Source organism: Lathyrus oleraceus, chromosome 7 (assembly GCF_024323335.1).
Source record: "Lathyrus oleraceus cultivar Zhongwan6 chromosome 7, CAAS_Psat_ZW6_1.0, whole genome shotgun sequence".
In the NCBI taxonomy this organism is placed as follows: Eukaryota; Viridiplantae; Streptophyta; class Magnoliopsida; order Fabales; family Fabaceae; genus Lathyrus; species Lathyrus oleraceus.
In genome coordinates, this window is record NC_066585.1 from 180,916,043 (window position 1) to 180,979,295 (window position 63,253).

At 38.4% G+C, this 63,253-nt stretch overlaps 1 protein-coding gene and 1 non-coding gene across 3 annotated transcripts; one reads left to right on the forward strand and one right to left on the reverse strand.

Moving 5' to 3' along the window:
* The first annotated feature begins 21,971 nt into the window (after positions 1 to 21,971).
* On the forward strand, positions 21,972 to 22,078 carry LOC127109875 (small nucleolar RNA R71). The gene has a single exon (XR_007797123.1). It is a non-coding gene; the product is annotated as a small nucleolar RNA R71 (small nucleolar RNA).
* Positions 22,079 to 39,894: 17,816 nt separating this feature from the next.
* Positions 39,895 to 45,196, reverse strand: LOC127100656 (kinesin-like protein KIN-14D). Of its 2 annotated transcripts, none has more exons than XM_051037905.1 (17): positions 45,029 to 45,196; positions 44,791 to 44,857; positions 44,504 to 44,698; positions 44,271 to 44,394; positions 43,656 to 43,765; positions 43,389 to 43,565; positions 42,902 to 43,111; positions 42,725 to 42,799; positions 42,452 to 42,598; positions 42,219 to 42,354; positions 42,000 to 42,109; positions 41,266 to 41,427; positions 40,972 to 41,189; positions 40,672 to 40,753; positions 40,490 to 40,594; positions 40,288 to 40,392; positions 39,895 to 40,197 (listed from the first exon to the last, which is right to left on the reverse strand). In XM_051037905.1, the coding sequence occupies exons 2-17, from the start codon at positions 44,833 to 44,835 to the stop codon at positions 40,036 to 40,038; spliced, it is 2,163 nt and encodes a 720-aa protein (XP_050893862.1). In that variant the 5' UTR covers positions 44,836 to 44,857; positions 45,029 to 45,196; the 3' UTR covers positions 39,895 to 40,035. The 2 variants fall into 2 exon arrangements, with proteins under 2 accessions (XP_050893862.1, XP_050893861.1); XM_051037904.1 differs by having other exon boundaries at positions 42,000 to 42,112.
* Between the last annotated feature and the right edge of the window lie 18,057 nt (positions 45,197 to 63,253).

A 63,253-nucleotide genomic window follows, 5' to 3' on the forward strand; every position in this document is an offset into this window, starting at 1 on the left:
GAACTACCTGTCATGGTTCACATCTCATCTAACAACCACGTGCAAACCTATATTCAAGATGTTAAAAAAAAAAAAAGATCAAACGGTCAGGCGAATTAATGATTGCCAAGGGGCATTGGAAAAAATAAAAGAATAAGTTGCAGGAACCTCTGATTCTGATACCTCCTATGGAAGGAGCAATTGTTAATCTGTACTTGACGGCCTTCGAGGGGTCTACGAGGTGTATTGGGTCAGCATGACTAGTCTTGTCGAAAAGAGCATGCAATTTACCTGAGCAAAAAGTTTGTCGACTGTGAAACAATACATTCACTGTTCGAGAAAACTTGCTGTACTTTGGCATAGGCTGCTCGCCGACCGAGACAGTATATGCTGATTCATACCACTTTGTGGATTTCGAGATGGAGTTGATCAGGTAGATTCCTGAAAGAGCCAGCAATGACCGGACGGGTTGCGAAAGGGCCAATGATTTTGATTGAACACGATATTCGATATACATCTCAGAAAGCAATCAAGGGGTGTAGTGCCTGATTACATCGCCTAGCAACTCGTGGAGGATTGTCAACCGATGAAGTTTGAGTTCCCTGATGAGGACATCTCGAGGTGCTCAAATCGAAAGATTGAGAGTGACCGATCCCGGAGGAGGGGCCTGACCCTGAATCCGAACGGATTCTGATGTCTGATGGGGAGGTTAAGGTGAATGAGCTTTTGTTGCCCGGATAACATTTGAATGCACCGACGGTGTGATTGTGCAGAAAATGGTGGTAACCTACAAAGACTGGCACGAGATGTTGCCGTTTGCATTGCATGGGTACCTTACCGCAGTACGTACATCTACTGGGGCAACTCCTTTCTCATTGGTATATGGGATGGAAGCTGTATTACCTGTTGAGGTTAAGATTCCCTCTTTGAGAGTCCTGATGGACGTGAAGTTGCAAGAGGCTGAATGGGTAAGGACCCGGTATGAAAAGTTGAGCCTGATTGAGGAAAAGAGGCTAGCAGCCATCTGTCATGGGCAGTTGTATCAGCAGCGAATGAAGCGGGCTTTTGACAAAAAGGTGCGACCTCGGGTATATCACGTAGGTGATATGGTGCTGAAAAGGATCCTTCCTCCTCAAAACGATAGAAGGGGCAAATGGACACCGAATTATGAAGGTCCGTTCGTGGTCAAGAAGGTTTTCTCTGGCGGAGCCTTGTTGTTAACGACCATGGATGGCGAGGATTTTCCATCCCCTGTGAATGCGGACGCAGTTAAAAAATACTTCGTATAAAAGAGACCCGCTGGACGAAAAGAACAAAATAGTCCAGGCAAAAATGGGCATCCCGGCGAACCAAAAACAGAAAAAGGTTCGGGCAAAAATTAGGGATATAAAATGAAAAAATATACACCCGGCAAGTCGAAAACCTGAAAAGGCGACTTGGGCAAAAAGGGGTATCCCGGTGGACTGAAAACCCGAAAGGGCGGTCCAGGCAAAAGAGGGATTGAAACGAACAACTGCGTCAAGCATGATCGTTTGCGCTTTGGTTAAAGCATCATGGATAATACCCGGTGGGGATCAGTCAGAATCGTCTTGTTCAGAAGGCAGAAAGCATGGAGAGTCTAAGGACATATGGGGTGTAACCGAGTTGGAACTCGATGAGATCATGAGTTTCACATTGCCATTAGGATAGATTTTTCCTTTTGTGTGCAATTACCTCTTTTCAGGAGTTGCTTCCTTTGTATTGCTCAATTTGAGCCACACACTCTTCCAATCAATAAAATGCACATTCAGTCAAATAATTTTGTTTTTGTTTTTCATTACCGCTTTGATTGCAAAAACATCCAGATATTTTTGATAAAGAATCTTGCATTTTTAACATATACAGGTTCCTTCCAATGCATGTTTATAAGATTGAAACTGAAAATCTTATTTGGAAGGTTGAGTGACCCAAGTGTTGAAATCTTGACACGCCTGGGGCACGGTTTTATCTGACGATCTGTTTTGCAGGTACTGTTAGGTATTCGTCACTCACTTGCAGGTTGTGATGTGAAAGCTTTGACAAGAGAAATCCCCAGAGAGTTCGCTCAGGAACTAATATATGAAGGAAAGAATGGCGAAGACGTTGAGATGTACGACGACCTTTGAAATTAACCAAGAAGACTCTTCAAAGTCGGAAGATTTGAAAGTTTGTAGAAATTCCCCGCAGGGTCCAGTCAGGGACGAATGAATGTGAAGGATGGTAGGAAGAGGCGACGTTGAGACGTCCGACGACCTTTGAAATTAACCAAGAAGACTCTTCAAAGTCGGAAAATTGAGATTTCTATATAATTCCCAGGAGTACGCTTTCCGTCGATCGCGGAGCGAGTGGGAATACAAGATGATGGAGCAGAAAAGCTCCAGACGAGTCTGGGAATTCTCAAAAGTGGGAAGCTGATACGAGATTGGGAGGTGGATACCATGGTTCGATGAGTCGACGGGTGTTCTGTACCAACTTTTCTCAATTTCCAGCTAAGTCTCCAAGCAGAGTTGTAGGACTAGCTCCCCAGCAGATACAAGGTCTGTGGACTTCTCCAGCCGAGTCAGGATGGTTGTCCCCGGCGGGTTTACGATGGTGTTTCCTCAGCGGCCAGGTCTGAAGGTTGTTATCCCCGAGTGGAGCGGGTTTCAATGATATATATCTCCAGCAGTGTTCATCCTACCAGTGGATTGGACAAGTTCCCGTAGCGGACGTATTTTTGCATCCCCAGCCAAGTTGATCCTATGGATTGCATGGGTTGTCCCTAGTGGAGTGGCATTTGTTTCCCTAGCATGGTCAGGATAGTCATCCCCAGCGGGTGTCAAATCAATGTTTCCCCAGTTGCCAGGCCTGGAGATTGCTATTTTCCCAGCGGAGTATCTGTGAGCATTTCCCAGTGAAGTCGTCAGGTATCTGTGAGGGTTTCCTGAAGCAGGGTCAGGATTGATATCCTTAGCAAGTCAGATTGTTGTATCCCCACAGAGTGTGGGTGGTGTTTATCCCCAGCAGTTTCTCGAGTGGATTGGGTGCAAAGGAGGTTCTTCCCCAGCAAGGGTTGCCTTATTCCCCAGCAGGGTGAGATCGGAGTATTGACGAGTTCCTCAACGGAGTGTCTCGTGCTCCTCAGAAGAGTCCCTTGAGGGGGATACTTTTTATGCATTCATCATGTAGAGTAAGCATAGCATATTGCATAGAAAAAATAATAAATCGCGTAGCATTTCCATAATTATGGAGCATTACGCAGAAAAAGATCATGCATCATTGTTGCAAGCATGGCGCGATTCAAGCCGTGGTTACCGCTTGAGGAGGTGGTTTTATCAGACAGTGAAGGTGTTACTCCGAGGAGTCTAGCATCATGGTTTTAATCAAGGATATTCCCCAGTAGTGCGATATTGGAGGAAATGTTTCCGTCGGGCAGAGATGGAAATAATATCAGAAGACGTTACGCGATCAACGCGATTTCGGGGTCCAAAAAGAAAAAACAAGAAAAAAGATAATCCCCAGCTAAACGCGAAGTGTTTGTCTGCCAGGGTTGAATAGAGAGCAGTCGGCTCAGGGCTTGTCATCCTCAGCATGGGTCGTTGTGGCATTCCGGCCAGTTTCCGATTTCCAGATCGAAGAAGTTTCCGATTTCCAGATCGAAGAGGTTCTCAACAGTCAGGACGAAGAACTTGTGGCACTCCGGCCAGTTTCCGATTTCCAGATCGAAGAAGTTTCCGATTTCCAGATCGAAGAAGTTTCCGATTTCCAGATCAAAGAAGTTTCCGATTTCCAGATCGAAGAGGTTCTCAACCATCAGGACGAAGAACTTGCGGCATTCCGGCCAGTTTCCGATTTCCAGATCGAAGAGGTTCTCAACCATCAGGACGAAGAACTTGCGGCAATCCGGCCAGTTTCCGATTTCCAGATCGAAGAAGTTTCCGATTTCCAGATCGAAGAAGTTTCCGATTTCCAGATCGAAGAAGTTTCCGATTTCCAGATCGAAGAAGTTTCCGATTTCCAGATCGAAGAAGTTTCCGATTTCCAGATCGAAGAGGTTCTCAACAGTCAGGACGAAGAACTTGCGGCAATCCGGCCAGTTTCCGATTTCCAGATCGAAGAAGTTTCCGATTTCCAGATCGAAGAAGTTTCCGATTTCCAGATCGAAGAGGTTCTCCACAATCAGGACGAAGAACTTGTGGCACTCCGGCCAGTTCCGATTTCCAGATCGAAGAAGCTCACGATGATTAGATCGATGCAGCTTGCGGCAATCCGGCCAGTTTCCCGGTATCCAGACCGAAGTGGTATCCAGACCGAAGTGGTGTTCAGACCAAAGTGGTGTTCAGGCCAAGAAAATGAAAAAAGGAGAGTGGGGTTCAAATGCAGAGATCCGAGGATCGTTAGCGCAGAAAATTCCGGGGTTCAAGAAAATAAAAAATAGAGAAAACCTTGGGGTTCAAGAAAAGCAGAAAAAGAGGATAACAATCCCGTGTGGATGTGTGGTGTTCAGGCCATGGTTATCCCTGCGTTACCATTTATTTTGGTATCCAGGTCGACGTTTTTCGAGTTTGTTTCTTCGCCGATGCTGACAGGCGTTGTTAATTATTATCCCATCAGAGTGCAAATTGTTCGTCTGTTCTTGGTATTCAATCACTCTTCATCCTGATCATCCGAAAGCCGAGGCTATTTCGTATCGACAGGTTCACAGTGGATTGAATAGGGGCAGCTGTAACACCTCAAAATTTGCCCTCTCCTCTCTTGGGACTAGCATTAACATGTTGCATATCATTTTAGGTCATTAGGCATTGCATATTGCATATCATGTGGTTACATTGTGCAAGCCATTCTCCCAAGTCTTGATCAGAAGATGAGGAAGTCGAGTGCAAGCCTAGGGTTTATTGACTGATCATTGGCCATCTGAGGATTGGGCTGTGAATTAGGGTTTTATGATTCTCCAAGGATATTGATCTTCATCTTGATTACAATGATACATCATCATCATCATGGTTGGATGTCATCAGGAGATTGAAGAAGATTCCTTGAGATTAGGGTTTTGACCACTGGTCAACCCTAATCAGTTGCATTGGGCCAATCAGGGCATGATCAGGAGATGGGGCTTATGATGGTTATGGGGTTCATTCTTTGGTTATTTTGAGCTTATTGAGGCTAGGGTTTCACCCTTGAGCCATTTCAGTTGGAGATTGGGGCTCAGATTGATCTATGCATTGCCAGATTCATCTATCAGATGAAAAGTCAACTGTGGTCAACTGTACATGATCTGATGGATTTGGAGGTGGAAATGAGTTGGATACACTTCATTCATGTTGGAACAAGTGTTATATGACATCTCAAAGCTTCAGAATGAAGAAAATCAAGTCAGGACAAAAACTGCCAAAAATAGAAAGTGACTTGTAATTGAAGTTTCCAAAAATGGAAAGTTTTTGACCTCAAAGCCACGTGTCCAAAAAAGCTTCAAATGAAAACTTGCTCAACATGAAAGTTGTAGATCTTGTTCTCACCTTTCCAAAAAGTCCAAGAACTTGATAATCCCATGTATGGTTGGAAAGTTAGGGCTCAGTGAATTTCAGAAATGACCCATAATCAGGAGGCCATAACTTCCACATGGTTTGTCCAAATTGCAAGTTCTTTATATGCACAAACTCCATTTGACATGTACTTTCATGGTGCATAATTGGATTTTTCCAAAAGTGGTCAATGCAAAAAGTCAATTTTCAACTGGACAGTTAAATTGGACTAGGGGCAAAATTGTCCAACTTTCAAAATAATTGGAATTTTTGAGTGGGGATTTTTGCAACACTTTCCAAATGGTATTTAAAATTTGTTGGAATCATCACTTCATGCATAGGCCTTGTAATTTGAGAATTGGTTTGAAAAATGAAATGGCAAAATTGGACATAAACCATCCATATGGTGATTTTGCAAATTACACAACCAATGAGGGTGAGACAAGTTTCAACAGCTCACACATGGAATTTGGAAGGTGTGTGAGCTGTCAAACAGGTGGCATTGAGTTGTCCTATGAAATTCCACTTTTGCCCTCACTTTGAAAGTTAACCATTTCACTTAACAATTCCAATTAGCTAATGATGATGATTAAGCTTGGTTTAAACACACATATATATTCTTAATCACTCCCTAAACATAACAGAGAATCATTTTCACCACAATTCAGATCTGAAACCTTTCCAAATTCTCTCAAACCCTCAAGAACACCAAATCTTCAAATTCATCAATCTTCACCAATCGTGGATCAATTTGCGAATTTATTTTTGCATTCATCTTGCCTCAACCTCTACTCCATCTGTTTTCGTGTTCCATCATCCAAAACCGTGCCAATTGCAACTGTCCACGTGAAGCATCTCCCATGGTGAATCGAGTTCTTGAGCATTAGAAGCGATATCAAGTGAATCCAAGCGTTCTACTCACCTTCCACCAGCGTATGCTGCATCTGTTTGAGGTTGATTCGCACAAAGAACCGCTCGATTATCACTGCCATAACAGGTACCTTCGAATTTCGATCATCATGATTTGCTTCATGCTTATGTGCGTTTGAAAGAGCTTGCTACGTAGAGTGTAGTGGTGTGCTTGGTTTGTGGAATAGTGACCTGTAGCGCGCGAAATCTAGATTCAAAGTTTTAATGTCAAACCCTAGCTCGCGCGATTCGTTCGATTTAGGAACTTTTAGCCAAGAATAAGTTGATATTCGTGATCCTTAGGCTCAGACGGTTCTAACGGTTATTTGTTTGCTCGTTTTGGTGATGATTTGAGAAACTCGTGTTCTTGGATGTTCTTGAATTTTCTGGACTGAAGAAGATGATATTCATGTATTTGATCTTGTTTTTCATTCAAATTTTTGAATTCTATGTTTACCGCTCCCGCCATGCAGTATTTACCATTATGCCATTGTTCATTTAATTAAATTTGATTTAATTCTAAAAATCATTAACACATGAAAAAATTCATAGAAAATTATAGAAAATTCAGAAAAATATGGGGATTGTTTCTTTGACTTTGTTGTTGACTCTAGAATATTTTTGACCTATTGGTCAAAGTTGTGCATGGTATATTTTTGGATGGACTTAGGTTTGTTTCACATGTGTGACATTTTGATACACTTTACCATTTTAATTGTGAAATTCTCATAATGTAAAATAAATTCTTGACAATTTTTGTGATGATTGTTGACTGGCTGATGTTCATTTATATGTAAATTTCATGAGTTTTTGATACCTGGCCATGGAGTTATGAATTTTAGAACTTAGGTGTGACAATTTGTGTCACACCTCTTGATGTCAACTTGCTGGATTTAATTGAGTGGGCTATACTTGTTAGAATGAAATGAAATTTTTCATGATGAATCATTAACATGTTGAGATGTTGTATGAATTTTTGTGGAATTTTACATTGCATTTTCAAATTGATTGTGATTTTTCATCTCTGTTGGTCAAATATGCAAGTCCATGTGGTACATGTTTGTAATTTTGATGTGAAATGCTCATATGGTATTGGATAATCATGAAATTTGGCATGCTTGTAATAGACACATTGTGTGACATCCCTGTTTTGGTCTCATCCATTTCTTTTTTGTTTTCATTGAGTTATGAATTTTTGAAGTGAGTTCATGTATTGATGTTGTGATTTGGAGCCTATAATTGTGTCTGTTTTTGTTGATTTTCATTGACATGGTTCTATTTGCCCAATTAAGCTCAAATTTGACATGGTAGACCTTGAATATCCCCTGTTTATGTGTAAATTATTTGAGAATTTTTGAAGTTGTTTTGGTGTGGATTTGAATGCAATAGTTCTGTTTGCATGTTTGGTGCTTCACTTGAACCAATGTGGATTGTTTTGTGCATAACATGAGCATGATGAATGATATAAACATGAGACCAATGGTGTTTGCTCTTGTTTGATATTAATTTGACTTTGGTTGGTGAATACCTTGCTGTTTAGGAATTTTTCTTGCCTTTGGACCCTAGGCTTAGCCTAGTGGTCTTGTTGCTAATATTTGCTTGATTTTTCAGGATCAAAAGCATAATGCACATGGAGAATGAATCAAGTTAAATGCAATTGATGTTGTTTGATGTTTGTACACTAACATAACATTGTTTTGTAGGTTGTGAAGTTTGGGATTGAGCTTTGAGCTTGCTTTGTTGTGCATTGATCTGTATAGATTAATTGGTTGATACTTGCTGTTTAGTTTTGTCTGTCTGAGTACTAACTGTGTTTGACTGTTTCCAGGTACTTTTAGTTGCTCAGTTCCTTGTGAACTTTTGCTTTGCTTTGCTTAAGCAACTTGCATTGAGGTATAACTTCCTAACTTCATGTAGTCTGGAGACCCGGCTGTTACCGGGCCGGGCAAATAAATGTCTGAAGTCCTCCTTAAGAGGCGATGATTGTGATTGTTTAATTTTGTGCCTAAGCAGGTAAAGTCCTTAATCAAGGCAATTGGTGGAAGTTAGGGATAAGCAATCTATCCCCCACTATTCTGTGAGTCTTCTCCTTGCTCCCATTACATGGTTGTAGCATGGAGATCACAAGCCCAAGATCTTGTGCAGTGCACATTGTGTCAGAGTCTCTGAGTATAGAAGGGTTCCCCCATTCTGGACCCATGCTCATTTGTCAGAAGCTCTCCCTGGTTAGGGATAAGAGCTGTGAGGTCTGATCCTCACTTCACCTCTCATCTGCTTCACCTTAGCCTCGTAATGGCAAGGTTAAGAGCAAACCCAGCCCGTACAGACGACTCGCTTCGGCAGTCAAACCTATTGTGTGAGCCACTTGTTTGGTTATAGTGCGTGCTGTGTGGATATCTGTTTGAGATGCTTGTTCTCATTTGATGTATGCTTATATTCTGTATGCTTGTGTGCTTGCTTCTTTCCTGGTTAGGATAGGCTTGCTTATGCAAGTAGGATAGAAAACCGAACTTAGGGTGAACGATGCATGACAACACTAGGCTCGAGTCCAGCTCCCTAGTAGTGTGTCTTTCCCTGGTTTCTGGTTAGCAATTCAGTCCCTTTCAGGGGAACTACATCGCCCTGATCCTCGTTCCAGACGAGGTATGTAGGCAGGTGGTCGTGCGAGACCACTCCGGGCAACCTTTTTCTTTTTTGCGTGTGTTTACTTGTTGTCTGATTGTGTTTTGGCTCGGATGCCGACGTAAGCCCAGTGATTGGCAGTCGGGATCCACGTTTGCCCTTTTGAGTGTGTTTTGGTTCGGATGCCGACGTAATTCCATTCAGTGGTTGTCGGGCTCCATGTTTGCCACTCTTGTTTGTTTGTATGTTCTGTGTTGTTTGGCGTGCGTAAGCCGAACTACAGTGGCTCTGATTCTTGTTCCAGACAAGATATGTAGGCATAAGGTGCGATACCTTATCGAGCTCGTTCCTCTTAACCCCACCTGCGTTCCCTTGTGTGTGTGTGTGATGTTTAGCAACCTTTTCTTTATTCTAGGACGTGGATCCCGTCGAGTACGACGGACGTGAGGGGTGCTAATACCTTCCCCTTGCGTAACCGACTCCCTTACCCTTTCTCTTTGGTCGCGAGACCATGTTCTTTCCAGGTTTTTCTGAGCGTTTCCTTTCCCTATTTTGGGATAAATAACGCGCAGTGGCGGCTCTGTGTGTGTTTTGTGTTTAGCTCGCCGGTTGATTTTTCGCAGGATGCGACATCTAGCGTACGACTACTTTTCGTCAGATACAGCCTAACAGACGGCCCATTCTGCAACTCAGATACGATCTAGCGTATGATCCATTCTGATCTGTTATCCCCAGCGGCGTATGACCCATTCTAAATCCCCAGTGAAGTCGACGGCTTAATGAATGACTCACTATACGGTCTGGCGTATGACCCAGTGACACCCATGACTTCAGATATCTTCTAACGTACGACGCACTCTGAAGCTCTCATCATCAAACTTCCTAAATGGCATCTTTAAGCCCATCTCCATCAAGACTAACTAATTGACAAGTGCAAATTTTTGGGGCGTTCTAAGTGTTCAATAATCTTCCACCTCCAGACCACGAATGGCGTACATACCATTCTGACTCTCTCGGTTCAAGAATATTGAACAGGGGCAGCTGTCATACCCCAAAATTTGCCCATTAATATTTTAAGACATTTTTCAGGGCACTCCGACTCATTTTTATGACACTGATCTTAAAGGAACAAAGGCCCAGCTCACGAATGGCCCAATCCAGAAAATGGCCCAAACTGGCCTGCTCGCTAGGCGAGCAATACCTTCGCCTAGCGAACCCCTCGTCATGACACTCGCCCCAGCGAAGCGCCAGATCCAGTAAAGGCTCAAAATAGCTTGCTCGCTAGGCGAGCAATTCCTTCGCCTAGCGAAGCTTGCGAATATCAGAATTTCTGGGCTTCCTTCTGAGCCCATTAGGTCATAGTCAGAGCACTATAAATAGTCAAGCCTTCAGTCACGAAGGGAGAGAAAAAAAAAGGAGACGGAAGAACGAAAAAGGACGAAAGGAGAACCCTAGCCAGCAAACCCTGATACTCATTGGAGGCAAACCTGGAAGGAACTCGGCGGCACCAAGTTCAACCTCCGCCCAATTCAATCCAATTTGTCGATTCGAAGTCACAACTCAGCTGCTAACAGGTTTACATTGCTATCATTGTTTTATATTCTTAATTTGCATATGACTTTATGATTAGATTTATGAAATACCTTAAGCTTGGCATGTGAACTTCAGTATATACCATGCATACCTTAAATGATTAATCGTATAATTGCAGTAATAAGATCCATAAGGCATAAAATTGGTTGAGATTGTACTGATATCATATTCAAAAACCAGCAGCGCTCGCTAGCACATCGCTAAGCGAGCCAGTAGCGAGTACTCGCTAGGCCTTCGCTAGGCGAAGCAGGGGCGAACGGGATAGTGGCTGTTTTATTTTTGCTGTTCTATTTTATGTTTGTCTAATCATGAGTTATTATGATTCTGCATCATGTGGTCTGAGTTCATGATTGTTGTGTTTATTTTATGGTGCAACTTTCAATTATATTTTATCTCGATGCTCTAATCCGTGTGTTGAATTGTGTAAAGGTTTACATGTTTCCAAGGAAATGGCCGGCTAGGCATTCCACCTTATGGGTGGGATACCCTTATGGAGATTCAATCTGAATTATTCAATTGGTTTTAATGTATTAATTTTATGGCAAAGATCCACCCTAATGGCTTAATTGTTCTTAATGTATTGGTTTTAATATGAATCTAATTACCTACTTGATGACGGCTACCTAATTAATTGTAAAACTTTGCCTTTAAATAAGTGATCTTGGACCTCTCTTTGTTACCCTACGATTACAGTATTACGGTCATGTCCCGCGAATGTGGGGATACACTTAGCAATGGCCCTTCGATTAAATCATCATAAAATAAATCATAGTCCCTCGGATGTTGCCTTCGAATATATGATTTCGTCCCTCGATGACCCTTCGGTGTAGCCTACAGTTAAATGATGATCGTCCCTTCGAATGCTAAGGTATCCTTACAACTGTTGCCTTCAATGACCTATCGATGACCCTACGACGACCCTTTTACATCCAAAAGGCTAAAATTACTTACTTCTCAATAGTAAGGACAGTTTTGCCCTCATAAGGATAGGAAATGCCCATAACGACCTCAGGAAGGTATAACTCTCAATTACTGGATCATAACCTAAAACATTTTCCACCCCTCACACTTTACACTTTACGAATCCTAGAAAATCACCACTTGGTATACATTCATACTAGAATCATTACCGAGTTATATTTTTCTAAACCATTTTCAAAATCAAACGAGATAAATACTTTGTATACATTCATACGAGAATCATTACAAAGTTAAACTCTCTTTCAAACATTTTTAAGCAATTCACCAACACTTTTTCAGACAAAAAGATAAGTGATCCAGCAATTAAGAGCCCATGGATAACCATGGATACAAAGGGTGCTAATACCTTCCCTTTGTATAATGTACCTCCCGAACCCAAAATCTATTGAGGTCTTTCCTGTTCTTTTCCACCTTTCCTTATTGGATAAAAGAAAAGTCGGTGGCGACTCTTGCTATCCGCGACATTGCGATAAAAAGCAAAATACCCCAAGTCAGTTCACCGTATGACAGCGAGAAATAAAAAAAAAGTAGTGCGAGTGCGAGAAATAAATAAAAGTAGTGCGAGTGCGAGAAATAAATAAAAGTAGTGCGAGTGCGGAAAGTAAATAAAAGTAGTGCGAGTGCGGAAAGTAAATAAAAGTAGTGCGAGTGCGAGAAATAAATAAAGTAAAGACAGTGCGGGAAATAAATAAAGTAAAGACAGTGTGGGAAAGTAAAGTAGATAAAGGTAAAGGAATAAAAACATGCTCCAATCGGAGGTTTGAATAAAATGCGAAACGGAAATGAAAATGGCGGCAGGATTAACTTCCTTCCAAAGTGCTCCAAACTCGATTGCAGACTCGATCACAGACTTGATTACACAATTGTGGTAACACCCCAATGCGAAGCGATTACCACTTTTAAAATACTGAATATATGCCTAAGTGAAACTAAGTTTGCTCTAAGTTTGGATGATTAAACAAATGAAAACGAGTTTGTATTTATAGGCAAGGAAAATAATGGAAAAGACAAGGATGCCCTTCAATTTGAAATTGGGAGGGAAAAACTTTCTTCTTGTGGTGCCCGCCACAACCCCGTGGCGCCCGCCACAAGGGCAAATTGTGGCGCCCAAGTGGAGATAGTGGGGAACGTGGCAGTTGAGGGAAGTTGAGCTATGACACGTCATGGCTGGACCCATGGCGCCAGCCACAAGTGCAAAATGCTGAATTTTAGTCTTTTTAGCTCATTTTCACTCATTTTCTCGATCGGGGCTCTGATTAGATTGAAAACCTGAAAAGAAAGAGAAATATAGTAATAACATAACAAAATAACAATAAAACAACTAAAATGCATGCGAAATCGGAGTAAAAAATACGGTGAATTTCAGTGTCATCAAATTCTCCCACACTTAAACCCTTGCTTGTCCTCAAGCAAAACACAAAAAAGTTCATAGAAGAAAACTAGTGTCAACGAGTGATTCGGGCTAGAAAGGCTTCTAAGTTCAAGTCGGGATGCAGTGATAGGTACTAACTGAGTGAACTAAGGGTATCATGATGATACTTATCCGTAAACACGGACATAAACTCCATTCCTATATTAACCTACCCATATTATCCCATAATACCTAGGCCTGCCTCTTCATCTCTTTTTGTGTCCTTTTCATTCAGGCGCAATCACATTAAGCCTGTTATCCGTACATGCTTCATAGCAGAGTGACCTGTTAGTGATTATGATCCAAACATGGGGTTCCTGGCACATAAGTTTGTGTAAACCCTTTTATTTAACCCAACTACAGTTGTGGGGGATCGGATCGTAATCCGCCCTACCGAGTTCAGTGCCAGATACCTCTGAACCAACTAACAGCGGGTGAGTTTTTCTTTTTTCTTTTGTAGCAGATTTTTACAACCTTTTTAGTTTAAATGACTTTGTGAGGGTCACCTATACCGGAGTTGCCTTTTTGCTTTATTTTATTTTATTTATTTCACTGGATCATTCACTTATGTTCATCGGTCCCCTACGTAGAGGATGCGTAGGCCGGAGCTGACTGCTGGAATAAACTACTGAGGACTTATACTGAAATGATGATTAAGGCCATGGTATATGGGGTTTCGGGAGTGATTCCTATATTCATGAAGTCTATGGTGCTAAAATAATACTGATGTTTCAAAAAGTTCTCCCAAGTCACCGCATCCTTACTCAAACCCGTCTTTAAAACCCAAAAACTTTCAGAATAACACTGTTTTCATTCGCAAATTTTTTTTTTGGTAGGGCTAAAGGAATGGGGAGACTAGACTGTATTAAAGATACACTATACTGGTGACTTGTCAGACTCATGCATTATCTAAAACACTCAAACTAAAATCAAAATGAAACAAAGTAAACGACTAAAAAAACAAAATAAACAATCTAACTAAAAACAATAAAGAAAAATAGAAAGCGATGAAATCTCCTCCCACACTTAAATCGAACATTATCCCTAATGTTTCGAAATAAGATAAGGCGAGAGTCACCTGACATCCTACTGTTGACCACTGGTGCCTTCGCCATCCTGAGGTGGACGACGGGATCGGCTACGAGGACGGTCTCTCTGATCCATCCTGGCCTGTAAGGCATCCTGAGCAGTCCTCACCTCTCGAAGGTTACCCAAAATGGAACCCTGAGTGGCTTCTATAAGCGCAGTATGTTGACGGTGGTAGTGCTGCTGACGGGCTTGCTCGTTTGTGATCGTAAGTAGGGACTGTACAACAGTCGCATAGGATTTATCTGTCCTCCGTTGCGATTCTTGCATGAAGCTCATGTTGTCCGCCAGTTGTTACTGAATGGTAGAGAGTAGGTCATCACGCCTTTGCTCTCTAGCCATGTGGTCACGCCACATCTCCTCTGTAATATAAAAGCCAGGGGCAGAACCTGCAAAAGAAGAAGATGGTGCGGTGTGTGGTGGTGAAGGATGATGGGGGGACACATGAGGTACGGGAGATCGCTCTCTCCGATCATATTCTTCATCAGTGTCGTGTCCCTCCTCATCAGGAACATTAGGAGGAAGTGGACCCAAAACAGGTGGAGCATCTAAAACATAGATCCAATTCATTTCATTATGTACATCAGCACGTCTAGTGCATGGTAAGACAACATATGGGATAACTATACCATGAACCATAAGCACATAACCTCCTTCTCTCCTCAATCGGCACAATTTCATATCTCTCAGAAATTTTAGGTTGATTTTGCGAGGAGCTAAGGGATCTAGGGTAGCTATCTCATTCTTCAGGTTAAGCGCCCGAGCAATAGACGTAATGAGTCATCCGAAAACAATAGGTCCCGCTTTATTAAGAGTTAAAGCCATATGAGCGAGCATAAACGGGACCGAATTAATTCTTCTATTTGCGAGGCTTCCTTGCAAAAATAGAAGCTCTCGAGCATTGACCTTGTTTGGATTCTCCCGGCCAAAAATAGTACATGCCAACAGATATCTAAAAACTCTGATGGCCGGGTTATGGATGGTCGAGGCAAGAATTCCTTCAAAAGAATTTATTGAAGTGTTAGACAATCTCTGCCAAAAGGAAAACACCTCGACCGACCAATCTGAATCCAAAGGGGCCTCACAAATAGCACCTTCCCCATGAGGAATTCCTAACAGGCCTGCTAGTGCGTCGGTATTGAATTCATACTCAACAACGAACATTCTAAATCGGACAGTACCAACTGTGCTAGCAGTGTTAGGATTGACAATATAAATTAAAGAACTTAAAAATTCGATTGTCAATCGCTCAAAGGTAGGTTCTTTGTTTGAAAAGATAATATGCAAGCCTAAATTATCTAATAAATAAAAAATGCTATGGTAGATACCCAAAGTGTAAAGACAATTATCATCCACATACCTTGTCGGGAGGATTTCCCGATTTTGCAACCTTTTGATAATTTTTCTCTGTCGATCTCCCGGTTTCCCTTCTCGAAGAATAAATCCATTGAACTCCATTATTTTAGCTCTTGCAATGTGATGAAGAAGATGAAGATGGGTTTGTATAAAGGTAGGATTTTTTTGAATATTGAGAGATGAAAATGAAAATGGAAGTTGGGAAAATGGTTTGTATGGTGTGAAGATGAGAAATGTGGGAGCTTTGTGGGGTTCAAGGGTTTTTTCTGAAGGTGAAAAAATGGGTTTTGGAGGTTTGAAGGTATGAAAATGGTGAAGAATGTGAGTCTGCCCCAAGCTTATACAGACGCTGTGGTGGGCGCTACAACATCTATGTGAGTCGGTCATTTGGCATGGGTTTCTCGTTCTCTTTTCGGTTGGGGGGTCCGGATAGCATTTGCATTGTATTTTCCTAGTTACATAAGGCTTGCATAATTTTATAAAAATAAAATTTAAACATTAGACTAACAAATAAATAAACAATGAATATAACTAGACTATGATAAAAATATAAATATAATAAACACACATAAAATATAGATATGGAAATATTAATATTAATATGCTGACATAGTTAAGAAAATATCCCAAATGCAATGATATAAAATAAGTTAGGTAAATGCGAAAAATATAAGCATAAATGAGAAAAAATAAAACGAGATGCTAGAATCAAATAGTAGGGGGTTCGTCTGCCTGACTAGATCCACGAAGCATGGCTATCTCCTGGCGAGCTCTGTGATCTCCTGGTACAAACAGTCAGCTTCGATAGCATGTGTGAGATCAGATACTCCCATATGTAAGGTAAGGTCATCCACCTCCTGCCTAAGCTCGACAATCTCTCTACAACACTTTGTAATCTGGGTGCGGATGTCTGGGGTCTGCAATGATAAATTGTTAGAGAGTACAGTGATCCTGGGTGAAGGCGGTGTAGGGGTATACTCAGCAATAGGTGGGGATCTGGGCTCCTCAATAGTCTCTCCCTGACCCTCAAAGGCATAACTCCAATTAGCTGGGTCATGAACGCTGGTCATCATAGGATCAGGCACTGTAAAATAATGTATCGCCTCGCTATCGACCAATAATCTGAACTGTCTTGGGTCAAAGGAGGATCTCCTCATCAACCATCTAGTCAAGCAAAAGTCGATATCCATAGTAGTGTACCCACATTAGGTCCTGAGATGTAACAACTTGCGGGATAAACCTAAGGCGATGACGATCTGTGTGGTGATCCCTCCTACATGAATGACTGCTTTGGATGATCTGGAAACACCGCTAAGGCCACACAATAGAAAGTCCCCACATGCCACGGGGCGAGACTGGGATGCACAGAACAATACGAATATCTCCTCCTCACTCAGTAACGTCTCAGCATCTGGTCTTCCCAGGAAGGAGTGTGCTAATATCATCTGGAAGTATCTAAAAGCAGGGTTGTGTATAGCCTGGGACAACTGGGTAGAAGGATCCTGACTCGCTCCTCCAGAGATATCACTCCAGAACTTTTCCACTTCCTTACCCAGAAAGTATCCCATAGGCGTCTCAGGGATAGCGTCAGGGGTGGTTTGGAAACCTAATAGGTCACCGAGCTCTTTCTGGCTGAAAGAGTACTCAATCCTAAAGAGTCTGAAAACAGCATACCCATCCGATCCAGATTAAGGGTCATAATCAAATGAACTGAGGAACTCCAATGTCAAGTTCCTGTAGGTGTTGCTCAGGTCGTCAGCGAACTCGTCCTAATGGAGCTGGTGGCTCAGAAATCGGATGCTTGGCTTAATCCCCATGGCTTCCATGCAGTGCTAATCTGGATAGCGTGTGGGCGCCATAGGGCGCTGGTAAAGAGCTATGTAGCGCTCTCTCTAGGTATCATCCCTATAGGCTACGTGCATATCGTCGAAGTCCTGCATCCTGTAAAAGTTAGGAAAAAGGGATCCTGAAAATACAAACAATTCAAATATTTAGTCCTGGTGAAAATACGATTAAAAATAAAATAAAATAAAATAAATAAATGCAAAAAAGTAAAACAAGATAAGAAAACCATGGGTTTCCTTCCAAGCAGTGTTTGTTTAACGTCATTAGCTTGACGATCGGAATTTATACACCTGTAGTAGTAGGAATCGGTGGATCTATCAGAGTGTGGCTTGAGTAGTCTTTTGGAATGTCTCCTCCTTCGTAGAGCTTAAGTCTTTGTCCATTTACAATGAATGGACTACATGTTTCGTTCTTGATTTCTACGGCTCCGAATCTCAGAATCTTGGATACTTTGAAAGGGCCAGTCCATCTTGAGCGCAACTTCCCAGGGAAAATTCGTAACCTAGAGTTAAATAGGAGAACAGGGTCGCCTATATTGAAATCTTTCTTAACTATTCTTTTGTCGTGCCAGGCTTTTGTTCTCTCTTTGTATATCTTGGCATTCTCGTAGGCAGATTGCCTGAGTTCTTCTAGTTTGTGAATGTCAAGGATACGCTTTTCACCAGCGGTCAGGTAGTCTAAATTCAAAGTTTTAATGGCCCAATAGGCCTTATGCTCTAATTCGAAAGGTAAGTGACAGGATTTTCCATAGACTAGTTGGTAGGGAGTTGTTCCTATAGAGGTTTTGAAAGCGGTTCGGTAGGCCCATAATGCTTCTTGAAGCTTCTGAGACCAGTCTCTTCTAGATATTGAAACAGTTTTTTCTAGAATTTGTTTTATATCCCTATTGGATATTTCTACTTGGCCACTAGTCTGTGGGTGGTATGGTGTTGCTACTCTATGCCTAACTCCATATTTTCTTAAAAGTTTATCAAATATTCTCGATATGAAGTGTGATCCTCCATCGCTTATGACTAAACGGGGTGTTCCAAATCTAGGGAATATGTAGTTTTTAAATAACTTGATCACCACCCTAGTATCGTTTGTGGGTGCAGCTATAGCTTCAATCCACTTAGACACGTAGTCCACAGCTACTAAGATATACTTGTTTCCTAAGGATGGTGGGAAAGGTCCCATGAAATCTATACCCCAAATATCGAAGAGTTCTACTTCCTGAATGTTTCTTAGAGGCATTTCGTCACGCCTTGAAATGTTTCCAGTGCGTTGGCATCTATCACATTTGACAATCCAAGCATGGACATTGCGCCACATGGTAGGCCAGAATATGCCAGCTTGAAGAATCTTGGCGTATGTCTTAGAGGTGCTCGCATGTCCACCATAGGGTGCAGAGTGACAATGCTCAATTATACTTTTTACCTTCTCTTCTGGAACGCAACGGCGAAAAATACAATCTTTACCCCTTTTGAAAGGAGCGGTTCGTCCCAATAAAAATTTCTCACATCGTTGAAGAACTTCTTCTTGCGGTGGTAGTCAAGATCAGGGGGTACGATATCAGCAGCTAGGTAATTAGCAAAGTCTGCATACCATGGTACGTTACTTACTGCTAAGGAATTTTGGAAGTGCTCATGAAGGCCTAGGCTATCATTTTCTCTGGTTTCTAGTCTAGCTATCAGTCTATCATAGGCAAAATCATCATTTATGGGTACTAAGTCTGGTTTTAGGTGTTCTAGCCTAGAAAGGTGATCAGCTACTACATTTTCAGTGCCTTTTTTATCTCTTATATCTAAATCAAACTCTTGTAGTAACAGAATCCATCGGAGTAACCTGGGCTTGGCATCTTTTTTACTTAATAGGTAACGAATGGAAGCATGATCAGTGTAAACTATAATTTTGGCTCCTACTAGATAAGAGCTAAATTTGTCTATAGCGAAAACTACATCGAGTAATTCCTTTTCAGTTGTTGCGTAGTTAAGTTGGGCAGAGCCTAGGGTTCTACTGGCATAATAAATGGCATGTAATTTTTTATCTTTCCTTTGTCCTAGAACGGCTCCAACGGCATAATCATTAGCGTCGCACATTATCTCAAAAGGTTCTGACCAATCAGGGGGTTTCATAATAGGTGCTGATATTAATGCTTCCTTTAAAAGATTAAATGCTTGATTACATTTTCCATCAAAAATGAATTCAACATCTTTCATTAAAAGACCAGTTAAACGTTTAGTTATTCTGGAGAAGTCCTTGATAAAACGCTGGTAGAATCCAGCATGTCCAAGGAAACTTCAGACTTCTCTTATAGTTTTGGGTGGTTTTAGGTTCTCTATAACTTCTATCTTAGCTCTATCTACCTTTATACCTTTTTCGGAAACTATATGTCCTAAAACAATTCCTTCGGTCACCATGAAATGACACTTTTCCCAGTTTAGCACGAGGTTCACCTCCACGCATCTCTCCAGGATTTTCTCAAGGTTAGCAAGACAATTATGGAAATCAAATCCACAAACCGAGAAATCATCCATAAATACTTCCATGATACCATCTAGGTAATCTGCAAAGATTGACATCATGCAGCGTTGGAAAGTAGTTGGGGCATTACAGAGGCCGAATGGCATTCGTCTGTAGGCAAAAGTTCCATAAGGGCATGTAAAGGTAGTTTTTTCTTGATCTTCGGGGTGGATAGGTATTTGGAAGAATCTAGAGTATCCATCTAGATAGCAGAAGTAAGAGTGTCTAGCTAGACGCTCCAACATCTGGTCTATAAATGGTAAAGGGAAATGATCCTTTCTGGTTGCTTTATTTAACTTTCTATAGTCTATGCACATCCACCATCCTCCTTCTATCCGTTTTGCTACATGTTCGCCTTTATTGTTTTGTACTACTGTGATGCCTCCCTTTTTAGGTACTACATGCACATGGCTCACCCACTTACTATCCGAGATCTGATAGATTATACCTGCCTCAAGTAACTTAAGAACTTCTTTTTTAACAACATCACTCATTATAGGGTTTATTCTTCTCTGATGTTCTCTGGAGGGTTTTGAATCTTCTTCGAGCGAAATCCGATGCATGCATACGAATGAGCTTATACCTTTCAGGTCAGAGATATTATATCCTAAGTCTGAGGGATATCTTCGTAAAACATCTAAAAGTTGGTATGTTTCCTCTTGGCTTAAGGTAGCACTGACTATAATTGGACGGTTCATCTCTTCATCGAGGAACTCATATCTCAGGTTATTAGGCAGTTCCTTAAGTTCTAAGGTTGGTTTCTTAGGGCATGGCATAGGATCTGGGGTAAGGGATAATCATTCGTAAAGGGTATCATCGATGTAGGGTTTTCTAAAGTCATCATCTTCCATTATGAGAGTTGATGGCAACTTAATTATTTTTATGATTTCTTCTTGTTCTAATTCCCCAACGCATTCATCAATGATATCTATGGCATAACATGCGTCTCCCATCATAGGTGCCATAAGAAATTTCAAAAGTATAAATTCTATTTTCTCGTCACCTACCTCAAAGGTCAACTTTCCTCTCTTGACATCTATTATGGCTCCTGCAGTTAATAAGAATGGTCTACCTAGAAGGATTGGTATATCATTGTCCTCTTTGATGTCCATGACAACAAAATCAGTAGGGATAAATAGCTGACCTATCCTAACAGGGACATCTTCTAATATGCCTATCGGATACTTAACAGATCTATCGGCTAACTGAAGTGACATCTTAGTAGGCTGTAGTTCTCCTAAGTTTAACCTCTCACAAACTGCTAAAGGCATTAAGCTCAAACTAGCTCCTAAGTCTAGAAAAGCTTTTTCGATGACATGACTACCCAATAGACAAGGAATGGAGAAATTTCCAGGATCTTTATCTTTTTTTGCTAACTTGTTCTCGAAAATAGAATTGCATTCCAAGGGTTTCGGATCGTCGAGCCTACGTTTGTTGGTAAGGATGTCTTTGAGAAACTTTGCATAAGAAGGTATTTGGGTGATGGCTTTTGTGAAAGGGATTTCTACGTGAAGTTTTTCTATAACCTTAATAAATTTCTGATACTGGTTATTGATCTGGGTTTGTTTGAGTCTTTGCGGATATGGTATAGGTGGTTTATATGGGGGGGGTGGTACGTAAGCTTTATCTTTAGGTTCTTCTCCTTTTTCTTGACCTTCCTGTTTTTCAGATTCCTCTGGTTCCTTTACTTTGTCCGGGGGTTTGGTATATTCCTTAGAAGTTTTGGGTTCACTCAATCTTGGGTTTGGTGGCTCATCATAAGCGTTCCCACTTGGGTGTAGTTCACTTGCTCAGAGTGGGTTTCGTTTAATAGACTGCATTCTGCATATTGGTGTCCTTGGGTTCCACATATCTCACAATCCGACGAAACTGTGGCTGCAGTATTCGGGTTTATGCACATATGCTCGACCTTGAGGGCTAATGCGTCCATTTTAGCTTGCATCATGTCTATAGAGCTTAGTTCATGTACTCCTCCTTGGACTTCCTTCTTCTCAACTGTCGCTCGTTTGACTCCCCATGATTGATGGTTTTGAGCCATATCTTTAATGAGGGCACTAGCTTCAGGATAAGGTTTGTTCATCAGCGCACCGCTTGCGGCAGCGTCGATGGTCATCTTAGTGTTATAATGAAGTCCATTATAGAAGGTCTGAATGATTAACCAATTTTCTGAACCATGATGTGGGCATGCTCTTAACAACTCTTTATATCTCTCCCAAGCTTCGAACATCGATTCTCCTTGGTTCTGGGTAAATCTAGTTATATGGTTTCAAAGAACGGAGGTCTTACTTGGGGGGAAGTATCTAGCAAGGAATACTCTTCTAAGGTTATCCCAAGTCGTAATGGAATTGGGTGGAAGGGAATCTAACCATGACAGGGCTTTATCTCTGAGGGAAAAAGGGAATAATCTTAAACGGATTGCCTCAGGAGAAGCTCCATTGGTTTTAAAAGTATCTTCTAATTGGAGAAAGATTTTTAAATGTTGGTTTGGGTTCTTAGTAGCGAGACCTGCGAATTGTCTTTGTTGCACTAGTTGCAATAGAGAGGGTTTAAGTTCAAAATTATTAGCTGGAATGGTTGGGTTTACTATACTAGAACTAGGTTCTTCGTTGGATGGTTGGGCGAAGTCCTTAAGAGGTCTTTGGTTTTGATCTTCGGCCATAGCTCTCCTAATTCTATGGAAAAATAAACGTGCGCGAGCGTAACGTTCAGGTTCCGCTAGAGGGGATACTAAGCTTCCGGTGCTGAGAGTTCTTCGCATTGACTGACGGGTAATAACCTAAGTCTAAACGATCTAACAACAGGGTACGGAATTTGACGAAATTGGTCCCCAGCAATGGCGCCAAAAACTTGATGCGTGCTTTTCGCAAGTATACGAACGCGTCAGAGTAATATAAAAGATTGTCGAATCCACAGAGACCAAGTGTCAATCTATCGTTATCTATTGTTATGGTGTTTATCTAAGGTAATCAAAATAGGGGTTTTTAGAGTGTATAATGAAAAGTAAAGTATTAAATTAAATTCAATTAATAAAGACAGGCTCGAATGTAATTCACATAATCAATTGATAATCCAAGTACTTGCTAATAAAACTACTTACGAGCAGTGTTTCCTACTTTGAAAAAAACCAATTTAACGGGAACTGTCGCTTTCGCGTATTCAGAACCGAGCAGTACTCCATAATCAAACCCTCTTATTGTCACTTATAAAAAGGCGCGCATTGCGTTAGAGTAGTAAACCTATTTTTAAGAAATATAATATCTTGACTAAGTTGAAAAGTATTTTAACCTGGATTTGTTAACCAAAAGAGGTTCTCACGAACCAGACTCTAAACTTATAAACGCGTCCGAAAATAGTTTTAAAATCACTTTTCTTCTTAAGTTAAAAATTCCTAATGAACTAAACAAAGCGCTTTCGCTGTATTTGAAATAGTTAAAAAAAACTAAGTTTTAAAGGACGTTGGACGACTTTCGATCTTACCCAACGGAAATTAAGTGCGGGAAAACTTAAGTTGAAAGTCAAAATAGCCCTTAAGTGTTTCTACAAACAATTGTACGGATTATCGGTTCAATTATGGTCCTTACATTCTAACCTTTATAGATTTAGTTAGACATGGTAAAGTAAAGGTGCATTTTAATTTAAATAAAAATAATACGAGTGCGGGAAGTAAATAAAAGTAGTGCGAGTGCAAGAAATAAATAAAAGTAGTGCGAGTGCGAGAAATAAATAAAAGTGGTGCGAGTGCAAGAAATAAATAAAAGTAGTGCGAGTGCGAGAAATAAATAAAAGTAGTTCGAGTGCGGAAAGTAAATAAAAGTAGTGCGAGTGCGGAAAGTAAATAAAAGTAGTGCGAGTGCGGAAAGTAAATAAAAATAGTGCGAGTGCGGAAAGTAAATAAAAGTAGTGCGAGTGCGAGAAATAAATAAAGTAAAGACAGTGCGGGAAATAAATAAAGTAAAGACAATGTGGGAAAGTAAAGTAGATAAAGGTAAAGCAATAAAAACCTGCTCCAATCGGAGGGTTGAATAAAATGCGAAACGGAAATGAAAATGGCGGCAGGATTAACTTCCTTCCAAAGTGCTCCAAACTCGATTACATACTCGATCACAGACTTGATTACACAATTGTGGTAACACCCCAATGCGAAGCGATTACCACTTTTAAAATACTGAATATATGCCTAAGTGAAACTAAGTTTGCTCTAAGTTTGGATGATTAAACAAATGAAAACGAGTTTGTATTTATAGGCAAGGAAAATAATGGAAATGACAAGGATGCCCTTCAGTTTGAAATTGGGAGGGAAAAACTTTCTTCTTGTGGCGCCCGCCACAACCCCATGGCGCCCGCCACAAGGGCAATTTGTGCCGCCCAAGTGGAGATAGTGGGGAACGTGGCAGTTGAGTGAAGTTGAGCTGTGACACATCATGGCTGGACCCGTGGCGCCAGCCATAGTGGGTGCCACAAGTGCAAAATGCTGAATTTTAGTCTTTTTAGTTCATTTTCACTCCTTTTCTCGATCGGGGCTCTGATTAGACTGAAAACCTGAAAACAAAGAGAAACATAGTAATAACATAACAAAATAACAATAAAAAAACTAAAATGCATGCAAAATCGGAGTCGAAAATATGGTGAATTTCAGTGTCATCACTAACCAAAATACCAAAAATATGTCTTTGCATTTTTCTAACCTTTTCGTAGGTGATGCACATGATCATCTTTGATCTATCAAGTTCACATCTAGGGTTTAAGACCCTCATTGCTAAGAGCTCAACCAAGGAATGATCCACAAAGGCTCTAGGCATCATATATGAGTCCCCATGATCTTTACATGTTATTTTTGATCAAGAATTCTTCAAGAGTTTGGAATTGGTTTGCCTTGGAAACCCTAGTTCATCTGGGTATCTTGTGTAACTTCTTCAACAAGATTCTTCACTAATTGATCAAATATTTCAAGGGATACTTCAAATTTCATCATCTTATGCATATATGATCTCCCAAGAATCCAAAAAGTCAAGAGAATTACAAGTTAGCAAGGTGGTTGATGGAGGTTGACCAGAGGATTTCATCTAATTAAAACCGGGTTCCCCTAGACCCTATCTACTACAATTTTCATCATATGAAAATTATTCAAAGAGAAAAGTTACTCTAAATGACATTCCAAACAACTTTCATGTTGAGGTCTAGAGCTAGCTTTACTTGTAAAGTCATTTTTTATGTTGAAAGATTATAGGTCATTTTGTCTAAACCCTAATTTAAAAGTCAACTTCCCAAGACCATAACTTGCTCATTTTTTATGAGATGAAAGATTTACAAGCTGCACAATCAAATTCAAGGTGCCTACTTCAACTTTGATGTTTGGAGGAAGAGATAATTCAACTTTTATGAGCATGTGGTATGAGGATACGTTATAGGTCATTTTGGACCAATACCATTGAACAAGTGATTTTCCTCAACTTCAAAAATGCATAACTCATTCATCCCAAATCCAAATGAGGTCAAATTTGTGACCATTTTGAAGGGTTTTGAAATTGCTACAACTTTGATGAAGACTTTTTTCTCATTTGGAGATCACATATAAAGTTAGCCAAGGTGGAATAATAGAACATATGGTTTAACACTTAGAATTTTTTTTGACATGTTGAAATTTCCAAACTTCCACCTCAAAATTCATCATGATACAAGCTCAAAATGGAAAAGTGTTCAACATAAGAGTTGTTCCTCTTGATCTAACCTTTCCAAAGAGTCCAAATTCATTCATTTTGTACAAGGTTTGAGGGGTATGCACATGGTCTGAATATGGCTGCATCAATTGGCAAGGATCAATCTTCAAGCATCAATACACTTTTGCCTTGCATTACAATCCCCATTTAGACTCAATTACACTTGCATATGGACTGAATTGAGTAGCTTTATGGGCATGTACATGCCCATGCAAGCATGCACTTCACTTTGCCAAATTTGGAAATATTTTGAAAGGTGCAAATAACACTTGCTTGAGCTATAAATAAGAGGCCCTTGGCATCATAAATTGGACCCTTGCACGCCAGCTTTGCCTCCCACACTTGAAACCCTCACATTTGAAAGGAAAACCTGAGAAATTTCATTTGAAATTTGAGTTTGAATCTCACTGTTTGGAGATTCAAAAACTCCAGGATCCAAAGCCTTGTACCAGTCCTAAGCTACTTCTACAAGCTTCTTGAGCAAGATCAAACCCGAATTGAAGCAAGAGAGATTAAGTTCTACACAACATTGAAGGTATTTTTTCCAGATTTTTCTTCTCTTCGATTCTTTCTCAATTCTCTTGGATCCTTGGTTGTCTGAAGTCCTACCAACGTAGGCAAGAAGATTGAGTTGCTTTGAGGTCAAATCGAAGCAACTCAGTTCATACACCTCAAAATTCAATTCCATGTATCTCTCAATATACTTGGAGTTAGTTTGAGTTGAGGTCAGATTCGTGATCAGTGCCATTTTGTCTTTAAGATCATGTCCTTCTTTTTCATTTTTGTGATGGTAATGAAAGAACCAGTCCGACCAAGGTCATCAGAGAAGATGACCGGTGGTTTGCTTCAGCGATGTGTTGGACGTGTTCTGAGGCACATGATCAAGCTTTGGCGTTTTAATCTTGAGCATTGCTTTTGAATACCATTAGTGTGGTGCGCTGACTCGTGTGTTTGGTGGAACACGCGTTTTAGACCACTTGATCTGCCACCTCAATTAATGAGGGAGATCAAGTGGTCCACATTTTTCTGATTAATTGAATTTTCATTTTATTTGTCTTATTTTCATTAATTCATATTAAATTCAATATTGATCCAAAAAATATGAGAGTTTCACAAAAAAAATTAAATAAATTCCTCTTTCATTTTCTAAATTAAAATTATTTTTTGGATCATTATTAATATTTTTCATGATTTAATTGATTTTATGAATATTTTTAATTGTTTAAAAATACTTTTAAGTTTCCAAAAATTCTGAAATTTTTTCTCCAAGGTCCTTTGACCTTGTTTGACCTATGATAAATCTCATGGCCATTTCTTTAGTGTTTTGATGAGGTTTTAGGAAATTGATCAACCATAATTTAATTTAATACATATTTTTATTATTTTTAATTGTTTAAATGTCAAATTAATTGTGTAGAGCCATTTTAATTGGCTTTGTGTGTTTGATTTGTGTTGTTGGGCCTTGGTCAAGGTTGATTTGACTTTGCTAGGTTAAGATCATTGGATTTAGGGGATTGATGGAATGTACATTCCATCTCCCGAAATGAATGAATGATCTTAATTTGGTAAAAGTCCTCCTTTGACCAATTTGTGTTTGATCCATTTCCCATCCCTCTTCATCTCATTCCCTTTCTTTATCCATTCATGTCATGGACTTATGATATCTCTATATCCTAAGGCTAGTTGATTGCAAAACCAACATAAGTATGGATGAGATTAGGTCCCCCACTTTGCATATTCTTTTTGTGTGTGGTATGTTTCATGAGCATAGTCCATTATACTATGTCTCTAACATGCATTAACACCAAAATTCTATTGCCCACCTCAAATAGTTGTGACTTTTACATAAGTCCAATTACAATTGCTTAACATAGCGCTAAATTTTGACACAAAAGGCATAACATATCGCTAAATTTTATCACATGTGACCTATAATTCAATTGGAGATTCCTGCTAAAATTCATTTTTTTGTGTTTTATGGTATAAGTGAAAGATAAATTTGATATAATACGACTTGATATTAATAAAGTTTGGAGTTTACACAAAGAAACATAATGGTGATGACTGGGATCACCTAACCGACCTCCGGTCCCACATCCTCTAGCTACCCTAACCCTTGGCCCTAACCCACGTTGACGATTCTGCACTGGTGTTTGATCATCTGAGGGGCCAGGAGCGTCACTACCAACTACAGGAGAAGGTCCGTTGAGGTATTCAGACAAGTCAACATAGTCTTCAGTATGCAATGATGGTGTACCGCCGTAGCTGAGCTCATGACCCATGCCAGAGAAGTTGGGATGTGGTTGACTCATGGATGGGCGACCGGGACGGTTGAAGGGAGACATGGGTGTGAATGATGCGTCGAGGAAAGGTTGGAAAGGTTGTTGGGATGTTTGGTAGAGATAGGGTTGTGGGATGTTTTGGTTTTGTGATGTTTGGGCTTCTTGGCTACGGTAGGAGGAGGGGCGGTTGGTGTTTTGGCTAAGGGGACTTTGGTAGGGTGATGATGTGGGTGCGAAGCGATGTTGGGTCTCAAGTTGATGGTCAATTTGTTGGTGGTGCTATGGGGTATGCTCTTGGTATTGGGGTTGGGTGAATGACATGTTTTGGTTGTATGTTTGTGTGTTTGTGGAACGGAAAGTTTGACGGATAGGGGGTTGTGAGTAACCGGGATGAGAATGTTGTTGGGGGTTAGATGTTGATCCTTCTTGTGTGTAACTTTCCTGGCGTGGGTCGTATAGGTACATATCTTTGGCGATGAATTGAAAACCAACCGATCTGTACCAATCCATATAAGTACGACTTGGTTTTACCTCATTTGGCATGACTGCGTCAGTTAAGACATGGTCATGACGGTGCTTCCATTTGCGACACTCCGATCTTGCGAAGTTTTGTCATGGATTGAAGTTCCATTGGTCGTTCACTTTACGCAGATGCCATTCTCCTAGGCTAGCTAGGGGATCTGGGATATTCTGGACCATACCAAACTGCAGCTTCACACGATCGGTGTTGTGCATCTCCACAGTTGTGAACCGTATTATCGGTGTGCATGTTGTCCATACGGCTGCATCTTCAGCGTTGACCTCATGGTCATGATCCAAATTAAGGTATGGACGCCAAATGAACTGAAATGTTGAAGAAGATAGGATTATAATGAATGTAGAAAAAGTTAACAAAATATAACGAAATTATTAAGTTATTTTGCTTACGTTTGTCGGTCGAAGGTGATCTAGCAGGTTGCGATACTGAGTAATACAGTGTCTCGGACATCTGTTATAACTCATACCACGTGCCAACCATCTACACCAAAAAGTTAAAAAAAATTAGTTTGAGGTAATAAACTTTAAGGAAGTAAGTAAAGATATAGCAATTTAAACAACTTACTTTTGTGCATATGGAAAAGTGAAAGGGTTGTTATTGACCGGTGCTAGAGACGGTAGTCTTGACCAACCCCATGCTTGTAGCAAAACAGCACATCCAGAAAATGTAGATGTGTCTTTGTGGGAGTTTTTGCACAACGAGCTATAGAGATAGGCTAGACAAGCAGATCCCCAACTGTAACTTCCTATTCTATTTACATGTCTAAGTAGAGGTAAGTACATAATATGCATGCTAGAACCACTACCTTCGGGAAATAAAAAGGATCTTATTAACAACATAATGTAACACCTAGTTTTTATTATTCGAGCATCTTCGGTAGAATGCTCATCTAAGTATAAACTATTATAATATGACTTTAGGCGTGAGAGTAGTATACTTTGACCTCTAGCATTATCATCTAACAAGTCAGTGTCTAAGAGCTCCATGCAAATTGAATTTGCATAGTTGGTCTTACCATTAACAGCCTTGCCTTCAATTGGTAGTCCTAAAAGCATGTAGACGTCTTCTAACGTCACGGTACACTCACCGGCTGGGAACCAAAATGTGTGTGTCTCTGGTCTCCATCTTTCACATAAGGCTATAATGAATTTGTTATCTATAGACCAAGACATAATCTTGCTAATATGACCAAAATCGGCGAGTTCAACATAAGGTTGAATCGTCGGGTCCATATGGACATATTCGTGGACCCGAGTTCGAAACCTTGATACATCCTATAAAAGAAAGAATAAAACACTTGACTAAGTTGGTATGTCAAAATAAAATGGGGTTGGTGAAGATGAAAGATAAAAAGTTAACAACCAAAAAAACTTACATATGTTGCGATATTTGCAACCGTTCCTCTATGTGCTTCGCCCATTGTTAGTAAAGACATTTTCTTGGGGGGTTGGTGTAGATGAAACTAGAAGATGTTGTTGAATATGAAATTGTGAAAGAAGTATTATAGAGGAAGTAGTGAGAGTGATGGTGTGGAAGAAGTGTTGATGGAGTGGATGTATTTATAGGCAAATGGATGGGAGCATGAAAAGTTGTGTTTGCATGGTGTCTCCAAATGAATTGGCGACCATGTACAAGCTTTAAGAAGGGTCGCCATTCAAATTGGCGCCTCCATAGGGACATGCATGCAAGGCTAGGTCTGAATGCTTGGTTTCGAGGTCAGAATGCATGGTGTCTCCACTTGAATTGGTGACCATGTACAAGGAATAAGTGGAGGCGCCAATCCATTTGGAGTGTGTGTCTGCATGTTTGACACGTGGTTATCTTGTCTCCTGCATGCTGAACAAGTCTCTTCTTGATGGCTTGCATGGTTGACACTTCATCTCTGAGTATCTTACATATCCGACATGTGGTTGTCTTGTCTCTTGCATGCTGAACAGTCACTTGTTGATAGCTTGCATGATTCACACATCATCTCAGACTATCTTGCATGACTGACACATCATCTCAGTCTAGCTTGCATGTCCGACACGTCATCTCAAATTATCTTGCATGTCCGATAGGTCACTCCGAACTAGCTAGCATGTGAGACACTGATACCATCTATTTAAGTGTCTTACTATCAACATCCAAGACACTTCACTCACATTCATTTGCAGTAAGAAAATAGTTTTCATCTGCACAATGTCATCTTCATCATTATACAGTGTCAATGTTCACTGCAACGGTGAAACATTCGAGTCTGAGCTACATGGTTTTTGTTTTCGAAACACTGATACCATTAGAATCACGATCAAGAGAAATGCAACCTTCTTGCATTTGAAAAAAAGAATACAATCCTTTATAGGATCGGGTATTGTGTCAAAGATCACATATCAAAATCCAATATTTTTTTAGAATGGTCAATGCAAGTATTTCCCCCTTAAGGTACGAGACGATGAAGATGTTGAATACATGTTTGTTAGTCATGAACATTCAGGCTGCAACTGTATCGAGTTGTACATTACTCTTCAACAATGTATACCATCTCAACAGTCTCAACTAACCGATCAGGATGAAGCTGGTGAAGATGATGCACAATGGTCAGATGAACTCAACCCAGAAGCAGAAGCAGAAGTCGACGTTGTTGATGAAGAAGAAGAGGAGACCGAGATACAGGTTGATCACATGCTGAACAACGACGATGAAGATGATGATCAACCACCACCAATACCTCCTAGTCATGTCTACAATCTGCCTCAACATATGACAAATATGGATCTTCACGACGATGAAACATCCAACAGTGTTTTCTATAATCCGTATCCGAGATCAGAAGGCGAATTAAAGGTGGGAGACATGTTTCGTACCAAAGAAGAATGTGTTCTGGCAATAAAATAATTCCACATGAACAACTCTGCTGACTTTACAGTGAAACGCACTGATTCTAGAAGGTATGTTATCGAATGTCGTAACATGCTTTGTAAGTTTCGTTTGGCTGCGTCTTACAAGAAGAAAAACGACTCTTGGGAGATCGCTTCAATAGACCCACCGCACAGTTGCATTGCAACTAACGTTGAACAAGATCACCATAAACTAAGCGCAACTTTGATATGTCAAGACATTCTGCCATTGGTAAATAAAGACCCATAAGTGAAGGTGAGTATAATTATATCCCATATCAGAACAACATATAGTTATACTTCATCTTACAAGAAATCCTGGATTGCGAGGACAAAGGCTGTTGAACAGGTTTTCGGCAACTGGGAGGATTCATTCAAGGAATTGCCACGGTTTTTATGGGCACTAAAAACATATGTCCCAGGAACTGTGGCAATTATGGAGATAGTGCCAGAAATGATGCCAGACGGAACCTGTGCTACAGGTAATAGAATATTTCACCGTCTCTTTTGGGCATTTGACCCGTGCATCAAAGGTTTCGCATTCTGCAAACCTATTATTCAAATTGATGGCACTTGGTTATACGGAAAATACAAGGGTACTTTGCTCATGGCGGTTGCACAAGACGGTAACAACAATGTCTTTCCCTTTGCCTTTGCTCTTGTTGAAGGTGAAACGGCTGGTGGATGGGGTTTCTTTCTTCGACATCTCAGAACACATGTGGCTCTACAAGCCAATCTTTGTTTGATTTCTGATAGACATGCGGCCATTGAGAGTGCCTACAACAACCATGATAACGGATGGCATGATCCTCCTTCTACACATGTCTACTGTATCAGACACATTGCACAAAACTTCATGCGTGCTATAAAAGATAAGAATCTTCCCAAGAAGGTGGTGAATGCTGGGTATGCTTTAACTCAACCGTCATTTCAATATTATCGTGATGAAATTAGACAGTCTAATGAAGACGCAGGGAGATGGATAAATAACATACCAGTAGAGCAGTGGACAAGGGCATTTGACGGTGGTTGTCGATGGGGCCATATGACAACAAACATTGTGGAATGCATGAACGGGGTTTTCAAAGAAATTCGAAATCTGCCGATAACCGCCTTGGTAAGATTAACCTATTATAGGTTGGCTTCTATGTTCGCAACCAAAGGTGAAAGATGGAGTGCAGTGTTAATGTCCGGGCAAGTATTCAGTGAGTGTTGCATGAAGGTCATGAAAGAGGAGAGCATCAAAGCTACCACACACGCTGTAACAGTCTTTGACCGTCATAGACAAAATTTCAGCATCCAGGAAACCATGGGCAACAACGAGGGGAGACCAAATTTAGCCTACGCTGTTAGACTAAACAGAAGTTGGTGCGATTGTGGAAAATTCCAGGCCTTCCGCATACCTTGCTCCCATGTCATTGCAGCATGCGCTTATACTCGTCAAGACGCTTACAACCATTTATCTGATGTGTACAAGGCCAACACCATCATGAATGTATATACTCAAAGCTTCTCAGTACTACCAATGGAGGATTACTGGCCTCCATATGAAGGAGATATTGTTTGGCACAATGACGAGATGCGTAGAAAAAAGAAAGGAAGGCCAAACAGCACAGGTATCAGAACAGAGATGGATTCCACAAATAAAATGATAAGATTATGTAGTATCTGTCGTCAACCAGGACACAACAAGAACAACTGTCCCAATCGAGGAGCATCATCTAGGTCTTAAGCTTTTTGTAACATTGTATTTCTGTAACATTCAATCATTATATATCATTAAGTTCTTGTTACAACGAGTTTCACAACAAACATCAGTACAAAACATCTGAAAACATAAATATTTCTAACTGATTACAACAATCAAATTGATGTCGTCTCGACCGAACATCATTTCCCTAGCATCCTTATCAGTCTTCATTCGCACCCAACCAAAGATATTGTCAAGTCTCTCAATACTTCTGATTTTTTCCCCTTCTGGTATTTTCCCATCTAACCATCAAACCAGCTCCCTGTTCAGTTGATCGAACGTGGTGATGTTCCAAAACAGCATCAGCATTTGAGGTTTGTCTCTCGCATAAATCACCTTTCCGTATCGGCGACGAACACCAAACATGATAGCCAAATGATTATATGAGATGTGGAACAATTGGTCACACAACGCATCTATTTATAAGACAAAAAATGCATTTTAGGAGGAGTCTCCAATTGAATTGGCGACTCCTCTTAAAACCTACACATAGGCGTCAATTGGATTGGCTAGGGCAGGTGCCCTAGCCAATCCAATTGACGCCTCCATTCAAGTTTTAAGAGGAGTCGCCAATTCAATTGGAGACTCCTCCTAAATTGTAGACCAAATAAAATGTAAAAAAATTATCAATGTTGACCAAAGAAACTTAAATATAAATTAATTGTAAAACAAATAAAATGTAAAAAAAATATTCAATCACTTTTGCTAATTATTGTCAATTAATTTCATTAACCAATTAACCAGTTTATATAATGCCCACTAAGTTGTAAAAGAGTAATATTTAATATGATAAAAGTTTTTAAATAAATTTCACTGATCCTTGACGGGCCAACGGTGTAAAATGTAAGAGAATTTTTTAATGCATTCTATACTCTATATATTATTAGTACATCTTGTAAAAAATATTAAAATGCTCTTAAATTTTAGAGATGCATCTTCGAGCGAACACAATTAGGGGTGACAAATGGGCATGTTCGTCTCGTTTAGGTCCGTCCCGCAAAAACCCGCAAAAAAACGGGGCGGGGCGGGACGATCATAGTTGAGCATGCGGATCTAAAACTTAGGTCGCCCTGCGAAAAAATGAGGGCGGGACGGGGAAAGCCCGCAGACACTGCACTTTTTAAGCCTAAAAATACAAAAAATTATGTAAATGCTCGTGCCCGCAAAAGCCTGCGAAGAAAACGGGATAGGGTGGGGCAGACACATTAGAGGATGAGGACCTAAATCATTGACCCACCCCTCACTAAAGTGAGAGCAAAACGGGTCGGACCCATTTTGCCACCCCTACACACAATACACACACAATTTAGACCATTTTGAGTGGCATCCTAATAGTTGGGTTTTGTTAATCTGGAGATGCATCTCTAGAATCTGTTCGTAGATTCATTTTCGTAACATATGTGCAACATAATCAAAGGCAGAAATCAAAAACTTGTATTTAGACAAAATAAAATAACCATTCATAACATAAAATCTATATTACATAGGTGATTTCAACATAAAATGAAACATTACATTTTAATATTCAGGTGGACGCTTCAACATCTTCACAATATCTTTGACTTATCTTGAAATCTTCGTTTCCAACTCGAACAAAACTTTTGTTTCAAAACGGAAAAATGTATTTCACATAACCCTTACATCTGCATCTGTCCTCAAAGTTGCTGAACTCAATCTCCCATTCGTTGTCAATCGACGGTGAATGGTACTCGAACTTGACAATTATTTGATTGTCTTCGTAAGATAGGAGATTGTGCATTTCGTATTTCAGATCTGCAAAAGAGATTATGCTCCTAATTGATGACTTTGTTTGGCAAATGAACAAATATTTTGACAAAGATAAAAAAAATGTATTAAAATATTTAGAAATTGAATATATTACACTTCATTAATATTAAGACACAATTACAGATACTTATTGGTTGGCTAAACAGAAAACTAAAACGAATCGAAAGATTCTTCCTCGGATAAATTTATAAGTATGGGTGGTATCTCCTTTGACTTTTGTGCATTTGATTATTTTTCAACGTTGCTCAATTTCTCGAACTCTTGCATCATTTCCACAAATTGGTCCGACCAAGTCTTAACTTTTGTGGTTGAATGAGCTTCCCACTTCAGTGAGGTAAGGGGTATAGGGCATCCCGATTTCAAGTAAACTTGAATAAAGTGCTTTGATTTTGAAACCCACCCAATACACATAATACAATCATTTGGATTTTGAGGTGGGGCGACACGCAGTGGATACAAAGTTTCTGATAAATCATATTGTGTAAGATTAATACACACTCTATCATACACACATGCTATGAGGTAACATATTTCAGAGAAGCACGTCCATTTTGCCTCTGGTGTCGGTCGACTAATGCAAGGAACAAGAGACTTATAACTTGCATCGAAGTTTCTTTATTTCTGTAAAGTCGTATGTATGATTCTTTATGAGTCCTCAACTTATTGATAAGTAGATGGCGTACAAGTGTATGGTTATCTTCCCCTTTATCGAGTAAAGTCGAAACAACTTGATAACCGCAATTACCATCACCCTCAAACACTGACGATCTGTTTGATGTATTTGTGCATAAAAATCGACATCTTGTTAATGAATGGAATCTTTGGTGAAAACGGTGAAATAGGTGGTTTGCTAATGTGAGCTCATTCAAAAACACTTTTTTGAGATTTTGGAGTTGGTGAGTCCAAAAAAACTTTGTCAACATGTTCAAAATACAAAGGAGACCACACATTTGAATTGTCACTCGGTGTAGGCTTGAGCTTCTTTAGAGCACCTTTTGTTTTCAAATTAGTGGTTTCCGGATAAACATTCTTCCTCAATTGTTCTTTGATGTGGAGTTTCATATTGTCATCGGCTTTCAGAATTCTCTCATGTATCGCTTCTCATTCGGTCAAGATAGAGATATTTGGTTTACTATCTTTCATGACACTGTCATCATCAAACCTAAGCCTCTTCCAGTAACTACAAACTTCATCCATTCTTAACGCACTACCAAGTTTCATCTTCTCTACAATAAGACAAACACATGAGAGACCATAGGTTTTCACAATTGTGCATCCATACTTTGCACTATCAGAGCATACATTATCATCTAGTTTAGCTTCGTGAAAAATATAATTCAAACTCGCTCGAGATATGTTGTCGATCAATTAAGAATAAAGATTGTTGTCTTTAAATATATTTTCCAAAATTGTGATGCTCCGACTAAATGATGTATGTATCTCATTATGTTGGTTCTGGATCATTTGGTTCAAGGAGTCCCAATCTCTACACAAATTGTCTTTACTATTTCCCAACCAACTCTTCAATGTAGCATGGGCGGACTCAACTCGGTTTATTATTGTATTCTCAAGGTGTCTAACCTAATTGGTTCATGCACAAATAATTTTCTCCTTCACCAGGTCAAAACTTGTGCTTTCAACATATTCCAACAAATCAGGATATTTCTCGCACACTTTCCTGAAATATATAATGGAATCGACATATAACTCTTTAGTGGAAGAATTTACTATATTGTTCCACGCATCCATTATTTTTCCACTACCACACTCGCCTTCACCATTTTTCCATCTTCATACTTTATCTGTTTCGTCCCTACTACGGGTTTAACCCAACTTTTCACATTCTTTGTTATATGATACCTACATAGTAATGCATAAGAAGTAGGAGATACATTTTCAACCGAATTCATCAAAATGGTATCACGGTAACAATCGCTTTAGGCATCTCTTCTTGGTCCTTCAACATTTCCGTCACACCTCTAAGGCTCAAGTAAGATTCTCCTATTTTTCGCTCTCTAGAAATGCAAACCCGACATAATAGGTCTTCTTAGTAGAGGTAACTGAAGGTGTAAAAAACACAAGAAAATGGGGGGTTTGAATTGAGTTTTAAAACAAAAGCTTTTTACCAACTCAAAAACTCCACACAAACAAGAGAACAAAGAGAGAAAGACACAAATATTTTTATCCTGATTCTCTTGAAATCAAAGTTACTCCAGTCCATCCGCCGAGGTGATTTTTCCTTATACATAAGGACTTAATCCACTATAATCAAACATGTTACAGACAAACACAAAGAACAATTTTGTTTTTCTTCTCTAGGATCCGACTATAACCTAGTCTCCTTAAAGAAAATCACAAAGAACAACTCTATTTGTCTTCTCAAGGATCTAACTAAAACCTAGTCTCCTTAAGAAAATACAAACAAACAAGTTTGAGTATAGGTTTTGTGTTACAAGTTGCTTCTACATAAACCGATTTTACACAAATTAAAAATAAATACTTAAATAAAAACTGTGCACAAAGTTGATAGCTTTTCACGTAGAAACAAACTTTTCAAATTATTTTTTGCTCATCCATTTTTCTTCAAGTATCCAAGTCCTACTTATATAGCATAAGAAAGAGACCGTTGGAGGGGAAAATCGGGATACCAAAAGAGCGGTTGTTCACCGTTGGATTGGTGACAGGAGTGATGTATAGTACAATCCTTCGGCCGTAATTCCAGTGGCAAGTGTGATGTATAGTAATGTCCTTCAGCCACAGATTCAGGAGTGGAAGGGATATTTGATTTGTACCATGTACTATTTGATCACGTATCCATTTGATCGTATCTTCAAATTCATTGGCTTCTGAGAAATAATTTTGAAGCATGAAAAGAAGAAACACAAAGTTGATATCATAATCTTCAGAGTCTTCGGTCAGAACCTTGACCGCGACAGTGTTTGACTTGAGATCTTTAGAATCTTCAGCTAACTAACGAGCCTTCAGAAGCTTGCCATTCTTCAGAAGCTTGACAATCAGAGTCACATCCAGAAGCAGAAGCGGAGAGAACATTGCAGCAACAAGATAGTGTCTTTCCGGAACTTCTCAGAAGTGAATCAGCACAGAAGTAGAAAGAACATTGCAACAACAACATGACGTCTTTCAGAACTTCTCATGATTAGTGCAAAAGCGAAATTCAAAACAAATGTTCAGAAACTGGTGACGTTGCACATCATAAACTCAGAATCAAAATTGGTTGTTAAAGCTACAAAATGATAAATTGTTAGGGTACCAAAATTGTTCTCAAATAAATACAATATTGTTATCATCAAAACTCAAGGTATATATGCAGAACCAAATCTTATTCTAACAGTAACATCAATCATCTCTAATAATGGAAGTTTGTACTTGTTGGTCTTGTATGTTGAATCAATGATGATCATAATAGAAAACGTGTTGAACAACTTGATGGAATCAAGATGAGTCCAAAATATATCTCTAACAGATACTCCATCATCACAACTTCGGTAAGTAGACACATAATTATTATCATCCAACAGTTTCAAGAGTTGTTGTATTTGAGTTCTATCCCCCCTCAGCGCCTTGTTAGTTTCATACTGAATATTGTACACTTGCTTGACATTTGAGATATTTTCGACTCTTTTACGTTTCAAAGTTGCAAGTATATTTTTCGGTTAAACCAAATTCAATGTCATGTCTGAAATGTATTCCTTCTCTTCCGGCATGAGGCAGCACGTAATTGGATGACCGACTAACTTTTCACACAAGTTATGATTATGTAAACCACATATGACATTAAATCTCAATTCCTTATTTGCTAACATATAACCATGCAACTTAAAGGGGCACTAATATTTTCTTGAACCAGTGTCATCTCGTTTAAAGTTTCAGAGAGGAGGTATATATTTTCCTTTTCTTTCACACGTCATTGTCACAAATGCACATCTTATATTCGAACCATTATCAGACCTTTCGGTTACCACATCAAATCCCAGTTTGTAGGTCTTCGTACGAATCCATTGAAGCATGTGATCACGAAATTTAAACTCTTGCTCATTTTTAATTTGATTGCCAACATCTACTGCCTTCACAACAACAACTTTGGCATCCAGAGACACACCTTGTCTGAGAAAAACATCGGGGTGCACCATATCTAATGAAAACAATTACAACAAAACACTCAATAAGTGCAAATATTATAAACAGAGCTGAAAAAATGAAAACAGACAGATGCCAAAAATGCATTTTCGGATGCGTTCATACAGACTCTGAAAATGTATCTCCGAAATAAACGCACGTCTTTTAGTCCAAAAACAAGATTATTGTGAGCAATGATGCTTGAAATAAATGATCTTTATCTGGAATTCCAACTTGTTTTGCACTCTTTGATGTGATGAAACACAAGACTGAAGATTTGGAGTGAAATTTTGGATTGAGAATGAAAGAGTTTTTGTTAAGGGTTTGGAGTAGAAAACAAGTATGACTGTGTGATCATGCAGGTGAGTGTTTTATCAAATTATTTCGGAGATGTATCTCCAGAAATATCTAGCATGCAAAGTTGATAGAAATTCCAAAATCCCTCCCCAAACCTCCGTAGATGCATCTCAAGTAAATTCACAGGCTGCTCAACTGTCAGTATATTTGTTGAAAATTCTCGAAGATACATCTCCAAAATAATTGTGTTAATCTAAGGTGACACTCGTTTGATGCATCATAAAACTTGTGCGTTCGAAGATAGATCTCTAAAATCTGAGGGGCATTTTCAATTTTCTATAAAGTGTTTTACCACTCTATAGGGTGGGATAAGAAATTCCAAAATATAAATGAGTCATCTTATAAGTACTTCAATGACTATTTTTACTTTTTTTTTTTTTAATAAAAGTTTGGCTACAAAACTCATACACTAAACTTTGAAAACAGGAGAATTGTAGATGCATACTAAACCGAATAACTTTGCAGTTTTTCTATCTTTGAATGATACTTGCTGAGTTTTTTTTTTCACACCTTTTGTATATCTTCTTGATCTTAATTAAATTACAATTCTAAATGGATGTAAAAGAAAATTACAAATTACAAATTTTCTCTATCCAATATAGAAAGAGGTTTGATACCTCCACACCATACAAAACTCTATGTATAGTATAAAACAAATCTATAACCATGTTAAAAAAAATTGTATTGCTAGCATTGTTTAAAAGATTTTAACCAATATTGCTAGCATTATGATTCCATGTTTGTAGTCATTACACATTAAATATTCTTAAACTCAACCAAGATTCTAAGCTCCCTGAGTATGTTTAGGTCTTACGGTTTGAGACCCCAATTTCACAGCATTCACTCTAGCCGCAAACCGAAGAGAGCAAAGTGACTCGTCGATTGAAGATTGATCCTGTGAGATGTTGACAAACATCAAAGTTTTGGAGTCCCCTTCAAGAGATGGCTGTCATCCATATAATATAAACTGATTATGAGTGCACTAAACCAAGACAATGTTATGGTAGGTTGTTCAAAATTATGAGTTTTGATATACCTGGAGTAGGTGTGTGAGTTTTGAATCTCTAAAAGGTACATGATCTTCTTTCTTTGCCAAAGCAAATATGACATTGCTCAAACAGGAGAGACTTTGGTTGATAGCCTGAATATGACAACAACGAAATTAACTAGTTTATTAAAGAAGGTTGAATCATTCCCCAAGAGCTCAAAGATCATAAAGGTGCAAGTCAAATAGACACCTGAGCTTCCTTCAAACGGTCCCCAGTGGCCCCACTCCTTGAAAGTCTTTCACTTCCAGCCAAATCGATCAGGTTCAAGACACCTTGTACTTGTTGTTCAGTGTTCTTCAAAATAGAAATAAGTGGATTATGAAATAAATAATTGGATTAAGTTGTGACAAAAAAATTGTGAAAGCATGTACCTCATTTATACCACATATGCGCAGAGTAACAACAAAGTGGCTTCTTGACGATTGTTCATTCATTTGTGTTCTTCCCATTGACCTAATGACCAAAGAGAGTAACAATTTCATCTTTTCATATTTCATAAATAAAATTAAGCTATATTTAGATTTTGTTAATGACCCAAGTACAAGAGGGAGAAAAAGTGACTAGTTGATAGGAAATAATATTCATGAAATTGTTGATTCCTTAGGGAAGAAAACGTGCATTCATTCATCCACAATGTTGCAGGATCCTAATTAGAGCAAACACAATAATACCTGATTTGGGCAGCCTTTTCCAAGAGGGAGGAAATTTCAGCGGCACTACAGACATCGACAATGGTGAGGTCCAAAACATGTGTATTTCCATTTTTGTCATGTCTAATAGAATATTGTTTTCCGTGAACACTGTTTTCTGCTCGTGTTTGGTCAAACCCACTTGACCGATTTGATAACAAATCTTTGATGGTCTCGTTATATATTTCCAATACTGATACCTAGAAATATGAATATGAAAACCAGGCTCAGCTTTCATTTATGTGACAACATGAAAATCAGAATGTATATACCAACCTGCATTTTGTAATTCCAGCCTTGGTCATTAAGAGACTGACTTGTTTGGAATATCTGTTCTAAAGAAAGTGGTATCATCCCTTTCAGATCTGGAGCGTCAGGTCTACCCACCATTGTGTAGGTTTTTCCTGAACCCGTCTGTCCATAAGCAAAAATGCATACCTAGAATAACAAACAGTGGCCTCTCTTAGATCATAATTTATACCCAACAGAAAACAACAAAAAGAAGCCAACCAACTGTGGCACCACATGACAGATAAATATTTTTTCAAGAAATAAACCGAATTCTTTGTTGTCCAAAGCCACATCTAAGATATCAAACACAAGAAAGTTGGAGGTATTCAAATAAAGTCTCCTATTTAAACAAAATATCATGTCATGTCAAGGTTCATAGGAAATAGGAAATATAAACAGATCTAAAGACTATGTACTTTAAGGGTTGATGGTGGAGCTTTTTATAAATGTAAAGCTTTTGAAGGTAGAAATGCAGACCACAGACATGTAATAAAACTAAAGCAATTGATGATCATATCCCATAATGAAGTCCATAATCAACAATCATCAACGTTATACATTAAATCAATAAATTACTACTACATATTCAATAATCATATAATTTAGTTGTGCTACAAATAACTGACAGCTGACAAGAGCACTCGATTTTTTTTTGTTGAAGGATCTCAAATACAAATATGCGTGACATTATGAATCAAAAGGAGGCAATGAAGAAATACCTTGTAGCCATCAAGCGCACTTTGCACCAGTTGTGATATTTCAGTGAAAACATCATGCTGAGAGGCATCATGATTAAACACCTTGTCAAATGTAAAAAGATGTTTCTGTCCTGCTAATAGTTGAAGGACAAAATTGTGAGACTTGACTAAGCATAATATTGCATTAAACATGTAGAAAACAATAGGAATGGAATAGGGGTAAAGAAATATGCGTTGTACCATTTTGACCTAACTCAATGCCCCGACCAAGCATTTCTATTGACGTTGGATAAGAAACAACCATGTTCGTTTCGGAACGATCCTCTCGTAGTAAAGGTCGCACACGACAAAACACACGAATATTTCCTTTCAGCTCCTAGAAATAGAGATAAGTGGACGCCTTAGCTCTATAATGTCTTACCTTTAAAAAGAAGATTTAGATAATCTAAAAAGTAAAAAGAACCAAACATTACCAAGATAGTGTTGTGCAGTTTTTTTCTCAACTTTTCTCCTTCAACTACTTGAAATTCTTTATCTGCCAATTGATCTTGTAGTTCACGTATGATATTTTTCTTCTCTTCAAACATTTCTCTTGTTTTTAAAGCAGATAAATCAGCCATCTAGCCAGAAAGAAAATATAAGTTAGTGTCAGTTCTGGTCTTCTAGTTAAAAATCATTATTTTCAAGAAATTTTTAATAATGGTAAATAACTATTCCATATTAAAAATAAAACACAATTGTATTACCTCTAACTTCTTCCTTTCATCACATAACTTTTTCTCCAGTAAAGTAATTTTCTCCTTTTGAGAGGAACAAGTATTCTGTAAAGGCAACAAATTATTGTATAAATCTATTGAACACGAGAGTGCACAAATAATCAAAAATGTTATTATCAAATACAACGACAAAATAAAACAACCAACCTCTAATGCCTCTGTTTTACTTGCCAATTTATCCAATTTTGAATATGTTTCATATTTGAATTTTATGTATTTTTCACGTTCTAACATTACAGCATTTAGTTGTCCTTGTAGGCGATCGCGATCATCCATTAATTTTTTTAGTTCTTCACGGAGACATGTAATTTCTTTTGCTAACATTTCTTTATGTTTTATAGCTTCACTATGTGAATCCTGAAAGAGAAAAAAGAGAGCAATGCAACACAAAAAAATAAGAGGCTTACAACGAAAATTGGGAAAGGGGATTGAGTACAATATGATAGCAAAATACAAAAGGCTGCAAGTCTTAGTTATTTCCTCTTTGTAACAATTTTACTTATGCAAATTATTAAACAGGTCAAATTCAAGTGCTTGAAAAGGAGAACTAGCAATGAATATACAGATTAGCAATGCCTAGCATTACCCAGCTATTCCCGTCTATTTGTTCTTTAACAAAGCAGATACCACTTACTTTAAGAGATTTCAATCGATCCTGCAATTCCTTATTAAGATCTCTGGTAGCATTAAGGCTCTCAACAATGATTGTTTTCTCCATGTCAAGTCGTCTATAAGCCTCATTAGCTGACTTCAGATCTGATTGAAGACTACTATTGCACTGCTGTAGTTTCATATTATCCTCAATTGCTACCTAGTTATCAACCCACGAAAAATCACACTATCAGGCAACATATAAACATCACTTGAGATATTCAATCACTATGCTAGCAGATAAACTTACCAACTTTTCTGATTTTTCCTTTACATTTATCTCTTCTAAGGAAGAAATCGTGTTTCTCATATTGGATATAGTATCACTCAGTTCCTCAGTCTTGTTATACATCTCAATCTCTGAGAATACAGCAATGTGTGATGGTTAAATAATTATTATCTTGCCTTCAATTCTTTTGTTTGAATCCAAAGATAACAAATACTTTTAGGGATGATGAACAAGATAAAGCAAAATAAAGATGGTTGCTTAATCATTTACAAAACTTTAAGATAAAATAAAAATGCAAATATTTACACGATCCCTTCAGAACTACTAATACAATATATACTTCACTGTTTTATAAGTAAATTTCTCCATCATAATGCATTCACAATTTCTAGTAACACATTATACAACACAGAACTACAATATATACTTCACTGTTTTATAAGTAAATTACTTGGTCTTAATTCATTAACAATTGCTAGTGACATTTTATACAATAATGAATATCTACCATTTTTTCCTAATTCATACAATTAGCGAGTGAGGGAAAATGCAGCAACCTAGTCAATCATAATATTGGTATTTTGAACGAACTCAACATAATTTCATCAACCACAAAAGATAGAAGCAAGGAAATACCAGTATCACAACACTTTTTAACAGCAAACTCTACTTCAGAATGAAGTTTTTCATTTTCATTGAAGCACCATCGAACACAAATCTTAAGCCGCTTAATAAGATCCACCATCTGGTCCATTTTTTTCTGCAAAACAAAAAGGAAACCATGCAAAACCCAAATAAGTTCCATAACAAAATCAATTTTTTTTAAATTAAAAAATGAAATTACAAACATTAAGTAAGATGATCAAAACCTTGTGATCAAGGGAAGCCATCCCCCTTTTCATCTTCTCGTTGAGCAATGCCTCTATATCCTCTTTTGTGAACTCAATGGTGTTAGATTCCGTTCCATCTGTGTTACTGGTAGAGGCGTTGTTCACCACAGCAGTTAACGGTGCCCTGGTTCTCCCCATCTTGTCAGCTTCAATTTCTTCAGCGCTATCCTTTTTCTGAAATCAGAAACAGTTAAAGACACTCTTCAACCCGCAGACCGATTAATTCAGCATTTGAATTGAAAATGCAAACTTGAGAACTGACTTACATTGGGGTGGTTGCCCGGAGGCCGATTCTGGTTCCGATGAGCCATCTGTAATATACTTTAAGCTTATCTATCCAAAAACCAAAAGTTAAACTTATAGATTTATAATTGGGGATAATTTATTAGAAGTTCAATTGTTCTATATTTTCAATATAATTCATCAATTATATAATCTACATAATTAATTACAGAAAAATAATGGCGAAATGAGGAATCAAGAGATGCAATAATGGTATCATACCTTCTATCGGAGTGAGGGGAACGACGGAGCCGCCGTTGAAGTACTGAGCTTGACGAGCACTTAGGGTTAACGAAGGTAGAATCAAAAGAGACGGAGCGTGAACTTGAGATTGCTGCAGTGTTTTTCAAAATGATATTATTTTGAATCCAACGGTCTTTTCTTTATATTTACTTGGAAAGTTTTAAATCTCATTATTTATGAAAAATTACACTAAATAATTATAAATTTTTTCCTTTTTCTTTCTTTCAAATAATTGTATTATTAATTAAACTTATGGGAATGATACTAAAATATTATATCTTTTATATTCCAAGTTCAAGATAAATAATTAATATTGTGTATCATAAGAATTGCTTTGTCATTTTTGAGAAAAAACAAAAATGTTTCTAGAATCCAAAAACATCTCCGAATGTACTATATTACACATAATCCTTTTATTTTTAATCACACCCCAAATCTATGAGATAATTTAATTTGGAAATATATCTTCGTAAAGTTTACGGAGGTGTATTTTCGGAACATATTGAACCAGAAACAAACACAAAATTAAAAAGATGTAGAAAACTGAAACATTGTTAATTAACATTGGTAAGATAAAAATCGAAACATTACATAGCTAAGTGTTAAAATAAATCAAGCATTACATTTCAAAATCCATATGGACGTTTTAACATATTCATAATATCTTCAACTGATCTCGCAATCGTTGCTTCCAGCTCGATCGAACATTTTGTTTTGTAAAGGAAAAATATATTTCACATAACCCTTAAATATGCACATGTGTTCAGCTCAAAGTTGTTGAACTAAATCTTCCATTCATTGTCAATCGAGGATGAGTGGTACTCAAGCTTCACAATTCTTCGATTATCGAAATGTTGTAGGAGATTCTCGAGTATGAATTTCAGATCTACAAGAGAGATGTACTCGTTGAACTTAAATTCAATTGAGGGATTCACGTCGTTGAAATAAACATTTGCGATATATCAATTGATGTTCATTCTAGTATAATGTGATTTAGTAAAAAATATGAGATGAGAGCCCTATATTTATACAATTTCTAGGCCAATACGGACTTAAACAATTCTATCTTGTACCAGGTGAAATTCTAAAGATGTGTTTCTTGAACCACACAAGACAGAAGCAATTTCACAAATAGTGAGAAACAAAACGTGTTTTAGAAAGAAAAATGGAGAAATTTTCTAGTAACTTAAACATGTATAGAAAATTTTAAAAATGTATATATTTGACATCATTAATATTAATATAAGATTACATACAAAATATGTCTAACCACATAAGTACATCGAATAAAAACTAAAATAACTTGAAACATGTGTCACAGTCTAAATCTATATCTATGGATGGTATACAACCTTTGAATTCTGTTTATTTGATTCTCTTTCAATCTTACTCAACTTGGTGAATTCTTGCATCCTTTCCAAAAAATGATTTGGCCAAGCCTTAACTTTTCTTGTTGAATGAGTTGTCCACTTCGGTGATGTTAGCGGTATATGGCATTCTGATTTCAAATAAACTTGAACAAAGAGTTGTCCACTTCAGTGATGTTAGCGGTATATGGCATTCTGATTTCAAATAAACTTGAACAAAGTGTTTAATTTTTTAAATCAACCTAATACACATAATATGATCAATTAGATTTTGAGATAGGCAGTGCGCAGTGAAACAATGTTCATAAGGAACTGTATCTTGTCAGATAAATACACATTCTTTCATACACACTTGCTATAAGATGACTCATTTCAGAGAAGTGCATCCGATTATCATTCGGTGTCGGTCCACTAATGCAAGGAACAAGAGATTAATAAATTGTATCAATTTTTTTTGTATAGCAGTATGTATGATTTTTTATGACCCTTAAACTCTTGGTTAAGTTGATGGAAGGCAAGTGTAGGATCCTCTTCACATTTACCGAGCAAAGCAGAAATATCTCAAAAAGCGCAGTTACCGTCATCCTCAACATTGACGATCTGTTCATTATATTTTTGCATAAAAAATGGCATCTTGTCGATGAATTGGATTTTTGATAAAGGCGGTGAAGGAAGATATGTTCAAAGTCATGAGTATGAAGTTGGAAAGATCTTTGCAACTGAATTCATCAATCACGACCGATGACAATGACTTTCGGTGTGTCTTCTTTGTTCTTCAACAATGTCTGACACACTTCTAAAGCCCAGGTAACATTTTTCTCTTTTTTACTCTCTCAAAAGTCTTCTTGGTAGAGGTAACACCCACAATATACATTGAATTAATGGTGAGTATAATAGAAAATATGTTGAACAACTTTATGGAATCAGGATGATTCCAAAATATATCTCGAACGACTACTCCATCCTCACACGTTTGATACCTAGATACATAATTATTATCATCTAGAAGTTTCAACAGTTGATGAATTTCAGTTCTATCCCCCCTTAACGCCTTGTTGTTATGGACACAAATATTGTATACTTGCATGATATTTGAGATATCTTTCGGTCTTTATGTTTCAAAGTTGCAAGTATGTTTTTGGGTTGCATCATATTCAATGTCATGTCTGAAATGATTTCCTCCTCTTCCGGCATAAGGAAACATGCAATTGGATGCCCGACTAACTTGTCACACATCTCATGGTTATGTAAACCATATATTACATTAAATCTTCATTTGTTATTTGACAAAAAATAACCACGCAACTTAAAGGGACACTCACATTTTCTCGAACCAGTGTCATCTCGTTTGAATTTCTAGAGACGAGTTATATACTTTTCACTTTTTTCGCATCTTTTTGTCACAAATACAACTCTTCTATCTGAACCATTATCCGGCCTTCCTATTACAACACTAAATCCCAATTTAGATGCCTCCGTGAGAATCCTTCAAAGCATTTGATCACGACACTCAAACTCTTGTCCATTTGTAAATTGGTTGCCAACATCTACCTCTTTCACATTAACACTTTTGGCATTCGCAGATACAATTGATTTGGGGGAAATATCATGATGCACCATATCTAATGCAAACAATAACAAAAAATATTCAAAAACAGAGTGAAATAAACACTGAACATTTTCGGAAATGCATTTCTGTAGGGGTTGATACAGAATCTGAAAATGCATTTCCAGACGAAACGTAACATTTACATATCAAAAACAAGATTAACGTGAGAAATGAGGAATAAAATAAATGATCTTTACTTTAAATTTTAATTTTTTTTTCTCTTTTTGAAGTGATGAAACACAAGATTGGAGTTTTGGAGTGGAAATCTTGATTGGGAATATAATGGTTTTTTTGTAAAGGTTTTGATTTAAAAATGGTTACGGTGTTTGACCATGTAGGGTTCTATTTTTTTAAAATCACGTTTGATTGTTTCGGAAATGCACATCCGAAATTGACTGACATTCGAAGGTAACAGGTTTTCAAATTTCCGTTTCACAAACCCGAAAATGCACTTCGGGAAAAGTCACTGAGTTGTTTAAATAAGAATAAATTGATATGGTGAGTTCGGAGATACATCTCTAGAATAAATTTAAAAAAAGAACATGGGGAGAGACTCGATTCGACGTGTTTCAGTGAGACAAATGATGCATCTAAAAATATATTTTTAGAATTAAAGAAACATTTTTAAATTTTCATAGGATAATCTCGAGTATTATAAACATATGTGGGTATAGATCCCTATACATAAAAAAAAAATTAGTTACTTTCTTTAATATTAATATTTCATATTTTCTTATTCTAGACATACTACCAATATAAATAATAGATTTGACAGGATTCATGTTTTTTACAAATTCTAAACTATATTTATCAAAGAGATCCTTGAGGTTTTTAATATTGAACAAGGTACATTTGTAAAATATCATCAAGTTATTTGCATACATAACATGAGATGGAACCAATTTATTTCTATCACTCTTGATAATGGAAAACTCACCGATGTTAATCGAATGAGTGATATTTTTACTAAGAGTTTCCTCAACTATACAAAAAAAAAGTTGAGAATGGGTCATCCTACCTACACCTCTTTCACACTTAAAGAAACCAATATCCTTGCCATTAACAAATATAGACAATTTAATTGAGTGAAAATAGTTTGAATCCAATTACAAAAATTAGAATTGAAACTAAAACCTTTAAGCATCCTAACAAGGAAGAACCAATCAAACGTGTCAAAATATTTCCTAATTTCAATCTTGAGAGACAAGTTACTATCAAAAGTTCTTTGATGTAAAAATTGAATTCTTCAAAAGCAAGACAAATGCAATCACCTTTATTGAAACCTCTTTGATGAAGAGAAATAATATTGAGCATAATTAAAGCTAATCTATTGACAAACACTTTGGTGATGATTTTGATTTAAAAATTAACAACAATATGCCTATATTGTTCCATCAAGACGGCGTTACAAATTTAGGAATAAGAATTACTTTATTAGAATTATAATTATAAGAAGCCAATTCTGCTAAAATAATTAAAGAACAACTTTGAAAACATCATTACTAACAATTTCTCAATAATGTTAAAATAAATAAGCCCTAAAACCATTAAGGTCAGACACTAAAAAAACAATTGTCTTAACCTCATCAAGACTAAGTAATATAGTGATCATAATATTCATCTACTAAATATAACCCTCTACTAAGAAATCCTCCAAGCATTTATTATTTAGAGTTGAAAATATTCTCATAATAAGAAACAAATTTGTTTTTAATGTCCACAATATATCCTTTTGATGCAATTCTTGCCACTTCGAATCTTGGTCATTCTATGGTAAAATCCTAGTGTTCATGTCACCCTGAGTATGCCAACTAATTTTGGATTTTTTCCTCCAAAATTCCTCCTCATTTTGTAGACAATTTTTAAGATTCAGCTGGGTAATATTTTCTTGTTGTTGTAGGTCATCAACATAACCTAAGTCATCAATCGACTGTTGCATATTACATACAACATTAGTAATCTCTTTTAAATTTTGTTGCGTAATGCGAAAAATGAATTTATTCCATACCTTAAACTTAGATTTGAGGTTGATGCTTTCTAGTGAGCATAATTATAGAAAAGCTATAAATACTTGTCTGGCATGTTTCTTTAATAACATATATACAATCATCGTGCATACCCCACATTTTCATGAATTCAAAAGACATAACAAACTTGTTCTCCTAATTATCGTTGAATTGTAATTTCTTGTGTAGAACAGATTGTTCGACAGAAACAAGGAATTGTCGAATCACCTAATGTGTTGAGTTGTGTTAGTGTGTCGAAGTGTCGAAGCATGTTGCCTCACACATGATTTCGACTTGGGCCTATTTTAGTAGCGTTAGTTATTTTGGGTTTTGTCTTGAAGTCCAAGTTAACCTAAATCTATAAATAGAGGGAGAGTAACCCTTATTTTTGTAATGAAGTGAATAGAGTATTTATAACATTGTATTTCATAGTATTTTGCAATTGCAATGTGAATAAGAAGTTTTTCACAGTTTGTGGACAGAGAAAAACTCTGCAGAATTTTAATTCTTCTTCTTCATCATCGTTCTTTACTTTCTTTCTTTATCTATTCTACTTCTCTTTTCATTGTTATTGTGTGGGTGATGACAATCTTGTTCATCAAGATTGATTGAAACTTTGGTGGACTTCCAACATCTGATATCAAGAGCTCCGATTGAAATGATTCGTGGGAATAAAATCACCATGGCAACGAATCATCCAGACATGCATTTTCCAGCAAATCTTCTGATTCTCAGGAACAACAATTATGAGAATTGGTGCAAATAGATAAAGGTTGTCTTCTGTTATCAAGATCTTTGGGATCTTGTGAAGGAATGAGTAGCAACGCTTGCAGAAGACGCGACAAATCAAGAAAAGGCTGCACATAAAAAATTGAAGAAGAAAGATTATAAAACTCTCTTTATAATCCATCAATGTGTTAATGCAGATAACTTTGAAAAGGTTAGTGATATAGAGTCAGCGAAAGAAGCATGAGAAATTCTAGAGAAATCGTCTGGAGGCGTGGAGAAGGTGAAAGAGGTGAGGTTACAAACTCACAAAAGAACGTATGAATTGCTTCAGATAGAAGACAATGAAAGCATAACTGATTTTTTCACCAAGGTTACGAAACTAGTGAATCAAATCAATGTATGTGGAGAAGTGTTGACATCAAGATCTGTTGTTAGAAAGATCTTGAGGTCGTTGGCTCCAAAATTCGACCACATGGTAGTAGCCATAGAAGAGTCGAAAGATTTGTCAAAATTGACAAAGGAAGAGCTTCAAGGGACGCGTAAATCTCATGAACAATGAATGGCTAAAAGAGCTGCAAGAAAGTTGAAGAGTGATATGGCTTTCCAAGCTCAATCAGTAAAAGAAAGGAAAGGCAAAGGTAGCTGGAATGGCAACAAAGGCAGAGGAGGTTACAACAATTCGACTGGTCGAAATCAATAAGAAGGAAACTGGTCGAATCAAAGAAAATCCTGGAACCAAGGCAACCAAAGAGGCGGTGTTGCAGGTAGAGGAAGAGGTGGTGGTCAAAAGCTAGACAAGATTCACATTCAGTGTTACAATTGTCAAAAGTATGATTAATATTCTAGTGATTGTCCAGAAAAGCAGAAGAATCAAGAAATTTACGCAAAATTGGCAAAACATGAAGAAGAAGAGACGTTGTTGATGGTTACAACAAGAGATGAAGAGAGATTCAAGGACTAGTGGTACTTGGACTCAGGATTCTCATCACACATGTATGAAAGGAAAGATTGGTTTGTCAACATAAAGCCCTCAATGAAGAACATGGTGTAATTTACAAATGAAAACACTCTAGCAGCTGAAGGTGTTGGTGATGTTCTGATTATGATGAAAGATGGCAAGAGGTCAGTAATTTCAAATGTGTTGTACATACCAGGCATGAAGAGCAATTTGCTCAGCATAAGGCAGTTAGTAGAAAAGAACTATAAAGTGTCGATTGTTAGATGCCCAAAAGTGCTTATTTGATCTATCAAATGTGGGCATCTTTCACTCCTTTTTGTCGAGAAAGTGTTCGAAACCGCCATTGCTTTTGTTGATTTGCAATACTATGTGAAATGATCTTGGTACCTATAATTTGTGTGTTATTGTGCAGAAATTAGGCATGAAAGAATAGAAAATGAAGGCACAAGAAAGTTGGCAAAGGGACCAAGAAAGAATGCAAACATCAGCAAGCTCGCTAGGCGAGCACCCAGCGAGCTGCCAGTGAACATTCCCAGAATTTTACAGTAGCAAAATGATCAAACTCGCTCTGGAGAAGGAAGTAGCGAACACTCCCAGACTTGGACAAAACCATAGCTAGCACTTACTCGCTAGGCGAGCCACTAGCGAGCTTCCAGCGAGCAATTCCAGTAGCAAAACATCAAAATTCGCTGGAGCGAAGGAGGAAGCATGGGCTTCGCCTAGCGAAGGATTCTTCGCCTAGCGAACACATGCAAACAGGGCTTGGATGACTTCTCTGGGCGCAGGCACTTTTGGTGGCCTATTTTGGGGCTCGCTAGGCGAACCATTCTGCTCGCCTAGCGAGCATGACAGCTCAGAAACCAGTACTATAAGTAGCAGGGGCTACTTTTTGGAAAGGACTACTTTTTTACACAACTTTTACACTTAGATATTTTTCTGCTTTTTCTTGGGATCATACTTTGTAACCTAGAAACCCATTTTTCTCATATTTCTTCATCTCTTAACAATATTTTGCAAAAAGAAGGTGGATTCCCATCCAATCTCGATTCTTCGACTCGGATGTTGATCAACCTTCGACCGAAACTTGTTGACCAAGCTACCATGAAAATGAGTAGCTAAGTCCTTCATTTTGTCAAGGTTAGATGTAGATGATCATAAGCTTTGTATGTATATGGGATGATCTTCATTTGTAAACTCTTTGATGATGAATATATGGTGAAAACTTTGTTTTATTGATAACTCTTTGTGTTGGTTTATGATCGAGAGATGTTTTCCAACTCTTTACCTAGGTTTTCATCCAATCTTGTTTGTTAGCTAGAGATAGTAATGAATGAGTTTGTTCACCATAAAGTTGAACCAAAAAGTTGTCATTTTGATAGATTGTGTGAGAGATCAATAATGGATCAAAATGGGAAAACCCACAATGTGTGTTAGAGATAAACACATTGGGAGGACTTTGTGAAATACTTTATCATCTAAAGGAGTTTATGAGTTTTGTTGATCGAACATATGCATGCAAAGTGATCTTCGAACCCTAACTTTGACAATCTTTCTCAAATCGTAAAACCAAAACTTTTACCGCAATTTCTTACTTTTTATGCAAGATACCGTAACCAAAAATCTAAAACCCCTTGTTACTTTAAGTTAAGAATTTAACAACTGTCGAACGGCGGCGATATCTCACAATCCCTGTGGAGACGATAAAAAAACCCGACACTCTATCCATATATTCAACAAAATGGCGCCGTCGTCGGGGATTGTGAATTGATATTGCGAGCATCGCAATAATTGCTTAATTTTTAACTTCCGAATTTTTGACTTGTGCTTGTTAATTTTTTTGGTTTAGTGTGCAGCTATCGTTTTATGCGAGGGCAGGTTCCTGAGGACCAACTTCTTTTTGATCTCGAGATCGAAAGAACCGCAAGGAGACTGAATAGCAGAACGAGACGAAGGAGGCAACAAGCTAGACAACGACAAGAAGAAGGAGAAAGTTCTTCTACGCATACACCACCACCTTTCACACCTATCATGGATCCACCACCACAACCACCGCCCATTTCCACACCATGTGTCAACAGTCCGAGGAATACGTCTCAGTTTGCCAACCACGCGGGAAGGCAAGCCGAGATGAAGACGGGAACTCTTAACTTGCTATATGGAAGTCCATTCACCGGAATGGACCATGAAGACCCCTTTGCTTTTCTCACCAAATTTTACGAGATAGCATTGGCGGCTGGAGTTGATCAAGCTCAAGAGCTACCGTTGTTCAAAAGACTATTTCCTCATGCTTTGCTCGGCAAAGCTAAAGATGGTACTTGGATCAAACACCTGCAGTCATGACGGATTGGAACGTGTTGGAAGAGAAGTTCATTGAAAGATTTTTCTCCCACAACCGTTTCATGGAATCTAAAACGGATATCTCCGTGTTTTCGCAAGGAGCCAACGAATCATTGAATGAGACATGGGAAAGATTTAAATCCATGCTTCGGAAGTGCAAAGGGCATGGTTTTGACGAATTGACGCAAATCCACATTTTCAAGAATGGCCTTCAACCTAATTGCAAGACTTTATTGGATGCTACCTCGGGTGGTTCTTTATTGTCTAAAAGCGCCAACGAAGCTACGGATATCATTAACCGCATGGCTCTAAATGACCTCCAAAGTCAAAGTAGAGGCAACACTTTGAAGAAACCGGGAGTGCTTGAACTTGGAACAAACGATGCTATTCTTACCCAAAACAAACTCATTTCACAACAAGTTGAACTCTTAACTCAACAAATAAAAGAGTTGAGAGAACCTTCAAAAGCGAAACAAATAGCTTATTGTGAGCTTTGCAAAGGTGATCATGACACCGGGTTTTGTCCACCTCCCGGGTTCGAAGAAGTGAATTACATGGCGAACCAACGAGACTACCAACCGAGGCAACAACAACAACAACCGTATCAACCACATCCTCAAAATCAACAACAACACTTTCAAGGGAATCAGGGGTTCCAACCAATGGCTAACTATTACCATAACCAAGGTTATAGGGGTGGTACTTCTAGCCGTCAAAACCCTCCCCAAAATCCTTACCAACCTCAACAACCGCCGGTCGTGACTTCAAAGTTAGAAGAGACATTGACACAATTTATGCAATTGTCAATGGCTAATCAAAAGAGCAACGACACGGCGATCAAAAATCTCGAAACTCAAGTCGGTCAACTTGCTAAAAAACTAGCGGAACAACAACCCGAACCATCTTTTTCGGCGAACACGCAAACGAATCCTAAAGAGCATTGTAAAGCGATAACGACGAGAAGTGGAAGGGAGTTGATTACTGAGAGTGAAAAAAGAGATGAGAGTTAAAAAAAAGAGAATGCGAAAAAAGATGAGGAGAAAAAAATAGAGGATAGCATTGATGGTGAAGTTGGGGAGTGGAGTGAGGAAGAAGTTGAAAAGAATGAAAAAAATGGTGAAGTAGAAAATAAAGAAAGTGTGGAAGTAGAAAAAAATAAGAGTGATGAAGTGAAGGTGGAGGGAGTGAAAAAGAAAAGAGAGAGGAATTCTAGAGTTTCTAGAGGAAAGGAGGTAGTGAGCGCTACTCCAATCCAAAACCTTCTGTATCCACATGCTCCATCTAAGAGGGAGAATGAACGGAATTACGCCCGGTTCATGGATATATTCAAACAACTGAAAGTGAACATTCCGTTTGCCGAAGCATTGGAGCAAATGCCTAAGTATGCATAATTACTAAAAAGCGGAGGTACACGGAACCCGAGACAATCTTGCTTGATGCACGATGTAGTGCCATCATTCAAAAAACTCTCCCGAGGAAGGAATCCGATCCGGGCCGGGTCGCTTTACCGGTAACCATTGGAGACACCTACACGGGTAATGGCTTGATTGACTTGGGATCTAGCATCAATTTAATTCCCCTATCCATTGTTAAAAGATTGGGAAATGTTGAGATCAAATATACAAAGATGACTTTACAACTAGCTGATAAGTCTACCACTTCACCATATGGAGTTGCTCAAGACATGTTAGTGAAGGTGGACAAATTCTTCTTCCCGGTTGATTTCATTGTTATTGATATGGAAGAGGACGACGATGCTCCGCTTATTCTTGGCCGACCATTCGTGAAAACCGCACGCATAATGATTGACGTTGACAACGGTTTGATGAAAGTAAGGGTCCAAAATGAAGAGGTAGCCTTCAATCTTTTTGAAGCCAAAAAGCATCCTAATGAGAAGCATGATTCTTTCCGAATCGATGCCACCAAGGAGAAACTAGTGGAGGTCGCAAACCAGGTTCATGTTTCTAATCCTTCAGAAAGATCTCTTATCGGAGTCTACAAAGTTTCGACCAAAAATAAAGGAAAAGAGATGGAAGCATTGTTGCATGAATTAGAGTCTTGTGGAGAACTTGTTTATCATGAAGAGACAAGTGAAGGCTTGGATATGACAAAGAAAGTGGAGGAGCCAAAACTAAAGCCACATTTGAAGTATGTGTTCCTTGGTGATAACTGTACTAAACTGGTGATCATTAGCAATACTTTGTCCACAAAAGAGGAGAATCAATTGATACGAGTGTTGAAAAAGAAGGAAGTTGTCAAACTAGTAGAGGCCGGGATGAATTGTTCTATCTCCGATGGTGAATGGGTGAGTGTTGTGCAAATAGTTCCGAAAAGGGTGGTATCAAATTTTATCGAAGGTTCATCAAGAACCTCTTGAAGACAACAAAACCCTTGAGGAAGTTGCTCAACAAAGGCGGATCGTGAAGACCGTCGAACCGTCGAGCTTATCCGACGTTAAACAAGCGCTTGTTGGGAGGCACCCCAACATTGTAAGTATTTACAGTTTTCTGTTGTGTGGTATTGGTGTTCAACTTGAAGAACCTTGCTGAAATGTGCTTTGCATGCTGTTTTGAAAAAACAAAATACTGTCATGCTCGCTAGCTGCTCGCTAGGCGAAGCAGTAGCGAGCTGATTCGCTAGGCGAAGCAGTAGCGAGCTGATTCGCTAGGCGAAGCAGTAGCGAGCTGATTCGCTAGGCGAAGACAGTAGTGAGCGTAGCGTGACAGAACTTTTATTTTATTTCACAGGGCCACTCATTTGGGCCCAAAACTCTTTATGTTGTTTTAAGTCTGAATATAAGGATCGAACCCACTCTCACTTGCACAAAAATCACCTCTATCACTTCCATTTAACAACTCAGCGCGCCATGATTGATATTCACGATTCTATGCAGTTGTTACAGTTGCACGTATGTGACCCTTCCGGAGAGCACCCGATGATGACGCGTGAGCAGTTCTTGCAGCACGCTAGCTGGCCCGTGGACAGGCCTATTTTCGGAGAGGGGGCTGGTGCTGGTGCTTCTGGTGCTGATACTTCTGGTGGTGCTAAGGATGGTGATGACGATGATGATGATAGTGATGATGGTTCCGGTTCTGAGGCCGGTAGTGATGAGAGTTCTGAGTCCTATAAGGACTAAGTTTTTATTGTTATGTTTTATTTTCTTTGTATTTTTAGATATTTGGTTATGTACTTTTGGGGTGTTTTGTCCCCCACGCACATTTTAAAATTTTGAAGTAATAGTTTTTTTTATGTTTTAAATTATTGTGTTTGGTTTAATTTCTTTTGTTTAATAAATTTTTGGTTGTTGAGTGTCAAACCTTCTAGATTGGTTGCTCCTCAAAGAAGTATCCAATGAAGGTGCATCCGAGCTTGGATGGCAATGATAAAAATAAACAAGCGAATAATGCTAAGGTACATGTTACCTCCGGTTAGAATTTTAGAATGCATTAAGAACTTTACTCTTTTCGTAATTGAATATTATTCTTTTTGCAACATAATTGAATGAATGTTTCATCTAGGACTTAGAACCACAAATTGTGAGGAAACCTCCATTGTACACTTAAATGTTGGATTCTAATAAACTTTGTTGATTCATTTGATTCATGCTTGGTCTTTTATTATTGTGAATTTGTGGAAGCAATTAGAAATGATCAAGGCGCTTGTTTTCTTTCGAGCACAACCAGATCCAAATACAACTTACCCGTGAGCAGAGAGAGTATTCGTGAACCCCTTTGAGCTTAAACAGTTGAATCTCAGCTTGAAATAAGGCGAGATGTCAAAAATCTTTTTTTCTTGAAACCCTGAAATTTTTGGTAATTGTTCTTTTGCCGTAAAAAGTCAAGAGCATTCACTTAGGGTGAGTAAGAGATAAGTTGGGGAGAACGAAAATGAGAATCGGTAGGTGCCATAATTCTTGAATAACCGAGCAAGCATTGAAAAAAATAAAAAAATTAGAAAAGAGAAACATCTGTTTTGTGAATACGATGTGAAAAGAAAAGAAAAAAATAGAGAAAATGAAAATGAATGCTTGCTTGGAAGAAAAATAGTGAAAAACAAAAAAAATTGAGTTGTGAAATAAGAGTTGTGAAGGTTTCAAATGAGAAACAAGTGAAACGAAGTTGAGATGTGTGAATAGCTTGTACAGTGAATGTCTCTTTTGCATCGGCAAGTTCGTTCTCAATGGCCTTAGATATGACCCTTGTTTATAAACCTAACCAAGCTACAACCGGAAAAGACCTTAGTGATCTTCGTGCTTCCGCATTTTCATTTATAATTATTAGACATTGTATGAATTGAATTGTCTTTTGCATTATTTGTTGGAGAGAGAGATTGTCCCCGCGGTTGCAAACGCGTAATTTCTTCAATCCTTATTCGAAGAGGAGATATAGGGTGATTCATTCAGGATAACATTATTGTGGATTGTTACATGTTTTGCATTGCTATAAAGTTTTAGTTCTTGTGTATTAAGTTATTCTAACCATTGGGAACTTGTGTCTGGTTGATTCTCTTGTGTTTGAGCCATTTTATCCGATTTCGGAGAAACCTTTTTCTTTAAGCAAATCCTCTTGTCCTTCAAGAGGCATACTTTGCTTGAGGGCAAGCAAGAATCTAGTTGGGGAGAGTTGTTAGATGCCCAAAAGTGCTTATTTGAGCTATCAAATGTGGGCATCTTTCACTCCTTTTTGTCGAGAAAGTGTTCGAAACCGCCATTGCTTTTGTTGATTTGCAATACTATGTGAAATGATCTTGGTACCTTTAATTTGTGTGTTATTGTGCAGAAATTAGGCATGAAAGAATAGAAAATGAAGGCACAAGAAAGTTGGCAAAGGGACCAAGAAAGAATGCAAACATCAGCAAGCTCGCTAGGCGAGTGAGGTAGCGAAGTGCTCGCTAGGCGAGCACCCAGCGAGCTGCCAGCGAACATTCCCAGAATTTTACAGTAGCAAAATGATCAAACTCGCTGTGGCGAAGGAAGTAGCGAACACTCCCAGACTTGGACAAAGCCATAGCTAGCACTTACTCGCTAGGCGAGCCACTAGCGAGCTTCCAGCGAGCAATTCCAGTAGCAAAACATCAAAACTCGCTGGAGCGAAGGAGGAAGCGTGGGCTTCGCCTAGCGAAGGATTCTTCGCCTAGCGAACACATGCAAACAGGGCTTGGATGACTTCTCTGGGCGTAGGCACTTCTGGTGGCCTATTTTGGGGCTCGCTAGGCGAACCATTCTGCTCGCCTAGCGAGCATGACAGCTCTGAAACCAGTACTATAAGTAGCAGGGGCTACTTTTTGGAAAGAACTACTTTTTTACACAACTTTTACACTTAGATATTTTTCTGCTTTTTCTTTGGATCATACTTTGTAACCTAGAAACCCATTTTTCTCATATTTCTTCATCTCTTAACAATATTTTGCAAAAAGAAGGTGGATTCCCATCCAATCTCGATTCTTCGACTCGGATGTTGATCAACCTTCGACCGAAACTTGTTGACCAAGCTACCATGAAAATGAGTAGCTAAGTCCTTCATTTTGTCAAGGTTAGATGTAGATGATCATAAGCTTTGTATGTATATGGGATGATCTTCATTTGTAAACTCTTTGATGATGAATATATGGTGAAAACTTTGTTTTATTGATAACTTTTTGTGTTGGTTTATGATCGAGAGATGTTTTCCAACTTTTTACCTAGGTTTTCATCCAATCTTGTTTGTTAGCTAGAGATAGTAATGAATGAGTTTGTTCACCATAAAGTTGAACCAAAAAGTTGTCATTTTGATAGATTGTGTGAGAGATCAACAATGGATCAAAATGGGAAAACCCACAATGTGTGTTAGAGATAAACACATTGGGAGGACTTTGTGAAATAGTTTATCATCTAAAGGAGTTTATGAGTTTTGTTGATCAAACATATGCATGCAAAGTGATCGTCGAACCCTAACTTTGACAATCTTTCTCAAATCGTAAAACCAAAACTTTTACCGTAATTTCTTACTTTTTATGCAAGATACCGTAACCAAAAATCTAAAACCCCTTGTTACTTTAAGTTAAGAATTTAACAACTGTCGAACGGCGGCGATATCTCACAATCCCTGTGGAGACGATAACAAAAACCCGACACTCTATCCTTATACCTAACATCGATCGAAGACAAGATGATGAGAGTTCTCGACTCAAATGGAAGGTTGATCTTGAAGGCTTCAATGTCTCAGAATAGAACCTTCAAGATTGAGTTTAATGTGATGGAGCATAAGTTCCTTGCAACAGCATCCAGCAGAGATGAATGGATATGGCACTACATACTTGGCCATCTCAATTTCAAAGATATCAGAGATTTGTAGAGAAGAAATACGGTTTCAGGATTACCAAAAATCGACATTCCAAACAAAGTGTGTGTACAAGCCGGAGGCAATTCTTGAAGTCATATACTCTGATGCAGGAAGCAGGTCGAAGGCAATTCTTGAAATCATATACTCTGATGTATGTGATCCTCTCCAAGTGGATTCGATTGGAGGTAACAAATACTTTGTTACATTCATAGATAATTTCAGTAGAAAATTATGGTCTTACCTGATCAAGAAGAAAAGTGAAGTGATAGAGGTATTTGCCAAGTTTAAATCTATAGTCAAAAGACAGAGTGGTCGAAAGATCAAGATTTTGGGAGCTGATGATGGTGGAGAATATGTGTCGAAAGACTTCGACGTATTATGTGTGAAAGAAGGGATTGTGCATGAGGTGGTGCCACCCTACACTCTACAGCATAATGGAGTCGCAAAAAGGAAGAATATAACCATTATGAATATGGTTAGAAGTATGTTGAAAGGAAATCATCTACCCAAATAATTATGGGGAGAAGCTGTGTCGACTACGACATATATCCTGAACAGATGTCCGATGAAGAAGCTAGAAGGAATCACGCCAGAAGAATGTTGGTCTGGTGTCAAGCTTAGCTTGAGTTATCTGAAGGTGTTTGGATCTATATCACATAGACATGTGCCAGATCAGTTGAGAAGAAAACTTGATGACAAGTTGAATCAGATGATCCTAATAGGATATTATTCGACTGGAGGATACAAGTTATTCAACCTAGTGAATAAGCAAGTGGTGATCAGCAGGGACGTGATTATAGATGAGCTTAAGGAGTGGGATTGGACCGACAATGTCAAGAAAGATTCAGTGAGAAGCTTTTGTGATGAACCAGCTAGTGAAGTCGAAAGAGAAGTTCGACAGGAAGAAATCAGAGGTGAAGCAGGCCCAAGAAAATGTCAAAGAACAAGACACATGACTGCAAGGTTGCAAGAATATGTGATTACATCAGAGGATATGGTCAATGAAGAAGGTGAGTGGTATATTATGATTTCCATGCAGATGTCGAACCAGTCAGTGCAACTGAGGCATTGGAAGATTCGAAGTGGATGAAAGCAATGGACGAAGAGCTGAAGTCAATCAAAGTCAGCAACACTTTGCCACTTGTCAAATTGCCCTAAGACAAGAAGGCAATCAATGTAAAATGGGTATACAAGGTGAAGTTGAATCCCAAAGGAGAAGTGACTCGACACAAGGCGAGGCTTGTGGCGAAAGGATTTCTTTAGAAAGAAGGAATCGACTTTGATGAAGTTTTTACACCTGTTGCTAGGATCAAAACAATCAGGTTGGTTATCGGTCTAGCAAACATAAACAACTGGCAGATGTGTCAGATGGACGTGAAATGTGCATTCCTGAATGGTCCCTTAGAAGAAGAAGTTTATGTTGCACAACCAACTGGATTTGTAAAACAAGGTGAAGAAATAAAGGTGTACAGGATGCATAAAATCATGTACGGAGTTAAATAAGCTCCAAGAGCTTGGAACAAGAAGATAGATGGATTTATAAGGGAGAAGGAATTTGTGAAGTGCAAATATGAACATGGAGTATATGTAAGAAGAAGCAAGAGTGAATTTCTTATACTATGTCTCTATATCGATGACTTGTTGATAACAGGTAGCTGCAAGAAGGAGATCGAAGACTTCAAAGGCGACCTCAACAAGGAATTCGAAATGTCAGATCTGGGTGACATTTCATATTTCCTTGGAATCGGATTCTACAAGAGTGGTAGAGGTTTGACGATACATCAAAGAAGGTATGCAGGCAAAATACTCAAGAGATTTGAGATGCAAGATTGCAACCCAACTTCGACTCCACCTGAGCCCAAATTATAACTTTCGAAAGATTTAGATGAAGATGATGTCGACCTAACCCAATATAGAAGACTTATTGGGTCACTTCGATACCTTTGTCGCACAAGGCCTGACTTAGCATACATTGTAGGTATGGTGAGTAGATTCATGCATAAGCCAAATGTATCACATCTAGCAGCGGAAAAGAGGATACTAAGGTATCTGAAAGGAACTCTTGACTATGGCATTTTGTTTCCTGCAACTGATGAAGGAAAAGAATGCAAATTAATAGGATACACCGACTCAAGTTGGTGTAGTGGTGTTGAGGATCGAAAGTCCATAACTGGATATGTTTTTATGCTAGGAGGTGCACCAATTGCTTGGAGTTCGAGAAAAGAGCCAGTAATGGCATTATCGTCGTACGAAGCAGAATACATAACTGCTTCTCTTTGTGTATGTCAAGCAACGTGGATGGTGAATCTGGTGGAAGAGATAACAATGAAGAGTCATGGAGCAATTACCATGAAGATAGACATCATGTCAGCTATCAATCTGGCGAAGAATACAATAGCACATAGTCGAAGAAAGCACATAGAAATAAGGTTCCATTATCTTCGAGAGCAGGTAGAAGATGGGAGGATAAATGTGGAACACTACAGAACTGATAATCAGATTGCAGACATCATGACGAAGGGAGTGCAGATCGAAGTGTTCAGAAGACTAAGAGCTATGATGAATATAGATAGCTTAGACACAATTAATTAGGTGGTGTGTTGAATTATAATTCATTGTGTCAAAGCAGGTTGCTCGACAGAAGCAAGTAAATGTCGAATCACCTAATGTATTGAGTTGTGTTAGTGTGTCGAAGTGTCGAAGCATGTTGCTTCACACATGATTTTGACCTGGGCCTATTTTAGTAGTGTTAGTTATTTTGGGTTTTGGCTTGAGGTCCAAGTTAATCTAAATCTATAAAATAGAGGGAGTAACCCTTATTTTTGTAATGAAGTGAATAGATTATTCATAATATTGTAATTCATAGTATTTTGCAGTT

Excerpts from the sequence above, each read along its gene's own strand:
- LOC127100656 (XM_051037904.1), bottom strand. The coding sequence starts at position 44,835 with ATGGCTCATCGGAACCAGAATCGGCCTCCGGGCAACCACCCCAAT. Across the intron at positions 44,395-44,503 it reads TGGCTTCCCTTGATCACAAG|AAAAAAATGGACCAGATGGT; the intron begins GTTTTGATCATC and ends TTTGTTTTGCAG. Across the intron at positions 43,766-44,270 it reads TAAAAAGTGTTGTGATACTG|AGATTGAGATGTATAACAAG; the intron begins GTATTTCCTTGC and ends CTGTATTCTCAG.